The sequence below is a fragment of the Ischnura elegans genome, chromosome 1 (genome assembly GCF_921293095.1).
Source record: "Ischnura elegans chromosome 1, ioIscEleg1.1, whole genome shotgun sequence".
NCBI lineage: Eukaryota > Metazoa > Arthropoda > Insecta > Odonata > Coenagrionidae > Ischnura > Ischnura elegans.
The window spans coordinates 150,893,855-150,965,943 of NC_060246.1; positions in this window are offsets into that span (position 1 = coordinate 150,893,855).

Below are 72,089 nucleotides of genomic sequence, written 5' to 3' on the forward strand. Positions count from 1 at the left end.
TCATTATTGAATGCCCAAATCGAGACACCCATCGATGAATTCAAGGAAAAGGCTTTGTGAGAAAATTACCCCTGGAAGAAAGAGTGAGCTCCAATATGCCGATGAAATAGCATTCAAAGCCAAGAAAGAGAGGGATTTGAAGGAGAATGATAAATAAAAGAAAAGGACCGTTGTCAAGGGTCAAAATTGACATGGTGATACCGCAAAATAGTAAGTGGCTTTGCTCGGATGGCAGAGATATTTTGAGATACCAATACAAACCTAAGGCTATTAATATCTCCAACCTTTTCCACTTCGAGTGTTATTTCCTAGGAATGGCTAAATCCACATTGAGCTGATGTGATGTGACATTTGACCGAGGTCCCAACGGAAAAGTTTTATATTTTCTAAAACAAACACGATATGTTTCTTCCAGAAAACCTTCAATATTTTAGAAACTTTGAGATTACAAGCTATTGAAAACAATATATTATTCTGCTCGCCAGCTACTCATACTCAAACACCCAACTACTTTTGAGCCCACATGTGACAAAATGACTTCGTTTTCTTCCACGGATTTATATTCCTGGACGTACTACATGTTTCAACCTCAAGAGGTCATTTTCAAGTACAAGTAAGTTTCGTATTTGAAAAGCTTAATTAAAACACTACATTTTCGGTGTAAAAATAAAAGATTTCTTTTCATAAATATTTGAAAGTATAAATACTATAATTACAGCTTTTAAAATAATCTTAAATAGGCGCATAAAATATTCCTTGCAATAAAATATCCCTTGAATCCCATAAAATATTCCTTGCAATATTTTATGCGCCCATATTTTGTATCTTTTGATATTAGAAAAAGTCTGGGTGACAAGAAACGAATGAAAATAGCAATATTTTGTTGTCAACTTCACTCTCAAAAGAATCCACGCATAATCAGTATGTAAAAATCTAAGTAATTTATCTCTCTCTAAACTTCAAGCCTTATTATTTTATCTTGAAATAAAAAAGACGAGCGCCACCACGAGCTACCAGTATCCCTGCCATGAAATTGCCTGGGTGACAAGATACAAATGAAAATAGTAATACTTTGATATCAACTCCACTGTCTCTTACATCTGTGAGCCTTATCATTCTTTCTTATTATTAAAAGAGAGGAGCAGCGCCACGAGCTATTCCTGCCATGATCCTAGAATTAATACCTGCTTTATAAATAAAATATTAATCCATTACCATAAATTCCCTGGTTACAATTACGTAATTTCACAACGCAAGCATAAAAATAATAACCATAAAATCATATTCCGGGATCAGGCCTTCCGAGAAGTGCACCAGAGAGAGAGAGAGAGAGAGAGAGAGAAATTCAGCTAAATATGATATTGCCAAGGGAACTGAACTGTCAATTCCATCGCTGGGATTAAACAAGGGCCTAGGATAACTCTTCACATTTGCAAGCAGAAGGAAAACTGTGGCATAGCCTTTTCACAATCCTAACGCAAAATATTTGATGCATGAAATGGAGCCTATACATATCCCGGAAAATTCAAAATTCGGATTATGGGAGGTACGAGCATTCTAGGAAAATCAGAGAACGTCATAAAGAGAAGGTAACACAGGTCCACCGTTGTCAAGGCTATGCAAAAGATATATAGAATTGAGGGGGTGAGACGCAAAAGGATACCAGTGATTTTTTTCTCGACAGAGTTGGGTAAAGTTAATTGTTAGAAGAAATACACAAAAACTTGGTTGCCAAGGGATACGAGTCTCTGTTCTGTGCTGACATTGAGTAGAAAATTAAATGCACACCTAAGTATCTAATACACCTAGTTTGTTTTCTATAGCTAATTTCTGTACCTAACTCTGTATAAAAAAGAACTTGTACCCCTTGGCCTCTCACCCACTCAATTATCATTGCTCATACGTGGAATATGTATTATATAAAATATATATTTACTGGAGAAACAGTAATTGATCATCAACCACATATTACATAATGAAAATTCAACTTTACTTCACCGTAATTTTTGTGACTGAGAACTGTATAAGGAGCAAGAATCGTATTCGGAGTTCCAGGCTAATGAATACGATACCACATGCTACGCGGACTAATTCTTCAGCTCTAAGATGGTCCTATTGGAAAATTCTCCTCGTGTTAAGAGCAAATCCTGCACTTATTTGATAGTAAGATAATAACTTTGCTAGGAAAAGTTGGAAACAAACTATCGATGAAAGCCTAAAAAAGCGCGTGATCTTTAAACACCGGCCAGCCTTGATGGCGGCGGAAAAAAGTCCTCGCCTGCCAAGCCGAAGGTCGCGGGTTGCAGTCCCGCTTGAGCAGACTGGCCAGGGATGTCGAGTATCGAGAATTCAGAAAAGAAATACGCTAACTATCGGCCGAATTCGGAAGTAGAGCTCCGAGGATGCCAAGAATTTACCAAAGGAATTCATGTTGACAAATCATTGGGACTTTTGGGTGTTTTCTGATTTTTATGAATTTAATTTTGGTAATAAGCTATATCAAAACGTTACAATTAATATATTTTATGCATTCATATTTACATACAATGCCGTTTAGTTGCTATTCATTGCAACAATGCATCATTTACTGTTACGGTGGCTTGTTGGTTTAAGACGTGTAATGTAACCAACGTATTCCAGTTTTCTTTTCCACCCTGCTAAAAATATTGAGTACTCGCTGTAAGCTATTAGATGATATTCCAGCTGTAATTTATTAATGTTTACTGCTATTTGTCGTTGCCTCTAGGTATCGAAATACATTCTCAAAGCCAAGAAAAATCTACCTTGATATTTTCTACTTTAGTTTTCGCAGTGGCTCAACGAATCATCCCATTACGACTATGTTATCAATTCTTGGAGTGTAGGTCATATATAATGCAAAAAAAGTTGTTAGCCAACGTTACAGTTTATTTAAAAACTTCATCAGGGCTACGAATGAAAACATGAGAACACAATAAAATACAATGGTATACAATAGTGTTACATAAATAAAGGTTACAGAAGAGTTTTTTTACAATAATAGAATAAAAAAATAAGAAGAGAATGCACAAAAGTTATGACATGCCTTAGTTTAGCACATATTTGTATATTGATAGTAGGTAACTAAGTTATTACCAAACCTAGTTACCATTAATTTCGATTAATTAAATAAAAATAAATTGAGCCACCACACAAAAATCATGCCATGTGCTTTAACTGACGATTACGGCCACTGTAAATGACATATTGTGCGCGAAATTTTGCTCAGATCGTCGCCAAACCTATGTAGTTGGATCCTGCAAGTTTCTTGACATTTAGTCAATTTCAAGGACCAGAAATTTTGCCATCTAATGGAAGAACTCGCAAGTTAAAATTTTGATATTCGTACAAAATGCGATTTTGGACGATCACGGTGTGAAATCGAGGAGAGTCGATAACTTTGTTTTGAGTGGCATTTCAAAACTTGTGACTCATTTCATTTCCCACTCATAAACTCAATCACTATAATTGGACTTATTATTTCCCATTAATTTGTAATCCGTACATATTTATGTAACTGTACTGAATAGTATTTCACTGAATTGTCTTCCGCCTTTGACACCAAGGGAATTTCTACTCGTGGTGGTGCTATTTTCCTAAATGCAAGTATTCATGCTAATAACGCAGACTGGAACCATTGTCTTTGTCACTACTTTCAGATGCAAAATTGATTACTTGTTGCCATTTGAAAGAAATCGAGCTCTAACCCTTAAGTACCGATATTTTTCGGCAGCATAATTTCTGAAAGAGAGTCTTTGATAATAGACGGATTCTTCTCAAATATTTATGTCGTTGAAATCGTATTGGCCAGTCTTTTGTGGCAGATGAAATATTGTTTTTTGGTAAAAATACACTTGTCACCCACCAGTGCATTTCGAAGGATGACAATAGAAAACAATTCTCCATTTCAGTTGAGTACAATAAATTACAAACAATATTGATAAGAAGCAATGTTGTCTACCTCTAAACATGTGTATAAAGCAAAACTGTAGTTGGTTGCATAAGTATAAATTAAATTTCACCAAAATAAGAAAAACGGAAACATATAAGGTAATATTTTATGAATTGTAAGTAAAATGCTTAAAAATTTCCATAAATAATACAAATTCCCATTCATAAAAAGGCTGACCTCCGTGGCGGTGGGGTAAAGTCCTCGCCAAGGGTACCGAATGTCGCGGATTCGAGTCCAACCTGAGTTGGTTGCTCCTATTCCAGGCATGGATGTTCGTGTACGTGTAACTGATAGTTTCATACAAAACTTCGACGTAAAGGCCAATAAAATGGTATTTTCGTTTGCATGGAAATAAGGAAATAAAATTCCTCCTAAAGATGATAGGAAAGAAGACACTTAAAAACTAAATTAATATTTTAAAAATGGCTGGGTGGAAAAAACTGTTTGAAACAAATAGGATTTTTGACCTCATTTTTAAAGGATAGATAAAAATAAGTCCACTCACGAAAACAGAATATTTTCTCCTTCAAAACGATCGCAATAGTACCCATGTAAACACGCCGATGTCTCACGAAGAATGAACGATTCAAGGCATCGCATCTTTTGAAAACTCAGGATCTGAAGAACTGGGTGAATAGGAAAACATATAAGGCCGAACCACTGCTTTCTTGACGTCACACTTTTCACCATTATCATCTCCTCCCAATAGGGAGGTGATACGCCATGACAACTCCTTCCGGAAGTGTCCCCTCTACCAAGTTTGTGACGTCATTCATTGCTGGCACTATTCTATTTTACGTCCTCGGGAGAGCCCCAGCTATTTTTATCCTTTGCTCTCCTGTCTGTCTTTCTGCCTCACTTTTTCTTTCCAGCAACAGCGTCCATACGTCATTCTTCACCCACACTCTTCTTCGAGGAAACATCGAATCATTCCGTAAATAAATGCGACTGAAATAGAAGGGCTTCGCGCCCACAGCCAGAGAAAAGATCGCGGGTCCCATCCATACATACTGCATATTTTCTTATTCCGACTCTGTAGGTGTGATTTCCGGGGAAACCGCAAGTCACCACAAAGGTGACATTTAGACCTTTAAGGACTAGAGGGTTATCGCGAATGACCACGCAGTCAAAACCAGGAACTTCCTAGAATAAATTTCCCTAATGTCCACCATTAGTTTCCTTCCACGAAATACGAGAAAATATTTAAAATGATGCGTAGGTGGTCACTGCTTAGAATCTTGAATATCTTAAATTTAGCGACCTGAATATAAAAACACAGAAAATGAAACAAATTTTCTCTTGGTCCTCACTTAATTCACTCTATATATTTATCGTGAGTTTTTTTATAGTCACATAAATGCATGTTGACCCATCAGGAACAGAGTAGGTTCCGGAATATCTGCTTTCATAAATAAGAAATATATCTCGAGCTATATTCAACAATAAGGAAGAGAATTTAAATCTCTTAATAAAGGGTATAAAATTCGTAATAATACCAGAGAGTTGCTCAAGAGAACAAATTTTCGATAAGCACGCGAGTATTTTCATCGGACTTGGTGAATAGCATGAAACTGAGGCGCATCATTGCCATTTAACAACTGAAAAGAGTAAAACAATACTTAACCACTACTAAAACTGAACTACCTAGATAACTGAAATACCTAGATATTCATTATATATCATAAATTTGAATAGTATCCTTTTAAATTTTCATAATTTTGATTTCAAGATAGTACCATTTTCGAGCATGAAAAAATTCAAGGCAACAACCATGAAACCATCACGTGCCATCAATCAACTTATTTTACATCAATCACTGTCATCCTCATGGAAAGTATGAGTAAAACAAGAATGCAGTCAACTAAATTACAAAGCAAATCTGAATTTCTGCTACCATGAACGTCTAAGATCTATCATTAGTTACCTATACTAATGATGATAGGGCCAAATATTGGATAGAATAGGTGGATAAAACGTCATTCGCAACTTTCAATTTACTTAAAGAAACCTTTTTTTTGAGTGACGTCATGGCAGTATTAGTAGTGCCGGAACGCCGTTTCTTAACTCTTTACGAATGGTTTTGGTCACGAATGTATAGGTATATATTGGAAATTTTGAGGCAACAATATTGATAAAAGTGTTATTTGACTACAATGTCTTTTGTTAAGCAGTACCGGAACGACCTTCCGGCGCATACCGGCACCATGAAATCGCTGTTTTTTAATCGAATTTTTGTCTCTAAAACCACATGAAAATTTCAATGTCGCAATGTTATCTTAAGATTGGCTCTACACCTTCGGTATAATTTGCTTGGTTGAATTCACATTTCACGAATACTACGTGGTAGTAGGCTGTAGTGGTAGTCCTCAGCACGTAGATCAGAACTGTATACAAGTATGTCTGACTTAAAAATTACCATTTTGGCATTCTTTTCCTCCTTAGTTTCCTTTGATTTCTCCTCCCCCGATACCGATTCCACCATAAGCCATCTTCTAGCTTTCATCCCTTCGTGTTTCCCTCGCTAAATCACCCACTCGTACACATCCCTTTCATCGTAAATACCAAAGGACTGCCCACAAATGCGATATTTCCTCCTTCCAGTTCACTGGCTCCCTCTATTTTATAGTGGCCCCTCCCTCTTTGACGCACCAATGCCAAATCTCTCTCCCAACCATGCATTCCTTTCGCGCGCAACCCCGAACTGAGTAGTCTGATCACTTTGAGGTTACAAGTGACTAATCATCGAAAGCTTCAAAACATCGAGGTTCATAGTAAGACCGCGCATGAAAATGTGCCGCTACATGCGAGAGTGCTGGCGAAAAAAAAATGCTTGGCGCCAAAGGATGGGTGCTTTGAGGTCGCTGAAAAATCCATGGCGCGGACCTTCCATTGGCGGGCCACCAACGGCAAAGCCACCTCAATTTTTTCCTTATCCCACCTCGTTTCTTTATCCCTAACTTCAGATTCTCCCTTCCACGTTAAGGTCATCAAAGGGTTTTCCTCGATTTTTTTTTGTTTTTGCCCCAAGAGATATTTTTTCCAAGTCCCGCTTCCACTGACTCGTGATTCATGAGATAGCGACGATCCAACTCTGCTGTTTTTCCCTCCGAATTTCGGACGCCGTATAAATAGCTTCGTCGTTGACCAACTAACTTTAAGATGAATGTTTTAGGATGTGACGAGGAGTCGAAAGTAACTCGTATGAAATATTCACTAGCTCCGCAAATAGTATTAAAAAGTATCCTCTAATGAGGCGCAAAAGAAGCCATACTTTCCAACAGTGATGGGTCTTTCAGTTTGGCCACTCTCTCTTTCATCTCTCAAATGTTATAATCCGCAAAAATTGTTCAACCAAATTATTCAGTGACATAATTCAATTACCAAAAGCTAAAGCATATTTAGCTTCTGATGAATATGAATATTCTGATGACAAAGAAACATTCATGAAATTAACGTAAGCCAATCATGACATCGACAAGTTAATTAAAAATTAAAAATTTAGATATTAAATATAAATGAGATGGGTGAATTAAAATCAGAAACATATGGTACGAAAATAATGTGTTTTTTTCATCGAAGCCGATGCAAATCCGTATTTTGACTTTAAAAGTTCAAAACGAGAGAATATATTCCGAAATTGTACTTTGAATGAAAAGACAGAGACAGTGATGAGCATCCAAATTTTCACCCTAGCCAAGAAATATGTCAATGCGTACATCTCGAGTGCGAGATCAAACGTGGCCCGTTACCAGCAACTATTGTCCCCTAAATTTCGCTGGGAGTAGTGTCACACAGCTTCCACTCAATTTATCTGTATGCAATCGAACCTTGTCCTCTCTCAGCTAATATTTTTCTTTTTAATTTCACACTCCACAACGGAAAATAAATAAATGTGGAAGTTAGAGATTTGGTAATGAGATAATAACAGCTGTCGTAATTTTATTCACAATTTTATTCACTCGACCGTTTACAACAATTACACGTCATTATCAAGAGCCGTCTACATCTGCTTGTATCTTATTACGATGAATTTCCACAAAGTGAACTCGTCAAAATCGATCTGATTAGAGATCTGGTAAAATCTTTTCACCGTGAACAATCAATAAACCAGGTGGAGAGGGATCTGTTCAACCAGAGCTCTTAAAAAAAAACTCCCGCAGAATGCGTAGTAATGATACACAGTGCTGAGGTGCCTTTGCCGAGACGACTTGCTTCCTCTCGTTTTTCACGCCACAACCCAACCCGTGTCCCATCGTTCCACTCCGAAAATCCCTTCCTTTAACAGAGTCCTTCCTTCCCCGGAACAGAGTCATCTATATCACGTCTCCTTTTCTACATCCTCCTTCCCACCCACTGCCTCACTCCTTTTCTCTCTCCGCCTCGCTAACCCAGCCCCTACATATAGATTCGGAGAACTAACCAATCCCGTGACATTGAGGAAATGTTTCTATCTTTTTTTCAGGTTCCGGGAATGTGTCGCATCGGTGCAAAGCTAGCACCACTTAGGAGAGCATTTCCAGACGCACTGACGTAGATTATCCACCAAAATCCTCATGGCTTGCTAGTGTCCCAATATTACTTCATATCACATGAAGATGATGTCCGAACATATACACGTGAGGTCACGGGTTCAAGTCCCGTCTGGGTAGGTTGCCCCTATCAAGGGTGTTGTGTTCGTGTACATTTGATGGTTACGTTTAAGAGAAAAAGATTTAAAAGGTCATAAGTGTTGTTTTCGTGAGTACTGGAATAAATAAAAATATATTTCCGTAACCAATGACCCATGGCCGCCCATACCTAGACCTTAAGGCTCTCTTAAGCAGTGCTCAAAGTCCCTCTCTTCATTCCATTTGTCCCAATACAAGTTTACAAGGAGGAAGAAATTCCCAGATACCTCAAATATCACTTTGACCTGATCCACTAGCTTCCCGCTCAAAGCCATTTCCAAATTGAATTTCCCTCTTCTTCGCCGCTTCGCTGAAGTTCTCCGTTCGCATTTCTCCACTGCCTCCTCAAAAGGAGACTAAACCACCAATCTCCTTTCCCTTGACCCAAGTTTTTCTCTTGCTCTCCGACCTCTTTTCGGCCCCGTTACCAATTTCTTACCACCTTCCGAAGATTCCTTTGATAACGCCACGCAGGAGAATTCGAGAGCATCATTTGCTGCGCGCTTGACCTCATCCAACACAGTGGCTGTCGCCCATTATCTCAAAAGGACAGAATAAGAGAGATAGGAAATTTAAAAAGGTCTGGATTACAAAAAAGATGTGGGGAAGGATGACCTGAGAAACTTCAAGGGCTCCAACAGACATCACTATGTAATGACGAAGTCAGTACTTTAATAATATCATGCGAAAAAAGAAACTTCATGAATGAGAATTCACTTACCGTTTGATATTGATTTGAATGCATATGCACCACGGTCAAGTTTAAATAAAATTTCTGTAGAACGAGTAAACTTTATTCTCTTTTCATCTCCTCACATTTGCGTTCACTACCATACCAGCTGACTGTCAACGTCATGTGGCGTAAACCTACTGCGTAAGAGGATTTTTGAGGTGGAGCACATTTCTCTCAAGAACTTTCCAATTTCCCTCATTTTCCAGCGGTGTAATTAATTCCCGGTCACATTTTGCTATGGAGACGTCATTTTCTGCGTCACAAGCGGCTTTTACGGTAAGCTAGGCTTGTAGCCCACATCTGAAGTTTATTTATACATTCATGTCATTTTAAGGGTTATTTAAAAAGGCTAACACAGCGAATTTTCGGCGGACTTAAAAAAATGGAAGAAGATGTTTCGACTTATAAAGGGCTTGAAGAGGGTTTACCATTACAAGGATGGCCCAGTATTTTTTCTTTTGAAAACCAGCAGTGCGGATGATTTTTTGTGTAGTTTCATCAATAAACATACCACAGAAAAAGTTAACCTGGCCGCAAAATATTTATTTGACTCTAACGAATCTCGTTTGAAAATATAACACTCATTTAACGAACATTGCCTACTCTAAAGGGACACATGTTAGTATTTTGGGATTTTACAGCAGACATTACGCTTATCAGAAAAATAAGTTTTGTGGTAAAACTCAAGGTTTCGTTGATTGATTTGATGAGCCCAACCCTCTACCACATAACAAAAGAAGAAAGGACGCAAATAAATCCAAGTGTTACAAAGCGTGAGAAATAAAGACAGGTATATCACTCATTTCGACACGTATCCAAGTACCTTACCCACTTAAGTTCCCCACGGTACAATTTCGTTTGATTTCGTCTTTACGCGTCACAGGGAGAAATTAGTGTAACAACAGTTAAATTACTTTCTCTCTCAGCCTTATGGGTTCTGCTTATTTAATTAATTTCACAACGCTTTTGTTAACTTACTTTGTTGTTTGTTTGTAGTCATGTCCGGACCAAATCTTGCAACTACAATTTATCTTACTCTCCGATTAGCCTTCAAGCTGAAATTTTCAGGATAACTTAGAACCAGATTAAAGTGCAATATTCTAACTCTTAAATTTTTATTGGAAATGTATCTCGATTAATATTCAGAATTGAAATTTAAATATGGTGATACGTCAAACAATTGCCACCGAATTCCAATGGCAGCGCTGCGGTCATCAAAAGGAAAGAGTCCATTTGTCGCATTGAAATTTATGCCTTATTTATCAAAAGACTGAAGATCATTGCATTAAAAATAGTGATTCTGTATAAAAGGAACTTATCGATTAAATACTTTTATCTAAATCCATAAAGAAGAATAATGATACTATATAAAATATTTTTTATTAAAATAATACGAAAAGCGTTAGGCGCATGTTCCTCCTTAACACAATTTACATTTCACATCAATTAAAACATAATTATAGAAGTAAATATGCCCAAAGTTTATCGTTGCATATGAATGTAGAGAAATTGTCAGGCTAAATGAAAATATATTATTTTCTTTTATGTTTGCGAGAAAAACGCTTTTTTGTAAAAATTTATTTTTATATTGCAATATTATTTTGGAGTTTTGCCCTCAAAGCATGTTTTCCAATTACAAATTGCAATCGTAAAAATGAAAAAACGGGCTCGTATAAATCTATTCTTAAGTGAATAAAAACAATAACAATACTGAATCAAATAGTGACGGATAACGTAGAGGATAAAGTGGATATTTCATGTGGCGTTCCAAAGAACGCAGAACCGTGCCGCAGAAAAATGACAGATGAAGATTTCGATAACAATAAACCTGTTCATTTTATACCGAGTTTTTTTTATCCAAAGCTATGAGCAAAATAATATCTACTTCATGGAATGATATTAAACATATTAAATGAAGCGTGAAAGGATATTATTCACAGTTAGGCGTTAATTGTAATTTTTTTCTCTAGAAAATGCATTCCAGAAGAGAGAGAACATTGAGGTGGCGTGAGGGTAGTGAATCAACTACTGTAGAGGTGCCATTTCTTACAAAACACTAATCACGCACGCCGGAAATCGCTGCCGACACATGGCATTCGCGTTTATGGAACTGGTGGCCTTCAAATTTACCACCTGCGCTGTCAGCGCACATTCACAAGAAAAGCATTACGAGATGCGATGACCATAAGGTAAGGATCCGTTCGCTAAAAAAAATTCTAAGGAACCAGTGTCAGCTGGCCTTGGGTGTATGCCTGCTATGAGTTTGAGCATCGTACCCTTTCCAGCTTCGCATTTCTAAAAAAGCAATAACGTATCTCAACCCCTACGTTCCCTCATATGACTTCCAATGACTATGCGCATGCATAGAGTACACGATAGTAAAGGTTTATGTTTTTTAACCAGAAATGCATAATACACAATACATTAATACCTAAAATATGGATTTGTTTTGTCAAGGGCATTATCTCCTGTTATTATCGTTCCATATAACCGCATTGATTTATTCAAGCCATTTATTGTACAGTATTCCCGGAAAATCACAATGGTTATCAGTTTAAAGCAATTGTAAGAGCCATTGACATATGTAGAAAGTGACATGATTCTCCTATTGGTAATATTTCACTTACCCTTTTATTTCCAAAATATTATATATAATACCGTGTGTAATTATGAATGAAGGCCTAACTCATTCTACTCCTCCCGATAATTTCATATTACATATTGCAAATTTTTGTTTGCAACATAATCCAACGCAAATACCTGGGGACGAGTGGGGAAAGAGAAACCGATCATCATCGCTAATATCACGCCGGATGAATTAACATATGCAGAGAAGAATTCAAGAATTATAGGCGCAATAAAGATAAAAATTGTCACCAAAACGTAGCCAAAATTTATACAAGCTAACACGATATTGTTTCGCCGTCTTCCATTCACACAATATTACTCTTTTCTGCCTAGAATTACATGGTATGGCGTAATTATTATTATTAGAGTATTCTACCGAATAAGGTTGGTTTCCATAGAGTACTTAAGAAGCATTTTGGGAGTCTCCCCTCACTTCAAGCAATTCCATCTTCAATTCACTGTAAGGCCTACTCCCTCTCATTCTATCTAAAAATTCCTATTCTCTTCTTTCCTCTCCCCATTGAAAATATCTGCAGAAAAGAAAGAATAAGGATTCTTTAACTGTTCTGACTTACACAGCCGAGGAAAATACTGACAGACAATGCACAATGACTCTTAGTTTACGAAACTGCCGGCCTCGGTGGCGGTGGGGTAAAGACTTCGCTTGCCAAACCGAATGACGCGGGTCCCGCTTGGGTAGGTTGCCCCTATCCAGGGCATCCTAGCAAATGTCCTACGTTGTTAATTGTTGTAAAATTTCCCTGTTGTAAAGGCCTGTGTGGTGTTTACAGGGCGATGAAAATAAAGAAATAAATATATGTACGCAACTGCATAGTGCTAGAGCAGAAAAATGGGTATAAGGCCCATCTCAGTGATTTCGCAAGGATCTCGGATGCATGGGATGAAGTGAATCCCACGTACTCTCCGGCGTACCAATTTAAGGTGAAAGGTAGGTACATGCGGAATTCGCGGGATATATTTTACGTGGCTGGTAGTCTAACATGTTTTTTTTCACATTTTGTCAGGATCTCATTCCAACGAGTTCATTTCGATCCGCTCCCAGGAACCAGAAAGAGCAGGGGAGGAGGCACAAAACACCGATTTTCAGAGAGATTTTGGAGCGCATTGATAAGGGCTATACTATCGAGTTCTTAAGGGAGTTCTTACCGCTGATATACCTTCATGTAAGAGATAAAATTCACCCTCAATATTTATTTATAGTGTTGGCACCTATTCATGTATCAAGGCGAATTTCGAAAGAAAACATCTAACCCGTCCCATAAACCATAGTGGTCGCTTTCATTATTTACGGTTTAGATATTCATCGCTAAAAATGAAAAAAATAACGGCATCGTTTTTAATAGAATATGAGAAAGAACATCTGTTTTAATTTCATGAGTAAAACTGGAAATAATAAAATCAAAACCCCACGATCGAACACGCGAAAATGATTGGCAGAAATGGAAATAGCGTTGACTGCAAACAAAGTATCAATCACTAACAGTCTTGTTGACGTCAACAGGGAGGGAAGTGAATTTACTTTTAGGATGATGTGGAGGAGAGGAAAAAAAACAGGTTTTATTTTCATTCCCATCGGGGGATAGCGACAGGGAATACGCATCAATCAGCTCCGGCAGGGCAGATACGCGGACTAGGTTAACCGTCAATATTGGTTTCCGCGTACGGATAATCATAACTGCCTCTTTAAATTAGTCTCCAATGATATCAATAAGATTTATTTGTCCCTTTACCATGAAATTGAGGTCTCAAATGATCTACCCAGAGAGATATTATACTTTCAGTTGGAGTACTTTGCCCAAAAAGAACACTCGTTAAAGCTGGAACCAGAGCGTGCATCAAAGCTATGACTGATCCCCCCAGGAAGGAATTTTCCCAGAGCTAAAAAAAATCGCAAAACTCTGCTAAGGATAAAGGTGAGATAGTTTCTATGGATAGTTATAAAATGAAGCTAATAAAGTCAGCTTCTTCACCGTGGTATATCAGAACTAAGTAAACATCTAGAGCTTACTTTTCCTTTTGTTGACGAATATGTATTTCTAAGGATTAATCTTATTCACAACTTAACGCCATTTTTTATACATTTTATTAGCTCATTCCGCAGTATTACAGCAGTGTGCGGAGAAGGCTATCATTATTTGAATACTTAAGCTACGTCTTTACTTTTAAGTTCTATGATAGATTAATTACAGCATTACAAGCCCAAAATACCACTGCCGTCTTCTCCTCGCCCTGACTCACGCCTCTTCTTTAGTTTTCTTGTGTCCTTCTTACACTTCATAAGTCAATAAAATAAATTTTGGTTAAATGTTAATCGAATACCGTCAAAGATGCTTGAAATTCTCTATAATTTTTCCCAAAAGAAGTCGAGTGATATTTGCTCTTAGAAACTTATCTCTTTGATTCGCAGAAAAATAGGCATTTATAATCATGGCGATGACATTTCAAGAAATCAATCAATGTGACTCGGAATCGCGAGAGTTTAAAAAATATACAAATGATGACGATACCACCAAGATGAGCGCCTACTATCGCATAATCAAACTTCTAGGAATGTATAAAAAAAGTCGTTTCGACACATTATTATGATTAAAAACCTAGGGGGCGATGAATATCAACGGGCTCCCGAAGTTCCCGCGTGACGAGTGGAAAGACCAAACCAACGAACCCAACGGCTCCAAATTGAAACTTTCCATTCTCGTGAAAACGACAAAAACGACGATTCTGGGAAAATAACGCTGAATTGTGCGCCTGGCACGCTAGATAAGGAGATAAAAAAAATTCCGAAGTAATTTATAGTTTTCAGTTCTCCTACCATCGCAAGAAGCGAAGAAAGGAATCCATCCCAATCACTTCTTTTGGACAAAAGCAGCAAAACCTCATTCAACCACCAATTCTGGAGACTGATTTGGACGGAAATCTTCGAAAATGGGGTTATTAACTGCAACCTCAACGGAATCTTCCGTAACGGACAAAATAGCAATTACAACCTGTTTTATAAACATGCGCCCAAATGCGTACCCACTTTTACAAGATGGTGCTTGAGAGTACATTGAAATCAATTTTAAATTGAGAAAAAATAGTTCAAAGAAGCGTAAACGCTTACAAAGTAAAAAAAACAGCTCATATTTAGGATTAAATAGATATCGATAAAATAAAGACCCACGTTAGAATTAAGTGAATTCTCACTACAAAAATGGTACTCGAATTCCTCGAGTACTTGGTTCACCTAAACACTCATAACAAATATAAACTAGCAGATAAAAGCTGGTTCTCTTCGTTGACATATATCTTATAGTCGTTGTTTTTACCCTTGTAATTAAGAAAGGTTAAATCAGATAGGGCCAATTCACTTGAGCGCAGTTCGGATCTATGATCGCGTTAAGAAAGCGTGATACAAATTACAAATCCAGCTCCTTTCTAGTCTTCCATAAAGTGAATATTTTGCCCACAGCTTCATTTTATTTATGAAAAATAAACTTTGGTTTGGAAGTTACGTGAATCTTTTCCTTGAATTTTCAGCCTAGATATTTCATAGTATTTTTCCCATTTGCTATGTTGACAGCTTGCACCGTGCTATGCAGCTGTTAATTTCATCGGGCCATTAGCAGAGTTCCATATTTAAGTTCATTACCTATAAACCAATAGGATACAAGATAATAAACCGCATAAATCTAAGTTGCGGTTGATATGCAACCTGACAGGCCACGCCATTCGCGGAGAGATTCGTTGAGATCACGTGACATGATTTATCATCAGGTGCTTGACCAACGCGCTAAGTTTTCTCTCTCATCGCTGAAGAATCAACCTGTCATCATTTTCAATACTAGTGGAAAATATAGTATGACCTGAGCGTGAAGGATCGGCATTTATTCCTGCGTTCCTGAAGCTATTTTTGGGGGAAGAAAATCACATGGAAAATGCCGCAGATAAAAAAACTGTAAGTACATGCATTTATGTATGTATATGGGCGCCTATTCCACGTAAGAACAGTAAAAACGCTCCTCACCATACTTTCTCGGAAGTGTAAGAAGGAAGCCGTTCGTTCGTATTCCATTCTTCTTTTTCCCGTTCGCTCCGAAAGACCGCCCCTCACCTTTTGTCAACAGCCACTTTTTCTCCCACCGCATTAAGAATGGCGTTTAGTAACGCCGCCGCCTGTGAAATTACTCGGAGTGACTCGCGAAAACCCTTTCGGGTGACCTACAATGCGGATCGGACGACGAGGCCCTCGAGGAGGAAGGCGCTCATTTCGCGCCAACTCCCACTGCCTCCTTCCGCGAACTGCCCACCCAGCATCGGCACAGCCTTTGCTCTGCATCTCTCCGATCAGACAAGTAGCGTTGATTGACTACGGGGCCACAAAAGCTTTACGGTTCCGGGGAACCGGCAAAGGAAATCAGGACGCAGAAAACTCAATCGACAAAATCAGATATACGTAAAGGAAACGAAAATATTAAAGGAATATTTTACATGATCATTTTTCGAGGAATTGTATTTTGATGGAGTTAAAACCAATATTTTTTTTCAATTTTTCAGGAAAAACGATGCTGACGATTGAGCGTAGAGGCAGGAGATCCAAAAATGAATTTGACATTTCCGTACGATTGTATTTATTTTATTCCGCTCTTTATATCATACCTACCTACTATCTATATATTTTCTTCCCAGATTTTCAAATTATCTCCCAAACTCTCCTCTCCTACTTCATGCCGTCGCAAAGTAACTACTGAACTTCTCCTCAATTTCAAAGGAAGCTCCACTGAGAAACGAAGGATATATTTCCATTATAATTCCCAAAGATGCTCTCGTATGTCTACTTCATCGACTAAGGATAAAAAATGGGCTTTCTATACTATAATTTCCGGAAATTGCATTAAAAAATAATAATTTTCGCGTAGGCTGCCATGGTGACGATGGTCTAAACAGTGCCTGAGAGCTCACTTAATGATCAACACTTTCGCTGAAAATAGGAGTGGTGCTTCGTGGAAGAAAAGAAAATATTGAAGAAATATTGAAAATGAAAATATAATTTATCAATGAAATGTAATGAGACGGAGTTTGTTTGGTGTCCAAACAAATTGGACATCAAATCAATAAACTAATCCCGGGTGAGGCTTTCGCAAACAGCCAAGCAAATATCCTCGAAGTGCGATTTGTTCCAAGATAAGGAAGTAGTCCCTATGCCTTGAATATGCAAATTTCACAAGACTATGGCTAAGCCTGGAGTGCCATAGGTATGTATCATCGTAGGCATCTAAAAAAACTCAATTCCTATAATGCTGTACATATTACGTTATGTATTTACACCAAAATATTTACCTCCCAGCCCCTCAATTTATCATCTTCACTCCCCCTATCACTTCCTTCAACATCCAAACTGCTGTGAAATATTAAAATGATTCCAACCGTCTTCTCGAAATCCTGCCTCATGAATTCTTTATAAACTGTACCCCGCCCAAACCTTACTTCAAAGTAAGATAGGTAGCTCCTATTCACGTAGATTTGGAATGGGCGGAGTAGACCAACTGAGCAGTACCTAAAAACCTCCCTTAACACTGGGCTTCGTGTCTAATAAGGTCCCTTTGAAATATCAACAGTTTATTGTTGTAAGCATAGAAATAAGAGAGTAAATTCGCAATAGATTTTCGAGAATGAAAGCAGAGAATGTATAAATTATGCTGAAAACATAATGGTAAGTTTTACAGAAATTGTTTTAAATAAATTATAATCCATTAAACTCTTACCAACTAAAATTAAGTACATTCAGAATAAAACTCATATTTCCTCTTTAACAAGAAAGCCATTGATGATGAAAATTTCCAAACTCGGTAAGATTCGGATGGAAGCCAAAAATATCACCCAATGCATAACTCAATGCTCGCTAAGGCGAATCATAACCCAACCTTTTTATGCAGCATGATTTGGGAAGACATGGGAAACATTCTTTTTCAGTGTATTGTCATTCAATTTTCACCTATTCAAAAGTGCGCACCAAATCTAGGCAACATGTTTCCGGCAAGTATCAAACTTTCGTTTCTGTGATTTAATGGCAACCAACACTGCCAATGTACTACCTTCATGCTGTGCGTCCACCTATCAAAGCCCTAGCTGTGCTATGGCCTTGATAGGTGTGTAAAACTAATTCTGTAAAAAAGCTATGATCACATTTTTTTCTTTTCTCCACCAAACTAAAACTTCTTGTACACGATGTCAGATTATTGAAATTAAACACGAATAGCTATAATTAAATGCAATTTTTCATTTATTGTTAGCTACCACCTGCAATTCCGGATATCAGTCCCAACTATTTCAAATAAAAGTTTGTGCGTGCCTAAACTATCTTCGCGCTTTCTCTAATACGCGCCGTGCACTCCGATATGCGGTAAATCGGAGGCTCCTGCCACGAGTCAGCCTTGCAGAGGTTTTACGACTTTCAGAGATCTTGTTTGTTCAGCTAAAATGCTAAAAAATCGCATAAAACACGGCCATAAGAAAAAGATCGTGCGAAATGTCACCTAAAACTGCCACCTGATGTAACTTTACGACGGCTCTTTATGTCACACAAGGTCTTCGAGGACTACCTCTTTCATTGAGCACCGCTAAATATCGCACCTCCCGCCCAAATCGCACCCTCTACACACATTAAACCCAAGGAAAATGTGTGAAATTGGAGCATTTATTTTCGGATTCCACCAGAATAAAAATAAGAAAAAAATCTTGTGATTTCTAACTTTATGGCTAATTAACATATTTTGCTGATTGTTTTTTATTTAAATAAACATGCAACAAATGTACGCACCACGTACATAGCAAAAAAAACTAAGAATAAGAAAATTTCATCACTAAAATTTACTCTGCGGAATCGTTACGGAAATTACCGGCATTTTCTATTTCCAGGTGTTTGAGAATTTTCAAAAATCGAAGGGATAAAATGACTACAGTAATAATTTTCATTGAATCTGAAGAAATTATATTGTTTTCATTCCGGTTCTCTCGGGTTTGCGTTGATTCATGATTTATGATGCAAATTTAATTCAACGTGCGGAGCGCGGATTTGAATTCTCTCGCTGGGCTCTTGAACATTAACACAACATCGGGTTTAACTAAACAATAAGTCTAAATTAATTTTCATACAATTGCTCAATATAATTTAGGATTTGTTTAAACAGAATAATCATACAAATAGTACGGTGTTTTAGCTCGATAAGTTCCATAACATCTACATCTATATAATACCCCGCAAGCCGCCTAAAAGGCGTGTGGCAGGGGGTGTTAAGACACCAGCCGTTTACAGCTAAAAAAAAAGAAAATTAAGTACTCTAACGAGGTTGGTACTAGCGTTTATTTAAGTCCTTTACGGTTCAGGGGAAAAACGAATTCCCATATCTATCCGTTCAGCAAAACATCTCTCTTAATTTATCGCTTCTATCGGACCTGGAAATATATTGTGGCTCTAATATTATGTTCTCTGTGTCGCTCTTAAAGATATCCATTCTCAATTGTTCAAACAATCTAAGCCTAGCGCGCAGCCTCCGAGTCTCCAATGGCTCCCAGACTAATTCGCGTAACATCTGGGTAACGCTGTCTGTACGCCCGTAGCAGCTTTTGACGTAACGCGCAGCCTTCCTTTGTATTTTATTCAGCTCGCGGATTAAGTCTTTCTGCACGGGATCCCATACGCTCGCTGCATATTCAAGGTGCGGTCGGACGAGAGCGAAATAGCACCTTTCTTTCACTTTCTCATCCGAAAATCTTCCCACAATACGCTTAATTTCTTCAGGGCTATGCCGCAAATATTCTTTATATGTGTTCGCCACGTGAGATTCGAGGTTATCGTAACTCCCAGGTATTTCACTTCGTCTGTTGCCTTTATGTTAATACCATCCACTGCATAAACATGGTTTGAGTTGGACGAATTCCGCAAGAAATGTACTGCCATGCATTTGCTCAGATTAAGTTCGAGTCCCCACTCTTGGCTACACAAATGAACGTTGTTTAGGTCAGATGATAGAATTTCATAGTCAGAGTGATCACTAATTTCGCGATAGATGACAGCGTCGTCAGCAAATAAACGCATCTTACTGCTAATGCGGGAGCAGAGATCGTTAATGTATATAATGAACAACAGGGGGCCGGTTACGCTTCCTTGTGGAACACCTGATGTAACCTTTACAACATCAGAGCAAATTCCGTCAAGAACTACTTTTTGTTTACGATCTCTGAGAAAGTCGCGTATCCAGTTTACAACTGTCTCTAACATGTATTATACATCCGTGCGCGTACCTAAATAAAGTTATTAAAATATTTATAATTATTGAAAAACAATTCGAAAATGTTACCATTGTGAATTCATCATATATTTTCGTAATATCGTATTCGTAAGTAGAATGAACATATTTCAACTAATAGTTTGCATCATATTTAACTTATAAATTATAGGTGTACTTTATTTTGCCAAAACACGGTAATCGTAGCCCTTTTTTTACCTAGTGCCAAATCAGAAACAAACTGCATCTCCCTCATGTAATGGGGGATCTTCTCAAAGAAATACGAAATGATACTTGCAGTTCTCACCCTCAAACTCCTCCCTAACGCATTATAAAAGACGAACAAACACACTTACCTACTAAGTAGGCAGCCAAATTTTGAAACACGGTAAAACCAGGCGACACTGGGATCTGCAAACTCTACTATGACGTTATATTATCTCTTTTTGAAGGCTAATACTTTCCTCTACCACGCTTAAGAAAAGGAAGATGGGAGAGTGGGAAGGGATTGGGAGGAAGAGGAGCGCCAAGGGATAATTTGGAGAGAAAATAATTGAAAATGGAAAAGGGCAAAGGTTAAAGTGGAAAGTAGAGAATGAAGGAGGAACGCCATTGATTCCTATCCTTATGAAAAAGAGGGAAAAGGCGTGAGAGAAAGAGACAGAGGGCGGTGGAAGAAGGAAGAGATGCCCCCGAGGGCCCCGAGAGAAAATTGAAAGCACATTAGACCGAGAGATGGAGGTTTTTTCCCCAAGAAGGGTGTGGGTGAGTAGGGAAGAAGACGATAAGGCAGTAAACCTTACGACGGTTGGAGCGAGATGGAGGAGGAAAATGGGGTGAAAGGAGGTAGAGGGTACATCTACATAATATCCTGCGAGAGACCTCTTGGGTGTTTGGCAGAGGGTGATCAATCACCGACATGGAAGAGGACAGCCAAATGCACACAATGAAATTATACGCATAGTAACAAAAATACGTGGACAATCATGAAAAGACAAAAATTGCCAACGGTTAGTGATTCCACCAGTAAATCCATGTAAGATTACGACGATGGAAAAAATAAAACATACAATGAGTCGACCTAGCGTGTGACGCCATTAATTATATTAATAGGGACACCGTTGCTATCCTTAATAGTACAAGGGAAGAATGGCATTTTATATTTATCTGTTTTACAATCTATTTTCTATATTTTCTCTTATTGATCATGTCTACCATTGTGCGGCGGTAAACGAAGGATATGTTTCACTACGCCTGAGAAAAAAATCTTCTCCAAGTCCTTCATCCTTACTCACCCAACATATTGGAAACGCTACCCTTTTTGCCATAACAACTCACGATGGATATAGGTAATGGAGGGATAGGGTGAGAAACGAAACGAAGAATAAGTGAAGAAATGAAACTGTGAAGCACAATACGGGAGAGAAGAACCCAGTGGATGGGCTTTTCCGTATCATAAAACAATTGGATCATTCACTGAGATCCCAAATCGAATTTCATTTCAAGAATTCGGTGGGTGGAGGGGAAAGTGAAATAGATGAGTCCAATAAGCAAAGACTCAGAAAAATTAAGGCAGCCTACTGTTCGGGTTTCGTCTCGGCAACCATTCTCATGGCTAATCAAGAGCAAAACGCTCCATCACACGTTCAAGAGTAGCCTTAAGAATGGTTGACAAGACGGAACGCGAAACGTCCGCTGCCTTAATTTCTCTGACCGTGCGCAAAGCCCGAGGGCTTTGCGCACGGGTCGTTGCATTCAACGGGAAAGTATTAAAATCATGCAAAATTTCTCCTCGTGCAGTCATTTTCTCGCGAGTTAAGAATATTAAAAAGCGCAAAAGTTTGCACTCACTCTTCAAGGGTTGAGACCGTCGATTTTTCACCAGGAATTGCTCGAGAAGCAGAAAAATATATTATTATCTTTTTCTTCCAAACTCTGTCGCAGTCGACAGGAAAAAAGGTGAATGAGCTCACTGAGGCAAATGAGGTAAAGGTTCTGATAATGGACGGATAGAGTGAGAAACGGGGAAGCTTCACGAAAACGGGAGAACAAGGGATCTGCAAAGCACCTTATCACAGAGAAGAGCCCAGCCAATAGGCCATACCTTAAGACAGAAATTGCGAAAGGATTATAGTGGTGGGGATGATTGAAGTGAAGACCCCTGAGGAAGGTTAGATGTAGATACTTGAGGCAGATAAAGAGGGACACAAGGATGAGGAACATCAGGGAGGTGAAGTAACTAGCTTGGTGAAAGGGATAAATGAATAGTTGAATTATGTACCACCTAATGGATCGGAATATATTGGTTGAATAAGGCAAAGGGAAAAAATGGGGCAATGAAGGAAATCACGCCCTTCGGGGAAGCGATGTCCATTAAGGTGCCAATAAGGAAGGCAATAGAACGCCATTTCATTTCGCTAACTTCATGATGAAAGGGAAGAGGGTGCTCTTTTTCCTCCTGGATGTTTACTTAAGGGGCGTAAGGATAAGAGTTTCTTTCGGAAACATGAAGTTAGAAACGGTGGCAGTTAGGTTTTCACAATAACTTCCAACCAAAGTTGATTCCAAAATTATCAGAAGAGTATCTTGCAAATTAACATCCAATACCCTATACCGTATACAGATGGATCCTAAAGGAATTTCCGGGGCAATATCACTCTAATTTCATGACAAAAAAAAACACTTATTTAACGAAAAATCCAAAAGAGGTTGAATAAGACACCGAGTTATTTTAGAAATTAGTTTTCTTAAATGGGAAGGCTCATAGAAGAAGATGGAAAGGTGAGTGATAACTTTTTCGCAACATATTTAGCTTTAAAAAGAGTTTTCGAATCATGATTACAGCACATCAAAAGGATATAATATGAAATAATAAATAAAACAAACTACATTATAAAATAAAGTCTGCTGGATAAGTATAATTTTTCATCAATAATTCATAATTAAACCCGAGAAACTTAAATTCATCTTGGCTCTGAAAACATAAGACTAAAAGCATGTGGCATCAGATCCAGTTGGGTTTAATTTGACCCCCATATCTTTCATAATTACGCTTTTAAATCAATATTTAATGCATATTTAAATTTGGATCACAGGAAAATAGAATACTGAAAACGCATTAATAGGGAAAAACACTGGTATCAAAAGGATGCTAGGGAAGCAGAGGGCGTGAAGTTGGAAGGGAGGTTTCAAGACGGTGGTATAGGGATGGAGGATTTTTCGTAATACATGTAGCCTTAAACAGAGTTTCCGAATGATAATCACAGCACGTCAAAAAGAAATAATACATGTAATCAAATAAACCGTATAATAAAATACATTGAAATCGATACATGAAATGCTTTCATCTATAATTTATAATAACAACGGGACACACTTAAATTTCATCTTTGCTCTAAGTACATTATAAGACTGCGAGTATGTTATCAGAGCCAGTTGGGTTAAATTTGACTCCTATATTATTCTGAACTACGTCTGAGAATACTGAAAATACATCATTAAATTTGGATCGCAGGAAAACAGAATATTGATATCCCATTAAAAAGGAAAAAACAGGCAGAATCTATTTCAAATACAAAATCAAATTTGGATAATAGAAATACCTAATATCGCATGGGCATCGCATTAAAAGGAAAAAAAAACCGGCAGAATCTATTTCAAATACGAAATCAAATTTGGAAAATAGGAAAATAGAATACTGACATCGCATTAAACAGGCATGAAAAGGTTGCCAGAACAGAAGAGGGCGTGGAACTATGAAGGGAAGTTTAAAAACCGGATGGTCTACGGGGATGGAGGGAGAGTATTAGGATAGGGAAAGGAGTTTGCGTGTTCGGATGACTCGGGGGCGCTATTTCGGTGACCACACCCCCATCCCCCGCCCATCCCCCACTTGGCTATCCGCTCCTTCCGTCGTCGACGAAAGCGCTCCTTCGGGCGTTTCCTTATTGCGGCCGTGACTCAAAAGGTGGCGGCGCTAGGAGGGAGGGAGGATGGGCGTGGTGCTATTTGCGTAACCCCACGGCCAGGGGCCAAAGATAAAGGGAAGCGTCTGGTCGCGGGGGCGGAAAAAGGGTTGGGTGCCTCCTTTGAGAGAGCGCTCTGCTGCTGCGAGACCGTCGTCGTCTTCTTGCCGATGGCCCGGATAATGATGCTCCGCCCGCGAGGCGGAAATTTATTCGGTGGCAAGTGAAAGATTTCGACACTTTCAGAAAGGAGGTGACACGGTTTGAAAAAGGATAAGAAATAAATTACGTCTCGAATCCCAGGATCAGAACCAAAATTTAAAAAGCAGTCAAACCCCTGACTAAAGGATAGTAAAGGTCCACGGAAGTGTGAAAAGAAGCTTAATAGTGTGTCCTTTTCCGTTAGTAGCAATGTCCGCACACAAGAGATTTGGTTCTTACACAAAGGGCAATCCTTTCGGTTGGGGAATTCAAAATTGTCCATAAAAGAGGTGCTCGTAAGTGAGAGGTGCCGGGATGCAAAGTTTTTTTTTATCTATAGCATTCTATGAAAATTTATTCTCTCTTGGATCAAGTCACGTGAAGAAAGCTGAAATGAAATAAATTGTGATTTTTATTTCTTAACTATTATAAAGGCTTAATTGCTTAAGCCTTTATAATAGTTAGAGAGGCTAAATTAGACAAGTTGAGGTTAACACATTTGGAATAAATCTGGCAAGTAATAAAAAAATTAGGATTCTTACACAGGCCAAAATCGAAAAAGGGAATATTAAAATAGAAAAAAAAATATTTTTCCTATATTAGAAAACATTTGCCTTAACCCAAAGATATTTGGAAACTTTATGTGATAATTCACCGAGGTCTACATCTACATACTACCCCGCAAGCCGACTAAAAGGCGTGTGACAGGGGGTGTTAGGACACCAGCCATTTGCACATAAAAAGGGAATGACGTAAGGTGGACGTCGTTTAACAACAAGAGTAGGATACTTTATTTGAACTACTAGGCATTGAAACAACTAGTGGGGATTACTTCTATAATTGCGTTTAGATTTACAAATCTGTATTTTAAATTAGGATCCTTGGTAGTATATTTCTCAGGTCTGGAAGCAATGCCATGCACAATTACAATTCCATACGGGCATTAAAGTATGAGACCTACTGATTTGTAATTATTAAGAATGCGTAAGGAAGAATAATTTTTGAGAAATACAAGTAACGAAGAGATCATTAGCTCACTAAGATAAAGAAATATTATTAATGGACTTATAATGAATGCGGTCTTTCACTCTAACATGATAACACTGTACACTTCATGAATTCGATACCTGAATAGGAAAGCATTTTGAAACTTATCAATTCACTATCACCACGTAAAACAATCGAAAATAAAAAACAAAATATGTATTGCGAAAGATGACACCCTAACAAAAAAGTGTCTGGCATCAAAAGATATTATATGAAAATCCAAAAGAAGTAGGACAGGCAAAGCCAGCCAGCATGGCACACTCTCTTGAACGGACGGGAGTAGCGAGACGCGGAAATAACTTGCCCGACCGCTTCGGACGCAACTCGAGAAGTAGGCAGCATGTATGATCTTAGGTTTTCCCGGCGTATCAGTTGCAGAAAAGTTTCTCGGGTTTTCCACCGCTTGATGTCGTCCATGTCTCCCGACGTTTCGATTCGCGACCTCCCGCCATTTTTGTTGTATATAATGGACTTCATTATTGGTCTCCAAGCATTGCTGATTTGGAAGCCAGTGTCCCTGTTGAAGTTGTTGAAAGGCAGCATGCTTTGGAAAAATAAATAGATTTGATATCACCAAAATAATTTGGATCTTTGAGTGGAGCATGATAAACAGGTTCTGTGTACGCATACTCAAATTGCAGATACCAGCCGTGCCGTTTGAATTAATGTTTCTCTGATCTTCTCCCAGGTGGCTCAATCTATCCTAACCGATATTTTGGCTATGAAGACAGCAGCCTAATACGACTCATTAACAACACGAAGGATGATTTTAAAAACTTAAGGTGAGTCCTCTTATAATCCTTCTCCTCGTAGTTCTCGTAGACGTCCCTTGCTTGTGACATTACTGGAAGAGATGCACGAAACAAAATTGTGGATCAATAAAAAAATAAATCTGAAAAACAGCGTAAGCTTAATCTTTTCCATATCAAACCTTAATTCTTAGTATTTCATGACAACTACGCGAAGAAAGGATGGTTGAAATAAGATAAATGCTTCGTAATGGAGGGAGGATGGAAAAAAAAATTGCCGACAAAAAAGAAACGGATGGGAAGAAAACAGATGGTGAGCCGTCTTCAAAATTAAAAGTCATGCAATATAATAATAGCCATTTGCCATTCGTAGAATCACTTTCAACTTCAGTTTATTCAAACACTACTCGTGAGTATGCGCGTGGCTGCCTCCATGTCAGGAGGGAGACTGATTACCAGGATTGTTTGAGGCTGCACGTCATAAAACTGAGCAAAATTCCTTGAACGGAAGGTTTCTAGGGTGTTATATAAATCCATTTAACCAACATCTATAATCAAGGCATATTTTTCGACGGATAAAAAGTAAAGTGTTGTTGTATGTCACCATTAGTAGTCTAAAAGGAGGTAAAAATCAGCATATATTCCCATCAACGCACACGATGTGACTTTTATCCGCCAAAATGTTCATTGTAACAGCAATTCCATACGCTGAATGAAAAAATACGTAAATTAAAATTATGATGAATGATGTCAATTTCGGACAGAGGTATTTCTTTACGTGTTACTTTCCCTATGGGAGGAGAATATGATAATATGATAAAGTAATTGTTTCAGTACTAATAATTATCATTCACATACATTTAGATTGCAACTAACAGAATTTCATCGCAATCTAATGTTGCAAATTAAAAGCACATTCAGATATCCCAAAGATACTTATTTTATATTTTGCAGGGATGAAAAACATCATCGACCAATTAATTTCCTATTATAAGCTAATACCAGCGTTACACTAGACTGGCATCATTACCCAGGCCAGAAAATCAGATTAGCGAGGTTGTTTCAGGGCATTGTCAAATAAAGATGCATGTATAGTCTAACTAGAGTATTTAGCTGAGTTAATCTTCCGGCCGAGTCAATCCACAAATGAAATATTATCCCCTTGAGGAGCGACACTTTACCTACAACTTCCCCATCTCTAAAGTCAATGCATTTCAAGGCGTCAGTGACTTGAAATGAAAGGTAGCTGCAAATTTCCGCAGAGCTCACAGAACCATACGCGTAGTATGCATTAAAATTACTGTGGAAAACTCCATCTCATTACAATACGTCGAACTTCCACTATATCACGCACAAATATTACAAAAAAGGATCCTCAAGTTGGCCTGAAAATGCGTTGCCAATAAAGGCGCATCAAATGGTTTTACAAAAGTCGCCACTCGCGTCGCTGATGGACAAAGTGATCCGAGTTTCACGAGGAAATATGGTATAATTAGCGCTTTTAAACGAAACTTACGTACATGCTGATGTGATCTATCAAATTCATAAAAGCTCAACGCTATTCTTCGCAATCACGAGAATTGTACTTCAAAATATTGGAAAAAAGTTGATCGGATCGCATTCGTCACCTTGCCGCGCACATTTTTGATAACCGATTAAAATGCGACAGAAGCGGCAACAGAAATCAGCCTTTGATAGGATGCAATTGGGCCTCCTCTATGCAGCCTCCTTGATAACATGCCTGATTCGGTCGAATTTATTTCGGTTCAGTCAGTCTAAACCCATTATAACCCAATGTTGCTTCAAAGCAACATCAAAAATGTATACATTTTCAGCTCTATTTTGGAAATATCTAAACTGAGCATTATTTTGTGGTGTACATTTTCATGAAAAAATATTTATCTGCCACGATAATTATGATTGAGTGCAAAATTTTCATCTTTTCAGAATGAAAAATCTTGAAATTTGATTTCTGGCTTAAGCAGCTCTGGGTTATAAAGGGTTAAAGCCGTTCCTCCATACTCTCGAACTGTAGGTACAGCGGACGCACGGCTGGGCAAGGAGAGAGAATATTTGCGACGCATCCTTAACCAGAAATACACCCAGGTATAAAATAGCAGCGACCTTGTGGACGTTAAGTTATTTCGGTCGGAGCGTTAAAGTTTCCTCGGAAGATTCCGTGGGCTCTGGGATTAATAAAAGCCCGCGGAGATACAGCCCTCCCACGGATATTTGCCGGAAAAAAGAAGACGGGGAGGAACCACCCATTGCATCGTCCCAAGGCTTCGTTTCTTGGAATCCACCGGTGACGGCTCTCAAACCGCGTAAAATATTCAACGGTGGCGAATGAGAAAGGGAGATGGTGGGAGGAGGGTGCTTTCGCGTAATTTCCTGTTGTTTCCACCACTATCACCTACGTCTACATACCACCCCACAAGCAGCCTGAAGGTGCTCGGCGGTGGGTGTTAGAGCACCAGCCGATAGTGAAAAATGGAAAGAAAGTAAATAAAATTTAAAATATTAAAAGGGCGAGAAGGAGATATTTGACTTCAGAGCCTCGTCTAGAATTTATCTAAGTCCTTTATTGATTGGAGGAAAATTAATTTCTGTATCAAAATATCTCTCTTATTCTACCGTTTATGTACCCCTGTCAAACACCTCTGCAGGCGACTTGCAGGGTAATATGTAGATGCAGATGCATTGTGGGATTCGCTCAAATAGGCAACCTGCGTTCCAACTAGATTTCTCAAAAAATTGAACTTTTAATGGTATAGTAGTAGAACTAAGTGGCTTCCACAATGTCCAATGCACACTTTTTATTTTACAAAGGTTCGTTTTCGGCTCATATGCCACCCCTGAACACGGATCTTTCGCTTTCCCAGACAGTGCACAGACCATTACGCTATAAGGGTGTTTATCAATTCTCATTGAAATTTTCGCGAGTTTCATGGTGATAGGGGTTGTTCCCTTACGCCAATTACTATGAAGGATATTACAGCCAACTGATTTGAATATTGAAGCCAATTACTCTGGATTATCAGGATATCGCCGGAGAGCCGACGTGGTTTGTGAAATCAAATCTTTGGAAGTCATTAAGTTTCATTTATCATCAATATGGAACAATTGCACCACGTCAAAGCGTCCAGTTCTGATTAAATTGTCTCTTGCTAGTTTATAGATGGAGATGCTATCAACATATCCATGAATTCCTGTGAAACTTGGCCGGTGAAAATAAAAAGGTAACGTTTTTCACACATGCGAGTTATCTGCCAATGCAAACACATGCTTAAATTAATGCAATTCCGGTAAAAAATGACATAAAAAATTAAAGGAAAATAACGATATGTGATGCAGTTGGAAAAAGCAGAAGCTGTTGATAGTGACACAAGTCCCGGAATGTTAGCCTACTTTGTTTCTGGAATTGAATAAAACAAAAAATTCATATTTCCTCGCTTTTTTTTAAGCTCATACAGTTTCAAGAATCATATAATACACATAGATATTGGTAACAACATTCTTTGGCAATACTTTCGTTCGCGCTTTTAACATTATGATGCAGCGACGGTTACTACCGCAAGGAAGTTGGTAATAACAAGAAGTCATGAGTCCGCGTAGGGATTACCGACAGCGGCCGCGCGAATACATCCGAGGCGCGAAAGCGGTCGTAAAACGAAGAAGACAAAGGAATCCTCCTCGGTGGTCTCCCGCCATTTCGCGCGCCGCACCGGCGTTAAGGAATTCATAAGATTGAGGAGAACGCACACGCGAAATGAGTGCACGAAATCCTTGGAGAGCTTTGCACTCAAGACACTCTCCCAGCCATAAATGGGACAGAGAAGGCCTCTTGCTTTTTCATTCCGTTCCGGTTTCTTCGTTCCTTCAACCGAGAGGTGCAATTTTTAACTATTTTTCTCCTTACGCGCCACCAAGCACCGTTCTGAATGACCACCTACGCGGTAAGAGCACCTTTTGTCTCAGTTGAGAGCGCATCGAAGGACGTAGTGATGGGCAATGAAGTATATCCAATAATATCTGTCGTAATACTTTCATCAAAGAATCCCTTCCCTGAGAGTAATAGCGAGCGAAGGACATTCGATGCATTGCTCTGCCGGTAGCGTGGGAAAAGTGGTTGGCTTTTATGCTAGGTAAGACCTGATCTGGAATTCCAAAACATTTATGCTAATTTGCGATGGTTTGGCCCTGGTTTGTGCCATTCGTTGTTGAGCTTTCTGGGAATATATTTCTTATTTGATTTTTCTATTTGTTTTTGTTTTTTGTGGAGTTTCCTTCAGTCGTGCCACTGAAGTGTGGAAAGAGTTCTGATCTCGACAGGGGGTACGTTAGCAACCTCCAGTTCGAAAACGTTACGTCACACATATAACTTTGAATAAACTCGATTGTTTCTGGCTTTACTTTGTGATAATCCATTCTGAAAAATAAAAAGTTATGGTACCTTTTCACACGATTTATTCAATGCGACCGGTTTCGTCGCAGAGGCGACATCATCAGGTACAAAATAAACAACAACAAAATAGCTGTTATTATAACGATTTCTGTACCTGATGATGTCGCCTCTGCGACGAAACCGGTCGTATTGAATAAATCGTGTGAAAAAGTACCATAACCTTTTATTGTTCGTATAACTTTGAGATTATGATTACTTCTGCCTATAAGAATAGGTATCACGAATTTTTAAAATAACGGTTTATATTTTTTAAATATTGAGCTTGTCTATGAATAACCCTGTGATAACAGTGAATTGTTTGAATTGAGAAATCGAACATTTTCCTGAGGCTTGAGTCAGCTAGAATTCTATTTAAACGATTTTTTTACTACTCAAGTAATACACGAAGAAAAAAAATTCTCTGCTTGAATGACTGAAAGCGACGATAAAAATATGATCGGCTGGTTAAGTCATGCTGCACCTCTGAATGTCTATTAGTAACTTTATTTAGCGATTTCCGCGTGTTTTCAATTTCAGACGCTGATCTTCTCCCACGATGGAGATTTCTTCAGCGTCTATAATTGTTTGTTCTAGTTGGAGGGAGTCTCTGTCATGGGAGACACATCAGTAGTTAAACTAAAAGGCAGGAACGTACCTACCCAAAAACGCAAAAATAATAAAAAACTACCATGAGTCCCAAACATACCTATTTTCAATTTATTTCGTCCCTTTGCTATAATTACCCTTAAATTCATCAAAAACTAAAGAATGGACAATATTTAAGACAGTTGACTAACGTAAATTTTTCCAGGATATGGATCGGAGATCATTTTAATTAAATATATATAATTAATTTAAATTTATTAAATAATATAAATAACATAAATTAAATAAAAAGAAAATAAATAAAAATTAAATATAATTCAGGTATAAGGCTTTCATAGCCTTGATATTTTGCTCCCACTAAAAGGCAAAAAGCTATTATTTGCATTACCATTTCAAAATTCAAGATAAAATCTTATTTAACTGCCAGACGGCAGAAACGTTACTAAAATACGGTGTAAGTTTTTACCGGCGAATCATCAAAAAGCTTTACTGTCTACATTTACAGCTGAACGGATTTTTATAGACTTATATATTCACTCTGATGACGATGGACGAGTCTTCCAATGAAACCTTGGTGATATACAACGATTTGAACTGGTGGAAATCCCAAGAGAACTTCACGCAGATTAATAACAGATATTCAGACAACCTGTGGTAAATTATGTAACGGGGCCAGCTGGCGCCTTATGGCGAAAGGTTATCCCACTGGGAAAAACGAATGATGTTGGCAGAGAAGATAAGAAATATATTGACTCAATAGGGAAAATGTCATGGGCTGCAAAAATAAAATAAATTGCGTTGTCATTATGACTGTAATTACTCATCAATTGATGGTCACATGAGATAAGAAGTCTGAGCTGAAATAAAAACTTGAAAGTGGCCATGTGATAAAGTCACACCATAATGTGCGTTCATGACGAAAATTTCAATAAAAGATATACCATCCGCATGATCCAGGCGTATTTTCTGTTGAATTTTCCTGATTCCATTCAGAATAGTTGAAGTTTTATTCCTCCGAGTCCACCCAATTCACTCACCCTGAATATTATTTCCTCATGGTAAATTATATAAACAATAAAATGTTGCTATTAGACATTTTTTGGACAGTGAGCAAAGTTAAGTACAGTACCAACATTTTTTTTTATTACTTGCTACAATACGCTGTTCCACGTGCCATTGCCCAATGTAAAGGCCTTAGTGCTGTTTTTGGTGTGACATAAATAAATAAATAAATAAATTACCAGGTCCAAGTGAATCTATTACCTCGTGTTCCTACCAAACACAAAATTTCTAGAATTAATCAATCACCTTTTTTTCTCCAACACGCTGCTCGTCAGACATTCATTTCCACAACACTATCAAAATTCTGACAAAAGCTGTCAATCACATTTGCATTACTCATAGCAATAATACTCTACTTCATGAAAGAAAAACCAGGAGGAAACATTTTGACCAATTTCATAGGAAAATCCGGGCTGCCGACATGCGGTTTGAGCAAATTTGACTATGTTTTTTGAGAAGCATGACTTCTGAAAACTTGGTGCTTATTTGTTTAGGACGATGAAAGACAGACATGTCCCGATTCAAAAATATCTCAGAATTTTCTACCAGCAGATGCAAGTTTTCCTTTCTTATTATTGCGCCACTGTAAATTGGCAATAATTGCTGTATGTGGGCTTTTGAAATAAATAAATAAATAAAATAACTTTTCGAGACATCTTTGCTTCAGAAAAAATAAACAGTTTGAGGTAAGAAATCCATGATTTTTGACGGTATAGTAGGCATCAAAATAATCATGCAAGTAAAAACTTCAGATGATTCATTGTTTAGCGTCAAATTGAAGGAATAATCACTTTGTCTGCATCAATTATTTCCAACAGAGTGCTCACCAGTAAAACGCTGTGACTGAAGCCGAAAATTACACAGTAAACCTAAAAAAAACACCGGGGAAATAAACGCACCTTAGACGGATCGAACCCGTAGAGGGTGAACAGAGGGATAACGAACAGCAAAACATCTAGATAGCATTATGATTATGTAAGTAATTACATTAGAACTTTGGTAAAGAGTGCTGTTACCCAGAAGTGATTTCCCTTTAATGTGAAAGAATGACCGAGCAAAAATTATCATTCATATCCAAGAACTCAAGGCTCATAACCAACTTCTCAAGTATCTCTCATTCTTGAGAAATATACACATTTATTTGGTCACCTTCGTAGCAATAATCACTTCATGATATTTCAACTGAAAATTGGAAAAAAACCACAAAAGCAGAGATAAATGGCAATAAAGGTGGATGCGATGAAAATAATAACTTTTTGGCTTTTCTCATTTTTACTACGGACTCCGGTTTAAACTGCTTTGCGTCCATAATCTAATTATTATAATAATATTCTTATGATGACGGTAAAGCGGTCAAATAAAAATATCTAAATCGCGTCAAAGTTTTTATCTTCATTTCATATTACGCGTCAAAAGTGACGCATTCCACCATTGAGCCTATTAAAGAAATGTATTATGATTTATTTAACCTATGCACAGAATATGCTGGTTCATTAATAGGACTCCTACGAACGGAGTAATACCATAATATGCTGATCCATCAGTAACCCACTTCCACCCACCGTTGCCACATGGCTACATCCTACCATTCCGAGATTCTTCGACTTTTGAAGAAAAGCCGCCCTTCTTTCTTCTCTCAAATAGTCACAAATAATTTTTAAAGCCTGCAATAATTATTCTACTTATTATGTTATGTTTGAAACCGCCACTTATAAATATGCCTACTGACGGAAAGAGACGGATACGAAAAGAAAAATTTATTATGTACGCCTATTACATGTAAATTAAATTCAAGTATCATAAACGTAAACAGGAAATAGCATTGTATGTATTATTTTACCTATCCTTCACCTAAAAATATGCTTGCCCTGACGATTCATCCTTTCTATTAAGATCACTCGTAGAAATTGATCAATATTAGATTCTGCCCTCTTTGCCACCCAGTTTAGCTATATGACGTCAGGTCATTCTGAAGAATAAAGTTGATTTATCAGCATAGTATTTCACAGGGTTACTAAGAACAACCATAGGAAGAACGTACCTCATTATCTCCACAATCGCAAGTTTAAAGTTTTCAGGACAAACGGGTTAACGGGTATTTCAGGATTAAAGCGCGAAAATTCCATTGAGGAATAATCATCCCGGCCAAGGCAAGTGATTATTTCTCTGTGGAATTTTCGTACTTCAAGTTGGACTTTTTTCCAACACTGCAAATCGCAAGCCGGAAGAGGAGTCGCGTTCGACGTGCAGCCGCCTAGCCGCCGAAATATGTTTATATTTCGCGCCACGAGGCGTCGCTCGCTCGGGTGGGCGTGGACCCACGCACGCGCAACCCCCTTCGCACCTCGCTACCAAGATCCTCCTCAAGAAGAGACACTCTTGTCTTGGCCCACTTCCGACGCCACAAAGACGACACCCACGCACACTCCCACGCGGAGGAAATACACCCGAGTACACCCTTCCGCCCAGCCACCCACGGTGCCCAACCACGCAAATAATATTTTATAAAATAACGTGAAACAAATGGGCAAATGAACACGCTCGTTCAATACCAAACGAGATATCTATTATGGAAGAACAAATAACGAAATGAAATGAAACCAAAAAACAAAACCAGGACAGAACAAACGAAAAACCAAAACTTAGCCTTGCATGATGAAATGAGGACCAAGTGAAAAGAGGCGTAGTCGGCAAATTCTGTGCAAAGAGCCTCTGAAAATAATCTGGACAGAGGGGAACATTGTTAAGAATATGAGGCAGAAATTTGCTCTCTTAAATGAATTAATGAATTGTTTCTTAAAATAAATCAGAATAGAGCTATGCTCAGACAAAACAAGATTGATTACCTGCTAATACGAAGGTGGTAATATAGAGTGTATCTCCGCAAAATGTGAGGGTTCGTCCGTCGGTAACTCAGTAATAACCGCAAGATGTGTTTATATAGAAAAACACTACTCCCATTAATAAGTATGGTATGGAATAGAGTCTTCCAAACAAGCTTAATATACAATATTGCAAAAATATACTTTTCCTAATTCAAAAATGCAATGATCAATGATCAGGCGAATGTGATGATTTTAAATATGTATTTTATAATCTTTTGACACGAATAATACGTTCTAAAAATTTGCAAGGATTGATAATATAAAAATTACGTCTCATTATTTTTTCAGACGTAAACTTTTTACATGCTCGACACAAGAAAATATTACAAAAAGTCTATTCCACAGTATGCACTTAAACATTTCATGACGATAGCGCACGGCTAACACTCGTAATTTGTCGCGAAAAAAGAGACAAAATACCGCGGATCATGAGGAAATAATCTTAAATTATTCGGGCGTCCTCTTCAATACGTTATCGCAACACTTATATCATATTAACTTCATACATATTCCTAATACTTGAATCCGTATATTGGAGTATTTCTCAATTCACATTTTTTAATCGTTGATCATTAATAACACATCTGTAATATTTTGATTAATTATTCTAAATTCATCCATTTGTTAGTGTCCTCTGGGACAGTTTGGCTCATGAAACCCTTCTTAAGTATCCACAAAAATCCCATTCAAAATCCCTCGGGTCCTACACACTTCCCCTCTCCCCCCTCCACTTCCTTCAGCGGCCTGCAAACATACCCCACCCCTACCAGAGCCACCCACTCACATCCCAATGACTTCCTCCAATCCGAAAAGAGCAGACCTTGTATAAACACTCAGGAAAAAAATAAATGACTCCACTCGAGTTCATTCCATTTTTAGAGGCGACTCAAAAACTCGCCCGAGACGATGCTATCGCGGATTCTGCCGTCTGCTCCGCACGCCACCCTCCACTCCCCGCCACCCTTCCGGCTCCAACCACACCAGCCCTCCTTCCATCGTCGCTCACCCCAACATCCTCAACATGCATTCCCCGTGCGACCACGGGCAGAGAATTACTGCAGTACATACCTTTTTTTTAGCTATAATTTCTCGTCCCTGAGGTTTTAGTTAAAATCTTGCCTTTCTGTTCTTGCGAAACGATTTTTAACCAATGTATTTTATAATGCAAGTAGTGCAAGCGTGTATATATATGTGAATTATATAAGTCCAAGGAAGTATCACTGGTGATTTCAAGTTGCAGTTCCCTGCTTGAAAGCTGTACCCTGGTTTTTTTTTTTCGGGGAAAAATCATTTCAGGAACATCAGTTGATCACTTTAAAATATGCACGAGTATTCAGCTTATTAAAACAACTTATCTGTTTCCACACTATTTTATTTTTACCGACCATGGTTTCGGCAGCTTGTGCCATTGTCAAGGTGCCGAAAGGTGGCACAAGCTGCCGAAACCATGGTCGGTAAAAATAAAATAGTGTGGAAACAGACAAGTTGTTTTAATAATCTGAATATCAAAGATTTCCACCGCATCACGCCGGACACTGTATCTTTTATGCACGAGTAATTGCATTGTGAATTTGGTGAACAGGGTTAAGGGATAGGGATAGGTTTGGAGCACATTTCAGTAGGCGGAGCTTGGGCTTATAAGGAGGTTAATAGTCCCAGAGGTTAAGCAGAAGATCATTATTCTTATTGTATAGGAATAATGGATAAAATCAACAACATTAAGAAGTGACTTTCAAATAGACCCACGAGTTGCAACCCATGTATTCTCCTCTGCTCGTTATTTTGGCTGCTGTTCACTCATATATATAATGCTGCATTTACAAATCAGGTTATGTGCTGTTACGCGGTAAGTCGTCTTTTATTGCAAAATCATTGTTTATAAGATCACGATAACGAGATTTTGTTAAAAAAAATGCAAAGCTCGGAACCCTACCTAGGTGGGAATTACGACGTCCAGGACATGAATGTGACATTATATCTTTAGTACAATTGGAGCAGCGTGTCTTGCTTGAAAATATGATACGAGCGTGTATCAGACTTTGATACACCTGTGTATCAGGCTTTGATACACCTGTGTATCATATTTTAAGACAATATAAAAAGCGGATGTTATGTTAAGCGGATATGGGACCAAATAAAAAGAACTTTTTCCCATTACGTACAGTTCCTCAGAAAATATTACCCAAGCAAAAATGCAAATCAGTTTCCTCTTCAAAGCTCTGAAAATTTCCTCTTCAATCAAAAGGCCCAAGTAACTTAGACACAATGCCACGATAATAATGGAATAAAACAAAATCAGCTATCCCTTGGAGTCAATGGTCAATAACATATTCCACTTCTATCAGCGAGTGATGTTTTTGCTCCTTCATCGCCGGATGAGGATCGCTTTCAAATTGCGAAATTTCCACAACAACGAATTCCCAGTGGCTCATGAAGGGATCAAGCACCAATCGGAAAAACTTCGCCAGCGACTAATCTCGGTCTCGATTCTTTTCATGAAAGTGAGCGATGAACTTATCTGCGTTGACCTGCTTCCTGGAATAATGCGTAAGTCAATCAATAAACAGGTTCCATTATATATTTACTAGAATGGGAGGAAATGCGACCTCACAGGAAAATACACGGGTCATTGACTCAGCCCACTCACTGATATTTGACTTGAAGAGGAAGCCCAGGAAAAATGTGGACAAGGTAGGAGGATGAAAAGTAATTTTTCCTGAGCCTTTAGCGTCCTTCCCAAAAATTAAAATCTGGTAACTTTTTTCACGACAGGTACAGGAATCTGCCCAGAGGAACATTTCTTTTCAGCGGCTACCTCTTAAAACGGCCAGCGGCAATCATTTTTTACGGCCTCAGAGAAATCCTTATGCGACGAGCACTCCTTCCCTACAATATAAATAGTTCGGGCAGAAAAGCTACCAGTGTTATGCATTGAGGCAAGGATATAACGAATTTCTAGCCATTTCTGCCAGTAACCTTTATAACCTTCGCATTCGTGACCCATATATGTTCTAGGATAGAGTAAGCAGAGAGTGAGTATATATACTTACTCTATGGTTCTAGTTAAGTTTTTAAATGAAACTCAGCAAATTTGTTTAGGTATCTGAGTATGTTAATGTTAAGTTTCCAATTTTCTGGAAAAGAATACGATAAACGTTCCTGAAGGTAGGAAAAGAGGTAAAGGGGTGTGGTGGACAATAATCGAAATTATTCCGATCATTTTTACTACATGCATTTGATTATAAGAGGCTGTTAACGCGATCGGATTATTTTGGTTTCAAGGTTTTCATTCTGACGAATCACTACCAGGGCACATACTGTCGTCCCGAGGAAAATTTTCAAACGAAAATATTAAAAACTCGTGTTGACAATCACTTGTAATGAAACGATTCATCCCGATCAGTGTCCAGCGAACCTCCATCTCCCAAGCACGTGAACACAAAAGAAATATCTAAGGGAGGATAGCACGGAGACCATGATTCGTTTTGAAGCAATGGGTCAATACATTTATGTTATTTTCGGGTTTCTCGTGTCCAAAAGCCTAAGAATTGACATCTTGGTCAATGAAATTCAGACAATTTTCTATTTCGATTTTTTTAAACATTGAAACCCCATAAGGCAAATTCAAATTTTAGGTTTGGACCCACATTGTGAGGTCAAGAGGTCAAAATTGTAAAATTTTGCTTACACCCAACAAAACTTAGGACCTTTCCCCATAAGTGTGCCAATTTTCATGAACATTGCTCGATGCAAAGTTACTAAAATTACAGGTCAAAAATGACACACGACCCTTGGGACTGGTGCAACCAAATCGTCACTTGCATTTAGAATTAAATCTACCTCGAATGAATTATATTGCTGCGACCATAAGAAATAAGACTAAATTTGTGACAATCATCGCAAGATTTCCCGTTAGCAAAAGCCCCATCTTAAGTAGGAAGCATCATAGTAGGCGGATTTTTCCATGAAAAAAAGTAAGAAAGGGTGGCCTCAGAAAAGGTAGAATAATATTAAAACGGAAAGCAAAAAACCTTTTCCATTCTTGGGAACGAAAAATTTATGCTACGCGCCTCTTTGGTTCCGGCAGTTTTCCGAGAATATTTTTACAAAACCGCTCGCTCGTTTTTAGGGGACCGTAGTTCCCTTCATTTGATTTCGCGCGCATATGAGCTAATAGTTATTTTTGTGCTTGACAACTAAGGATGATTATAAGAAATGCTATAATGGGATTCTAAGAAATCTCGTTCTTTGCCCGACTAATGGTTATCAACACCTTTTTGCTCCATCTCTGTTTTTTATCCCTTAAAAAAATCTTTCCTTTCCGATGACCTCTTCGTCATCTTCTTGTCACTTCCCTTGCTCTTATAATTTTTCCCTTACAATCGATGATAAAAAAGCGCTCTGTTCTCCCCGTAAACTGCGGCCTTCCCTTTAAATGCCTGTGTCTCTTTTTTGTCATTTTCCATGAATCCCCGCGCTTGGTTTTACATCAATAAACTTGCAGATCATTACAGGATCATTCAACCTGGTAAATAATAAGCCTTCGTGGAAATTTGGCATCAACTACATATTTATAAACTTAAAGGGAATACAAGAACCAATCCATTGATAATTGCATTTTTTATAACTGAAAATACAGTAGTTTTAAAATAGAAATGAAGGTAAAAAAAATTGCATGCTTAGTTTCATACCCCATTCTCTGAATGGTGCCAGTTTTAAGATTATTAAGATTTTCTATTGAATAATGAGTTATGGTTTGCATTTCCTCTAATTAGTTCTCGTTATAAATTAATAATTGGTTATAAGGATAGAAAAATGAGAACCGAATAAAGCCATCATAAAGTGTGCTACTACGTGGGAAGAGATTAACGCGCTGATCCCAGGAGAACTTGGCAGTTATTAAATTTGAATGGTAGAGGATCTTAGTCCAATAGAGGATCTTCAGTCTTGTTATCAGCACTGATTTCCAATTTTTACCTTGAAAGCCAGCCGTTTTTAATGTGAAACTACCAAGGTTGAAGTTAAATGCATACTACACCACCAAAAATACAGTAAATGACGCAGTACATAGGGAAAAATGATTGGGAAAATTAGCAAAGCATAATCTGTGAAGATATCCAAATTGTGTTAGGGCAGTGCGGTTAATTATCAAGACCAAAGTTGTAAACCAAGGAGGTATTCTGAAATATTTCAATAACAACTAACAATTCTAGCTTCCACGTACAGGAATAGAGGGTTCATAAAAAAAACTAGGAAATATACTCAAAAGTAACATAATATTGAAAATATGAGGCTTCAGTGAATTTTATCTTAAGTTTCTTTTGAAAAAGCGTCTTTCCATCCATAAAACTAGAAAAAAGCTTGTGAGAGTCAATAAAGGCCGAGTAATGAGTGAAAAAATCAACTCTTGAGGATCTAAATTCCGCATATAAAAACCGTTACATAAGATCTTCATATTCTTTTTGCTCCGTTAACAACATGATATTTTATAAAGTGGGATCTAGCTTAAAAGACACTGGAAATTGATGAATAATTTATCATTTTGGGAAAAATTAACTGTCAAGACAACACCGGAGGGATGAGGGAGACTTCGGCGTCTAGGATTGAATTTCCATGATGATGCTAAATTATGAAAGTTTTAAAAATAAATGCTGCATTCACCAAAGGGTTAACGAAGAGGATATAAGATTTAAGTCCAAAAACAGAGGGTAAAAGCTGAGGTTACTATATGTCCATATTTACCTTGATAGCCCATCACTACTGAAAATGATGAATTTTTCACAGTTTCAATTACTTAAAATACCATTCTTTCCCCGCATAATTTGTTGAACATAAAACGGAAAGGGTCTTCGACGCTTATCTAATTAAATTTCAAATAGTACAAAGTAATGCATGATAATCTAAAGTTTGCACTCCAGGAAACTGTTCTGTTAAAGTCAACGCCGGTTTTCTTATCTTCCATTTACCGTCGGGTTACCATGTTTTTCAAATCCCTAACCTTTAAAATGTAGCCGTTCATAAAAAGGATAAGTCAATTCTTGCCCAACACCTTAATTTTACATGACCATTTACCATTGATAAAATAAATAAAAAAGTTGCAGCGAATTGACGATGATTATAATCCTGTAAATAAATACACAACAAGCGAACGAGCTGAAAAAATGAACTAAAATCTTCGCGACGGGGACCCAATCCCTCTGTTTTCATAATCACAGCAGCACACATGGTCCACTAGGCCACCGCAGCTCCTTGTACAGTAAGGCTTATAGTACACAAGATAAAAACCTAAAGTGAAAACCAAGGGAAGTAAGTAGTTAATGAACACAAAATAATAATTATAAAATCCAAATTAAATAGAATCAGTGATAAAATTTCAATAATAAAGTAACTAGGCGCATATATTTTCACGCACATACGAAAAAATTGCGTTTTCTTCGAGAAGCAAAAGTGGCGACACAATATTTGTCCTAAAACTTTTGAAAGTGTCAGTACTTTAAACGGAATAATACTTTAATGATAATAATAATAATATATTAATAATAATTTACTACGTTTTGCCAAACAGATAGAACTGTTGTAAATAATAAGCCAAAAATAATGTTGATAAACAAGAAATATAGAGCTTGTTAGATAGCTGATATTGCTGTACCACTCTCGCATGACATCAAAAAGGCAATAGCCGGAAAAGTAAATAAGTACCAATAATTGGCTATATAAATAAAAAGAATATGGAAAATGGAACAGGTTTCTATAGCTCCAAATTTCATTTCTGCTAACGGTATCATCCCAAAAACAAATACAAAATATTTTTAAAATACTCAACCTTCATCCAAATAAATTCATTAAACTGCAAAAGGACGTAATAATTTCAAGTTGCCATATCAGGAGAAAATTTCTCAACGCCATCGAACAGTACAGAATAACCTTGGTGAGAATCCGTTCTCTTAATTATTAAAAAATACTCAGTGAAACTGAAAAAATTTAATGAAAAAGACGATAATAAGCAATAATATTACTATTCAAACCCCAGTCTCAAAAAAGCAATCGTTTCCATAGATATCTTTTCCCCTTTACCCTCGTCCGTGAACCGCATGAGGTCCGGGGTTCACACCATTCGAGCAGCAAGGAATGAATGGACCGTGTTATTCTGGCAATACCATATCCGAGAGACACGAGGGCGCTCTGAAGGCGACATGGAGCGTGCATAATGCGCATTCATAGTTCCCTTCCCCTCCAAAAGAGGCAGAGCGATTGGACGCTGTCTGTCCATCAAGTCGGAACGGAGCGCGCCTCGGCGTCTCCTTCGCGCAGCAGGGCGCCTCATCCAACCCCTCGATCTGTCTCCCTACTGCTGCGAAAGGCTTGACGTAGTACTTCCCTCATCTGCCTCCGCTCATCTTTATCTCCCGAGCGATCGAGACTTGGTCCTTCTCGTAGGACAGACAAAAAACTAGATGGGAACAGTAACCTCAGATTCGCTAGATTGGGCCTAACCATGACCCCGTGCTGGTTTCTTCCCATCTTAACTTCCTCTCTCATTTACGGGAATCCACGTGAGCTACCTCTAGGGTGTAAGCCGGGGATGTTTATTTTTCCTTGCATACGATATGCTATAAGGAGGTACTACTCCAGTGAAAAGATCACATACGTGGCAGGGGTTAGCTTTTACTAGCCATTCATTCCACTGAGACATAAATTAGGTACAGATCTTATGAATCCCATCAGATAATGTAAAATATATTATAATCTTCAACCATCGTACAACGATCACGAAGTTATCACGAAAGGAATATAAAAAATTAACTGCGAAACAGAAAGAGAATTACGATTTCGGTCGTTAATCAGGATATCTTAGATAGCAATTGTTACTCAATTCATTAAAATAGAGCGACACGCTCTAGGACGAAGAATTATTTCCTTTTTATATTGTTTGTATTGTTTGTCATTTTTTTCTTCGCGGTAATCCTTTAGATTGGCATTCTATCAGCTTCTCTCATTATGTGAAGCATGCTTAGTGAGAGCTAATACCGCTTGCTTACGTGAACATGGAACTTAAGAACTTCGTTAACCATTGAGCGTATTATATTATATAGCATCTCTGCATACCATTGAAATTCATCCCCCACCCAAATACCCCCGCATGGAAATATGCTAATGCAGGTTCTTTTGTTTCCTTTCTACCAAAATACAAATCCGTTATTAGGATATCTAATCATATTCGCAAGGAGAAGATAAGCAATCTGTGAGAAAAATAATAGCTGAAAGACTTCCAAAGCAAATATATTACAAGTCAATCGATACATGACTCCTCTTAAAGAAAATTTTCCCACAAGAAGAAACTCAGAAAATGGTCACCATGTAACCTCCTCCCGATTTCGACACTGGTCACGTGACCACCGAAAATCTTGAGTTGGATTCACAGCTCGGCGTGGCGTGGCGTTGACGCCGCGGCTCGCGAGCCAGTTAGATACCGACTTCGAGAATTGATGACGTCAGGTTGCCAACTCGAGGCATCGTCGAAGAAAAATCCGCTCGTGTTGGATTTTCTCTGCGTGGAGGCGGCATTCCACCGGGGATTTCGAGTTGGTGTTTGTATATTGCTGATTGTATATTCGTTAATATTATTTGAAATTTGTAAGCATCAATATTTTTCCTAAAAAAGACAAATAATAGCTCTTTACTAGATTAAAATCACGACCATTTACGTAAAAGATGTCCTTCATAGATATCACAAGCTAAAAATAAAATCAGAGCACTTTTCTGATGACCATGGTCCATAAAAACCAATGAATATAATATGATTTTGCCCTTATAATCTGATTCTTTGAAGCAATTCAAATAGCATGCATAGGCCAAGCTGTTGGATCATTGGTGATAGTAATAACTGTTCCTGATAATTTTTCATGTTACTCATGCTCGCTGAGTATATGCAATGCACTATTTTTCGTTTAAGAGGTTTAATGTCCATAATGATGAATAGGCAAGTTGTATCACTAAGTAACATGATTTACGAATATATCGTCGCTATTTTTAATTTAAATGCAATACACAGATACTGAGGATATTTTAATAAATAAAATCTGCGCAAAAGTGCTCAAAACAATACGCGTATTGTGCAATTGACTTAAAATCATAAGATGGCATGCTCCCGGCTGATTTTAAGGAAACGATGCTTCTAGCTTTTCATTTGTTTTCCTAACGTAAGCTTTTTTTTCGCAGCTGTGAAAAGTAACATTTTCCGATCGAGAGTCTCTTTTCCCGTCGACGCAATTCCGAGCTATGAAGCCACCCTAAGATTGACCGCGCCATGATGACGTCACGGGGCGTCTTAACTTATTCAAGGCCAATGATCCCACCCTTTCCTGGCGCATTCCGGCAAATAAACCAGTGGAGACAGATCTGCGTGTTATATACCTATTACATAAACCTATTTTCCCCTAAGGCATCATTTTTTATTATCTAAAACGCGGAAACTTTAGCTCAGTATTTTTTGGGCGCAAAAATATCACATTTGAAAGAAAGGAAAATCTTGGAGAGGAACCATATTTTACAGAAAATTTTCAAGATACAAGCATTAATTTGAACGAATAATGTTGCGTGATAAAAAAAGATCAATGGAAAAAATACCTTATATATGCTATGATTGTAACGTAGAATTTTGAATATTTCCGTCAATGATCTAGTATCCCTAAAGGCACCTTGAAAGGATTCTACCAGTGCCTGGCTAATCGTCAGTGAGGCTGTATTATAATTATTTGGAAGCTTGATTAAATATGAAAGGTGGAAATATCCAATGAAACATGCAAACTTCCTAATACTTAAAGGGAGCAAACGTTGATTTAAAAACAATTAGTTCACAGGAATTTTACCTTTTTTACTCATTCTCACTCATAAAATTTCGATCCTCGTAGCTGGATTTGATGTAATTATAGCGCAGATTTTTCTCGACGATTTTAATATTTTTTTCATGCTGCACACAAGTTTTCCGGGACGCCATTCAAAGGTTTCAATTTTCATTATGGTTGGGGGCCCCTTGTTGTTTTTTTAATGTAGCTTAAATTGAAAATCGCCACCAGCTAGCAATCAAAATGAAAACGGAACAAAAAATAGCAGAGACATCAATTTTAATACAGGATAAAGTATATTATCCGCATATTTAGTTGAAAATAAAATGGGGATTAGATTTTAAAAAAGGTTAGTATTTCCCGACGTGAATCAAAAACAAAAACTTTCAGGGCATCAACAGAGTTTCGACTCAGCAAAAATCCATCGAGGGCTTCATCATCTTCTTCCTATCTTTGCCGAGATAATAATATCTATAAAGAGAAGAAATATTTCCCTTAGTAATAAAGTAAATTCAACTCCAAATCAAACACCCAATTCAAATCCTCAAGAGTGTTTCCTCTAATGCGCACAGGCTAAAATGTAATAGTCAATTTACGATTTTAATTGTAAGTCCAGCATATAGATTTTATGAATGACATCACATCTCTAAATTAACTGTATCGCAATCGAAAGAGTAGTCCTAAATTCGTTAAAAATATTCCGCGCAATTAAACTGTTGCGTAAACCCGGACGACCCGAAATAATGTATGAGCCATCAACATATAAATCTCGGATCCAGCAATCAGAGAGACCTTATTCACGTCGTCAATTCTGGATTTCCACCACAGAGAGGCCGTCGGGGAAGGCCACAATCGAATCATAATAAAACACACTCTTCGACATTAAAATACCATATCATATATCTCCTCCGTCTCTCGTTCCAAAAATAAAAAAGTAATGGGTCAACAGTTGGCAACGCCGGCGACAGCCCACCCGCACTCTCAAACATTCCCACTACGTAAATAAAAAGAACCGAAAAACGAAAAAGAAAGGAATGTGAATAAATAAAAAAACACAAAAGTCGGGATTATTCTTTTTTTTTCTCATGTCTCCAACCTTCTCTCTCTCTCGGACCTCACCGATTCCCGTATCCCTCGGCACTTATGCGTCTGTGAGCATCAGCTGCTCACCCGCCGCCGCCGACAACACCATCTCGCCCAGAGGGAATTCTCGGAAGGGACGCTCGACAGCGACGACCGGCGCGGCGGGCCCTGGCTCACCCACCCCTGGCCTACCCTCCCCCGGTATGCTGTCACGGAGTGCACAAGGAGAGATGTAGAAAGAGAGAGAAAACTAAAAGGAAGGGGCATGGCGAGAACGGACAGACACGACGAAAGAGGAACACGAGAAAGAAAGGAAAAGACTAGAAAATGTGTGTAGGTGACCTCTTCCTTTTGAAATCAATGGTTTGCGAGTTCATTTCGTGGAACGAAGACGTGATAGATTAAAAAGTAAACTTTCTTGCATTCCACGTAGAATTAACTTTTCCTCTTATTCAGACCATTATGAAGAGGTGATTTTAAAAAATCGTGAATAATTGAATCTGTTTCTCGAATTTTCTCGATATGCTATTTGTACATATCATGACTTTCCTTCAGTCATCATTGACAACGTAGCTATGAAAGTACCTCAACTATTTTCTTGCTAGTATTCTAAGTTGTTTGCTGTAGCATGATTCCTTTTCAGCGTTTTATTTTTTTATATTTAGTCCCCCATTTAGGAATGAAATGGCTCAATAAGAGGTGGCGGTGAACCAAAAGAAGTGAGATTTTTACAGCGTATTTATTTATTTTTTAAAACTCAACCGGTTTCGACCTTTTTAGTTCATTATCAAGAGGTGAACTCACCTTTGGTTCACCTCTTGATAATGACCGGAGAGGATCGAAACCGGTTAATTTAAAAAAATAAATTCTGTATGAAATGCAACAAAGTTAACATTTTAATGCAACCTGTTCGTTCATTTAACCTTTAAAAATCACCACATAAACGTTATTTCTAACCATTACTAAAGATTTTCTACCCATTAAGGTTGGTTACATGAAGCATATTTGGGATTTTCCCGGGTGAGCAACATTGAATCCCTCCAAATCACCAATCCTGAGCCAATAAATTGTATTCCTTTCCGCTCCTTTCCCTGTTCGCCAATAATATTTTCCTCAAGCACAATTATTAGCATTCCGTCCACCGAGCGGCCCGCGAGCAAGACTCGTAGCATTCATTTTAGTTTTTCCCGCACTGTATTCTTGATGAAATACTATTTAACCTAGTTTCATTCAAAGCATAAGTTCCATCAGAGACATTACCCCTGGAGGTCTCCCAATTGTATTGTGAATTAATTTCTCAGTCGGCAAATAACGCATGGTTTTCATAACCGTATTTTAGTCTCAATGAGAACAACAAGAATTACTTTTGCCTCAAAAGACTAAACATACGCAAACGGATCTCCCTGCTCCGGGATTCAAAAATTTAATTAATACCCTTTGAGGCAAAACTTCTCGTCCATTTTTCGGCTATGGTATCTAAATTGTTTGACTCACTCAGTGAAAATTCCGAGGATCGTTAATTGAAAACCAGTTAGATTAACTTCCAGGCAGGTGTTTGATCAATTTCTCCGGTTGCACCAAACAGGGATAAACAAAATACAACCAGATCCACATTCCCGAAAAAAAATCCGTTTTACTTCGAACAGCTTTACAGTTGTTGTCAATACATTAATGAATGTTTTGACCCAAACAGTTTTTCATAGGTTTCTTTTTTAAACAAATTTCTTTGCCTCAATTTTGAACAAATTTCGCAAACATTGCCCGCATTGAATTTTTTTTCGAAATTCAGCATGTTAAAACTAATTCCACACGTTCTGTAGAAAGTCAACAGAAAAAAAAATTACAATATTATTATGCGGTATTATTGTCAATTCTTGACACCTTTCACGACGTTCGCCTGATATGGAACCAGAGTAGATTTGAAAATGAAACGAAAGTGTTTAGGGAAGGCATTAAAATGCCTGGTCTCGAGGTAACCCTTCCAATGCTTTATGAAAATTGTTGAACCCGGAATTCAATCGATTGTCATTGGATGCGATTATTTTGATGCGATTGATATTATGCGAATTATGTGACGGAAAAATTCACTCACAGAGACACATTTAAGATACCAAGGGTCACAGTTATATTCGGAAGCGATATTTTCTTATTCGATTGGAAATTAAATGGGAAGCGTCATCAGAAAGCACCCGAGAACATAAACCAATGAAGACCTATTTCGTCAGCTCCTTCTAACTTCGATTCCAATAATATCGAACACCACACAAGCTATCATCCTATTTAGTGCTAATCCTTTATGGAGAGAGGGATAAAAAGGCTAAAATATGTGTATCCTTTACTAACGATATACGCAACAAATTCCTGTATGACTTTACATAGCAAATTGTAATGTACACCGCGTCACGGCATTCCCTACCATGCAAGGGCTGCCGCGGACTGCGCGCGCGCCAAATACATCGATTTTATTTTGCATGATGCAAACGGTCGTAGTTGATTTCTTTGAATGGACACTATAAAACTGTTGATGTAATTTTAACGTAAATATCTCGAGGTAACTCGGTGATCCTTTTTTTTATAATCCCAAATGAACTCAAAATATCGACAAAAACAGAGTCCTCCAATTTGTATCGCATCGACGATAAATATCGCAAGACAGCGAAGAAATTAGGTTATATGAAATGTAAAATGAATGTGGCACTAAATACATTGATCTTATATACAATTCACTAGCTAAAAGATTCACTTTCCAACGATCGTCGAGCACGGATTCCCAGTGGCCAGTAGCTAGCTCCGAATTGTACCGCACGTTCGAAAAATCGCTCTTATTTTCGGCGTCGCAGGTGGTCGCCATTCTCCTTTTGGTATCATACTCTATAGGTTTTGCTGTATATGTTATGTAAATACCTCGAGGTAACTCATTGATCCTTTTTTTTATGATCCCATATGAACTCAAAATATCGACGAAAAACGGGGTCCGCCATTTTGTATCGTATCGGCCACAAATAATGCAACTGAGTCGTGAAAGTTGTCAAGAACTAACAATAATAGTCCGCATAATAATATTGTAAATTTTTGTTTCTGTTGACTCGCTACAGAGCGTGTGGCATTAGTTTTAACAAGCTGAATTTCGAAAAAAAAAATTCAATGCGAGCAATTTTTGCGAAATTTGTTCAAAATTGAGGCAAAGTAGTTTGTTTAAAAAAGAAACCTATGAAAAACTGTTTGGGTCAAAAAATTAATTAATTTGTTGACAACAATTGTGCACAGTTTCATATTCCGCACTCAAAAAAATAGTTTTTGAGGTTTTGGCCAGCTTTTTTCGATTTCAGCTTACTGTGGGTCGGTACGAATTCACTTCTCTTTTACGACATACTTCTTCTTCTAAGTAATCAACCCTTGGGTTGGTTTGCAGCAGTCTCTCCATCTCTGTCCGTCCTCCACCAGCCTCTTCAGCTCTAGGTAGCTGTTGCAGCCCATGTCCTTCATTACTTGGGTGATATAGCTCAACCTCGGCCTTCCTCTGCCGCTCTTCCCCTCCACAGTGCCCTCTAAAACTGTTTTTACCAATCCAGTATTTTGTCTCAGTAAATGTCCAACCCATTTACTTCTCCTTGCAGTTAGAATACTCCACAGGTCTGCTTTCACTCCCAGTCTTTCCAGTATCTCCTCATTCGTTACCCGGTCTACCCATGAAACTTTTAACATTCTACGGTAGCACCATAGGTCAAAAGCATCAATTATTTTTTTCTCTGCTGCTCCTATCGTCCAAGTTTCACTACCATAAAGCATTATGCTCCATACAAACGTTTTGAGTAGATTCATCCTAATCTTGATACTCATGTTTTTTGAAACGTATATCTTTCTCTTCTTGTTGAAAGCTATTTTTGCCTGTTGTATTCTACTGCTTATTTCCCTTTTGCTTCTGGCATCCGTGGTGATCTTGCTTCCTAAATACGTGAATTCTTCTACATTGTTCAGCTGTGTATTACCCAAAGTTATATGTGCTGGTATTCCTGTTTTGCTTACAACGAGTGTCTTGGTTTTGGTCCTGCTTAACTTTAGATTGTATCTAGCCAGCGTGACTTCCATCTCCCTAAGCACTTCTTGTAGTTGGTCTTCACTTTCTGCCAAGACTGCTAAGTCGTCCGCAAAACATAGCTTATATATCCTCTGCCCATGGACCTTAATTCCTGCTTCCGGTAAGTTGCTCTCTGCCTCGTCCAGTGCTCTTTGTAGGTATAAGTTAAATAGCGCAGGTGACAATGAACATCCCTGTCTCACTCCTTTTCTAATTTTGGCCTGCTGTTCATATTGTCCAAATCTCAGCACTGCAATTTCTTCTCTATAGAGACCCCAGATAATTCTTCTATCTTTGTAATTTATCTTTGCTTCTTTCATTATCGTAAAGAGCTGCTTCCAATCAACACTATCAAAAGCTTTTTCAAGATCAACAAAAGCTATGTAGGTGTTCTTTTCTTTACTCAATCTTTTTTCTAGTATGATTCTAATGGCAAGTACTGCATCTCTGGTTCCTCGTCCTTTTCTAAATCCAAATTGGTCTTCGCTGAGGAGAGTTTCAACCTTATCTTCAATCCGGCTTAGTACAATGATAGACAGTATTTTAGAGGCATGTGTGACAAGGCTCAATGTGCGGTATTGTTCACATCTGTTGGCTGATGTTTTCTTTGGGATTGGTATCATTATACACTTTTGGTAGTCTGAGGGAATGTCACCTGTTTCGTAAATCTCACACACTAGTTGATATAGTGCATTATTGTTTCTTCTCCAGTCATCTTCAATAATTCTGCTGGTATGTCATCTATGCCAGGTGCTTTATTATTCTTGAGTTTTGATAGTGCTTTGTCAAATTCTCCCCTCAGTATGCTGTCTCCTTCTTCTTCTTGATTGATTTCACCTTCGTTCTCAATCACTGTGCTTGTACTAATTGTCATATATCCATCATATAACTCCTCAATGTATTGTTTCCACATTTTTCCCAATTCATCTTGTTCATAAATTATTTTGCCATTTTCGTTCCGTAGTCCATTGCTACTAGTTTTATGATTTCCAAAGAATTTCTTCACTATTCCATAAGCCGAATCCATTTCATTACGTTTCATATGTTCTTCGACTTCATGGCATTTTCCTTCCCAGAAGGCCTCTTTTGCTTTTATGGTTTCTCTGTTTATTTCGTTTCTGAGAGCCCTGTACTGTATTTGTGCTTCGACTGTATTATTATTTTTTAATTTTCTTCTTTCTTCAATTTTTTGTACAAGGTCAGCAGTTATCCATTGTTTCCTGTTAATCTGCCTCCGCTTGCCTAGTACTGCTCCTGCAGTTGTTAGCACTCTGTTTTTTATCATTTCCCATTTTTCGTTAATAGTCTTTGGCTTCTCAGTTCTTTGTTTATTTGTTTGTTCTTTGAATAAGGAGAGCACTCCTTTTTCTTTTAACTTTCCTACATCCCATTTAACTGCATACTTTGTTTGAAGCTTTTTAAACTTTAAATTGCACTCTGATAAGACTAAATTGTGGTCGCTGTCAATATCTGGTCCGGCATAACTTCTGCTGTCTTTAATTTGGTTTCTAAATCTCTGCTTCACCAGTATATAATCAATCTGGTGTCTTCGTTGTCCATCTGGTGCTTTCCACGTGTATCTTCTGCGTGGGTGATGTTGATACCATGTGTTTGTTATTATTAAATGATATCGGGAGCAGAACTCTACCAGTTGGTCGCCTCTCTCATTTCTTTTGCCCAAACCAAAAGGTCCAACAATCATCCCTTCTCTTCCTTCTCCAACCGTGGCATTCCAGTCGCCCATGATTATAACATTTTCCTCCCCTTTTATTCCTTCTATCAGCTCAATCAGCATATCATAGACTTTCTCCACTTCTTCATCTCTTTCATTAGTGGTTGGCATATACACTTGACTGACGATAGTATCTTTTGGTTTTGTGTTTAGTTTAACAAGGATTATCCTCCCGTCACACTGTAGGTATCCTTTAACTTTCTTTCCAGCTTCTTTGTTCATCACTATTGCAACTCCTCCTACTCCAGGTCTACCTTCAATTGTTCCTGTGTGTATTACTTTGTAATCTCCGCTCCAGAACTCACCACAATCTGGCCATCATGTCTCTGCAACGCCAATGATATCTATTTTCATTCTATCCATTTCCATCTTTAGATTCTCTAGTTTTCCTGCCTTAAGGAGAGTTCTCACATTCCAGGTACCAACTCGCATATTCCTATTCTTTTTATTATTTGAAACGAAAGCTTGAGCAGTCCCCTCCCGGAGATCCGAATGGGGGACTAATCCGGAATATTTTACTAAAGCTTGTTCCATCATGACTACTGATACTTGAGACATCCAAGGATCTTTAATGCAGTAGTGTCTCAGTTCCTTTCTGCATCCTATGCCGTTGACCAATGTTAGGTTCTTCCGCCTTTAGGGGTAATTTCTTACCCCAAGGGCAAGAGGGTGCCCTAACTCCACGCACTGTGGAGGATGGTGCTTATCCCGGCATCCACTCGGTCCCCTGCCACTTAGCCCATTATTGAATGGTTGCCCGCTCTCCACCACTTGGAGGTGTGGCTCGGGGTTTCTCTGTCATTGGGCACTGTGACCTAGAGGCATTTCTCAGGCCCTCAAGATCTTGGAGAACTTACGACATACAAGTGCAACAATATTGAATATTTTCCTCGTAAGGACGATTTTTGACGCAAATACGTATAATTCCCAGAGTTGTAGCAGATAATTTGAAAATTGCAACAGCTGTGAAGAGTATTAATTCGCAGGAATTTCTCTGGATCGTACTCCACGCGAATGATGCGCATCAACGCTAATTTATAATGCTGAATTATATAACCTCGAACGGTGACGCAGCTAAATTTGAACCGCCTCCGGTTCGTTTCGGAACGAGGAATGGAAAAGAAAGAGAGGAGGGATGCGGAGGCGCGGTAGAGGGTGGAAAACGCAAAGAGGATGGAGGCAAAAGAGGAGGAAGGGAGGAGGCGGTTGAACGAGCACACAAGCGGCAACAAGCGACTTTATTGGGACCGAAATAAATCCATGGCGACGGTCGCCATGGATTCGGGATGATATGGGTGTGGAAGGAATCGGGGTGCGGCCAAGTGATCGTGGGTCCAAACGTCGAGGATGTGGGATCAAGGGCGGATGGACCACGAATAGGCCCGGCATAAAATCACGCTACATTAAATTTAACGCCAAACCTTCCTACGCTCGATCAAACACAAAAAGAGATATCTGAGTAAACGCGGTATCTCAGTAACTCAGAGCTGCTTCCAGGAGAAATTAAATTTTCAAGCCTTCTCATTAAAAAAAGTTAATATTTTCTCCTCAATCATAATTTTTGTAGCAGCTACATATTTCACCATTCATTTTACAGAACAAAATAACGAGTAGTTTAAATATTTCCTGAATACAGCGTAAAGTGTATAAATTTTTATGTAGCTTAGAAGCAACACTGGGTTATAATTAATGGGTTAAGGCCGTTTCACAAGGGACATGCCATTGTGAAGGTTAGCGCTAAAAACATTTCTGAAATGCGAGAAAGCGACCTCGGAAGCAGCGAGTACGGACTATTTTGCCATCTCGCATCCATGCATTCTCTCGTGCGTTCTGGCAATTCACCGCTTTACGCGACGCAATTTTGACTACGCCTTCGTACAAACGTCAGATTGCGCAATGACGTGCCCCGTGTAAATCGGCCTTTACGGAATGTAAACGAGGCGAAGCGACAGATAATGATGCTTTAATAAAAGGATTGAAAGCAATGCATAAAGAAAATATAAAAACAGCTTTGTACTCAGTCACGCGCACTAGATTCTACCCTCCAACACCGTTTTCAACATCCCTACCCTGCTAAGTATCCGTACTTTCTGTCTCCACCATATCTCGCCTCTCCTCACCCATCATGTCCGGGACTTCGTAGGTCATACCAACAAGAATGAACATCGTTATGAAAAAATCATTTGACCTAGCCAAAATTTGAAACTGGATCTCCCTATTACCGTTTCGATATGCTTCCCGTTAAACCACCGAGCCATTTTCTTTCAAGGCGAATCTCAGAAAGAGTTAACCGAACAAGGTGTTGATGTCCCAAGTCCTCATTGCGGCACGGGAGACAGACAAGGTTTCTTGCAGTGCATTCTAAAACGTTCGTGGCGAGATAGGGACTTTACTTTGTTCTACGATCCTGTTAAGATTCCCATCCTAACTCGCCTAACATATTAGAAAATCTGCACATTTTATCGAAAAAAACTCATCACGAATCTAGCGCCCTTCGCTGTACTCTACTGATGTCTGCTATCAGTCCTACTTCATAAGGGTACCGCACGCTAGCAGTATATTCCAAGAAGACAGACAGCCAGCGTCTGATAGCATATCTCTATCGCCTTTCTGTAGCATTTACCAAGAATTCTCTTTATAAATCTCAGTTTACCGTCACCTTTCCCGCATACTTTGCGTATTATGTGTTTACTCCTCGAAAGATCCCGAGTAATTGTGGCCCCCGAGTATTTTTCCAACTCGGCATTCGATAGTTAAAATCTGTTAGTGGTGTACCTCCTTCTTCGGAGTATATGGGTCCGAATGTCGGCTAATCAATATGATTTTTTCATCGCTAGTTCCATCCTGTGTGAAATGAATGACAATAAAATCGGCGATAAGAGTCTCAAATATTTAATCGTATTCTTAAACTTGACTGACACATTTTTCATTCAAAAGTGAATGAGGCAGATTAATTTGATAAATTCTGACGCAGACCAACTGAGAAAGAAAGAGAAGTAATTTTGGGAAGATTCTGCGTCTTCAAATTGATTTTACCAGGTAAAAGGGATTTACATAGTCAATTGGCATAGTTTAGTAACAAAGAAGTGGCATCCGAAATTGATATTTAACCCCAACCTACTTTTTTAAACCAATTTAGACTATGCACTTTCATAGAATATTAAAAGGCAACAATTAGGCAAAATAGTATATTTCGATCAAACATCAATTCAATTTTTCAAGAAAACAGTTTTCGTGCGCAAAAAATTATTACGAAACATGTAAATGTTACGAATAAATTAGTTTAGTTATACCCAACATACAATTATGAATTTTATAAGGATGCATAATACAATGTAAAATGTAGTGAAGCTTTACAGAATGGATAAGGCTACCATCATATATTTATAAAAATCATTTACTGGTCCTGAACATTTATTTGAATTGGTATTTTTTCATAAAATATGTAGGAACAATGAATATGAGAGAAAAAAACTACAAAATATTTTACTTTCATTAGTAGTACGTAGTATGCAAGATATACATACCGATTTCAATCATTTTTTGACATTTAATGAAGAAATTATGAAACCCATTCCAGTATTAATAAAAATACATTAATTCAACGCATTAAAAAGTTAATTTATGACTTTTAAGAATTAATTAAAATTTAATGTGATTAATAAAAATTATATAATCGACAAAATTAAATAATAGTAAAATTGGGACTTTCATACCACATTTGAACATCAAAACAGGCAATATTAAAGATTAGAAAATATTTCAAATACTTTGATGAAAAAATTGTAATTTCACAATTTTTCCTAACAAAATATTAAATGCAAAAATCCATGATTAAAAAAAGTCTTCATAAATATCTAAATAATATTTAATGCATTTATTCGAAGCAGCTAAGCTACACCGATGAATGCTTAATAAGTAAAATAACAATAAAGTCTTCTTCATTTAATAACTAGATTTTGGACTATAAAGTCCTATCCTCCATACATCCATGCGCTGGTTGGGAGATCCTCCCAGGTGGGTTTCGAGCTCGCGACCCCTGGGCCTGGATTAACAGGTGAGGACACCGATGCATGCAAAAAAATGTTCAACACGCTGATGGCAAAAAAAGTCAGTAGCAAATAACCATATCCCTACGAAGTAAAAATGTTAGCACGAAGTAAAACAATTAAGTTTACGCTACATAATTTCAGAGGATTTAATGTAGCTCCCGTGCTACTTCCGGGAACGCTTTAATTCCTAAATATCAAAATATTTTAGCGGAAGTGACTCAGCAAAAGCATGCGAAATATTAACATCCCAATATAAACATTTAGGGAATAAAGTTTCGCAAATTTACCCAAAATTGCTTCTTCGGAGCGTAAACGCCATTAAAAAATCGAAAATATCTATTTTAGACTTACCTAACCTCCTTAATAGAGGTTATGACATAAAACACTTTTTCGCGACTCGGTAAGATCTAAAAATGCCATTTTTTTAAAGCTTCATATCCTTCAAATGCAATACTTTAAAAATCGACCAAAACCACAAGCAGTTCAGGAGTCCTATCCAGTAACTACGTCTTCTCGTTTTTGGGATTTCGAAATCGAAATTCTCGTTTCCGTCTCAGAGCATTTCGATTCCGTTTCCGTTACTAGGAAGCTCTTTGACGCTATCCACTATGCTTATCGGGATATATTCCGTGCCCTCCCCTCGTCATCAGAAGGAATGGCGGAGATTGCCGAAGTTATTACAGGCTACGTCACGGTATGCATGACGAATCTTCACGCAGCCACTGAATGTATTTCATCTAGCAATTGTAAATCATGCCATTGAATATGGAGGGCGGAGGAGGTGTGTGAAAAATGTGTATTTTAATGAATATTGTTGTTTTAGGTCGAAAGCAACTATATTGACCAACTCTCCCAACATTGCGTATCCCACTCAAGGCGAACGAGTTTTTCTCTGTAAAAAGAATGTGCTCAGCAGTCCAAACCATCTTTTTATGTATATTCCACAAATTTCTGGTGAAGGTTATGAAGTCGCGGTAGCTCAAGCGGCGTAAGCATCAACTCGGAGATCGGGGGATCAGGGTTGAACTCCCAGTCATAGCGGATGGGTTTTTTTTTCGGAGGAATTTCCATACAAGTGTTCTGCTTGGTATTATTATTTATATCCTTGATATTGCTTTTTAAAGTTTGATGGATTTTTACTGGTGACCTAAGTTGATTTTCATATTGAATCTTTGTAATGACATAATTTGCTCAATAACAGAATTTTATCAAATTCACCACGGATACTGACCAAAGTGGTTCTCTAATTCATGTGACGCCCAGGGTGTCATACAAGCAGAAGGTAGAGCTCCATAATTTCATAGTGGAAAGTCTGGGTTTGACCACCAGCGAAATTGTTGTATTTCAAATTTAAAAAAAATTGTCGAACTAGCCCATTGCGGCTAGTCCTCTTCACTACTTGTATTCATAATTTGTAACAACCGGTTTTCCCTCACCACCTCGCCAGCACGTAGCCAGGAAGAGGAATGGGGGGCTTCAGCCCTCCCTCGACACCTTTAAACTATATTCCCTTGTGGCAACTAACCGCGATGCATATGCTAAGGAGGCCACTATCCCAGGGTAATATATCCTCTGGCACTCCATTTTTCGATATAGTTACATTCCGTCATGTCTGCCATACAGTTACAGTCGGGTGTTCTAATACGGGTCACGCCTTAGGTTTTTGGGTTGAAATTTGAAAAGCGCTGATGACTTGTTTTATCAATTTGCTTTGAATTTTGACAGTACATTTGGATTTCGATCTTCTTACTTCCTCAACGTACTCATTTTCGGAATCGGTACTTAGTGACGTTTTTAGGCGAGAACTACATAATGCTTTGACTTCGCACCGTATAGATCTTGATTTTCGTTTAAGATGTAAGTACATCGTACTCGAAACATCTTGCGATGTGAATTCAATCTTTGATGGGTCATCATTGATTTTTCGAGAAAGTTCGTTCGCTGCAGGAATTCGTGGCGTACATCTCTTACTGTTTTTCACATTTGGCTACTGTATTCCTTGGTCATCTGATATTTCATTGGCGTTGACAGCATTTGAAACGTGGGATTTCGTGCTTTCCCGGCGAATGGACTTAGTGAAGAGTTCTCGGGTTCGCCACAGGGTCAGGAACTCCATAGCTGCCGACGTTTCCTGTAAGAAGCATCAGTGGCGCAATTGCTTAAGCACCCGACAGGTTACGGGAACTTAGGGTTACGTGTTCGAATCCCGAATAAGGCAATTGTTTTCTTTTTCCTTGTTGAATTTTCGCACAACAAAATATAATTTAGAATGTATAATAAAAGGTGCCACAATAGTAACTGTTTGTCATTTTCGTACCAAATAAAATGGTGTTATAAGAATAACTGAGTACGTGCAAAACATAACAATCTAACCACATTATTTTTCGTTATTTTAGCCTACATAAATCGAGCCATTGATAATAATGGACAACATTTAACCTAATTTAATCATTGTATTTCCTTTCAGAGTACCTCCACTTTCACGGAAAATTTGTAGGATGTTTACGGCATATCATGAAGGCCATAGCATTATTGAAGAGGGTCAATATTCATATTGAAATGAGGTACACTTAATGAAAATATGACAATTTGGTTAAACCATTGAGTAACTAAACCATATGCTGTTGGAAAAAAGGAAGGATTTCGCGACTACCTGTTTTTCGATGATCTCTTATGATACATGGCGTTAACAATCAACCGTGCTCCTAAGAGAATGAAAGAACAAACTCGTTTAAAATTTACCTTCATTCCTATAATTTGCACAAAACGACAGGGGATTACAATGACAAAACTACAAACTGACAATTCTAAAATAATTTTATCCGGCAAAAACGTCAATTATATGACAATCTATCAATTAGCACTTATATGTGCCCGCATATACCTCTCGCCTCCATTGTGAACATCTACATCTACATAATACCCTGCGAGCCACATCTAGGGTGTTTGGCAGGGGGTGATTAATCACCAGCATGCAGCATGCAATTGGACTCCCACGTGCACACCACACGGTCCAAAAAACGTCACGATTACTAATAAATTGTAGTGCTTTTAGAAATAATAACAAAATTAAGAAACATGCATTAAGTTTTACATCGGTTAGTAGGCTACACTACAAGTCATGCAATCTATTTATGAGTTCTATCGCTGCCGATATAATCTCTTATTGATCGTGGAAAAAAAGACATTCTGAATCTGTCTGTTCTACAGTCTATCACTCTTATTTTATTTACATGCTGTGATCTTCCGTAGTATGTTGGCGTCCGTAAGATATGGTTTACTTCGTTAGAAAAGACACTGCTCTTGAATTTATCTAAAAGGTTTAGTCCACTTTTCAATCTACGTTCTGACAGAGATTCCCATCCGAGTTTATCTAAGAGGTTACTTATACTAACAAGGCTCTCGTAACGATTTTTCTCCTACCAGGCAGCTCTTCTTTGCACGCGTTCTAACTCTGTTATTATGACTTTTTCATGCGGGTCACAAACACTGGCAGCGTATTTTAAATGTGGTCTAACAAGGGAAAAGTAGCTAATTTCTCTCACTTTGTCGTCGCACTTTCCTAATATTCTTTTAACAAAACCCATTTTACGTTTAGCTTGATCGGTTATTTTTCGAATATGTTTATTCCACGATAGATCATTATTGAGTCTAACTCCTAGATATTTCACGGATTCAACAGTCTAATTGGATACCCCGAATGATATAGCTACGCTGTAGGGAGTTATTCTTCTTCCAGAAATTCATTACGACGCATTTTTTCGAAGTTTGGCACGTGAAGTGCCAAACCTGGTGGGAGGTGATTTACGTTGCTAACTTGTCTCTTGAAAATTGTGACGTTTTCTCGTTTCCCGTTTACGATGACTGTCGACGTCATACCAAAAGCGGAACGCTTTCCGATAGTATGTGTGAAACGCACGGAAGACGAGCGTAGGATAGGTTCCCGATCGACTCGGATTGAATCCGTTTCCAATGCCACCAATCCTATGAGACTCTGAAAGACCCTCCAGAATACTCGTTACGAATGGGGAGAATGAAATTTTCTTCTATAAATCAGAAATGAATAGTAACAATTAGACATTATTATTGCTTTTCACGAGTGATAACGTCATTACACAAGCATATTTATCGTCAAGTTTGCGAAGTAATTTTTTCTTTCACATTTTACCAGGACAAATGTTATCAATAATTCACACGTCTCAATAATTTTATCCGAACCCAACGTCCACGTTTATTGCCTAAAAAAAGAGTAACTGCAATGTTGTTCCAACACATTTAGCCGAGAGGTGGTGTTCGCACAAAACATTAGAAAGTTCCGAGAACCACTGCCAGAGGAAAAGATTTCGAAGCAACTGATTTTAATTGCTGCAAAGAATTGAATTATAGATGGAAACGGGGCTAAGTGCGTTCAATTTGAATCACAATACTTTTTTTTTTTAATCCGGTAAAACACATTTTTGTTCCAAAAAATGAGAATGACAGTGAGAATGCACTGCCAGTGCAATGAGAAGTTTAGCGATTTTCACCCCAGCTGAAATTGCTCCGCATGTTTGAGTGCATCATACAGTAGCGGATACAGAAAAAAACTCAAGGGGGGCGCGAAAGATATTTTGAGTGACCTATACCTACACATATCAATTGTGGTTCTGCAATGTTCGTCAATGCGGGCAGCGGCGCGTGGGGGTGGGGGCGCGCCCTTCCCCTGCCTCCCCCCATGCATGTACCCGCTACTGGCATCATTGTACCTACACATATATTAGGGGCATACCCTCTTCATTAGAGGCACGTCAACACGATTTTTATGCACACAAGGCTATTAAAATGCAGCAATTAATTCTGATAATCATTCCCAACAGGCGGAAGTAAATTTTTGCCCCCGCCTAGTCACATTTGAGTCAGTGCGATCATTTCCTCGCCTGGAAATGCTGAGATGAATATTTGAGCCTTTTTTATAATAAATTAAAATTTGCAAACACGAAAATAATATTTCAACTCAAATAAAACCTGAGCAGGTAAAATAGGAAAAATTTAAATGGAAATTTAAAAGGAAATAAATGGAAAAGCTTTTCGAAATTTGGTAGCGAGCAAATTTACCTCGTGAAATGCACACATGGTGAAAGAATTACTTTTAAGTTGGTCTGATGATGATGATAATGCTGGCATAAAACCGGTCAGGGTTAAGTAAAATGTGTGGAAAACCGCAAAGCTATTCTTTCATCAACGAACATATTAACTGAATAGGTATGAAAGCGTGAATCTGTGGGAAAATATCCAGTCCCAGACATTGTCCCATCCCTCTTCGGAATGAAAATAATCTCTTGAATGCCTTAAGAGGACGTGGGAAAGCCATTATTATATGAGTACTCAGAATTTCATTTTTACGAAGCTTTAAAAGCAAGCTCGTTTTTAGCCTTTAGAGGCTTTTCGTCTGAGGAGCACAACAATAGTGCGAGGAGAGGAATTTGGAATAGTCCCCCAACATTTGTATAGGAAGAGTGGCTAGGGTACGGCTAATTTCTTATTCTAGGATTCTTGATTTCAACCTAGTAAAATATGGAATGGGGTTTCAGTCATCATGGTCAAAGAATCGGCTCGATTGTTTAACATTTTCGGGTCTCACAAGAGCACTAAAAAAGTAAAAACTTTAAAAAATAATAATGATAATGATAATTAGATTTTCTTTTTCTCTTGCCTTGACCTCTTTTGATTAATGATCAAAAATTCCTGGAGTATAGGTCATATAATGCAAAAAGTGTTTTGCCAACGTGTCGGTTTATTTGAAAACCTTCCTCAGGACTATTAATGAAAAAATGAGAGTACAGTAATATGCCATTTTGATACATAAATAAAGGTTACAAAACAGTTTTTTTTACAATAATGTAATTAAAAAATGAGGAGGGAATACACAAGAATTTTGACATACCTTAGTTTTGCACATTTTTCTTTATTAATAGTGGGTAACTAAGATATTACATAACTTAGTTTCCATTAATTTCGATTAATTGAATAAAAATAGATTTTTCTAAGGTTTTCAATTCCTGTTTTTTAATAAAAAAAACTTTTTGTGACCTTTATTTATGTATCAATATAGTATATTGTTATACTCTCATTTTTTCATTAATAGCCCTGAGGAAGGTTTTAAAATAAAACGAAACGTTGGCAAAAAACTTTTTGCAATATATGAACTATACTCCTGGAATTTTTTAACATTAATGATATTGATAATAATAATTGTTATGATTATTATTAAAATCATATTTAATGTATTTTCATAAACCCTAGGCCCATGAAAATTGATGAATTGGCTTAATTATTATGGCTAACACGAAGAGTTACTAAACTAAGGACCGAAATTCACTCTGTTTTTGCGTCCGCGGGCCAATGTAGAAAAATTTTAAAACTTTAATATGGGTAAGTGCAAATTGGAGCCGTTGGGGTATCCATTATTTTACGGCTAAATAACATTATGCATTTTAATCCGTTTAATTCAACCATTTTAAATATTGAATAAAATATTTTAATACCCATTATGGTCCCGCTTTCCCCCTTAAAAGCTGCCAACCGTCAGCTGATTGGTCCTCCGCCCCTCATTGCCACACATTCTCCTCACGACCTTCCTGGAAAATACATCTACATCGACATAATACCCTAGGAGCCGCCTCTAGGGTGTTTGGCAGGGGAGTTCTACCTACCAAATTTCTCGTCGGCTACAATGGCAGAATATGTATTATTATTTACAAAACAATGGATATCCCAAAGCCTCTAATTTACTCAGGACCATATTAAAGTAGCTTACTTTTACATATTTTCCATCAAAACATATGCTTAAAATTACATAAATTTGAGTAGGAATTTACAAAGAGACATGGCTTACTCATTGGAAAACGTTCTTTGTTTCATTTAGTCATTACGGACGCTAGTTGCCGCGAAGAATGCAGTGGCTGTGCTAACAGAATAATAGAAAGAAGTAGTCGGAAAGGGAAAAAATGTCACGGAAAAAGTGGAGAAGAAACCCTTAATCAAGTTTACCGATAGGTAGACAGCAAAAAAATTAAATTATGGACGGCAACAACATTTCAGGTGTTTAACTCTCAAAAAGTCCACGAAAACCTAAAGTAGTCTCATACTACCACCCCAATGATCAGTAATAGTTACTTACCAACAGCCAGGTCTTCCTTCTCCTATTTGTGACTTTCTAATAAAAAATATCCAGTCCCTCGAATTCAGCCCTCCAATCTTACTTCTATTAAATGGACTTAGCATGTAGAAGTCCAATTGCATGCTGCATGCTGGTGATTGATCACCCCCTGCCAAACACCCTATAGGTGGCTCGCAGGGTAATATGTAGATGTAGATGTAGACTTAGGTCCAACTGGCTTTGATCACCTTGAAAAAGACGTTCAAGAAAGGATAAATTCTTTGTAATCCGAGTGTGATCGCTTGGACTTCTACATGATATCCTAGGAGTTGCCTCTAGGGTGCTCAGCAGGGGTGCGTATTTCTTCCTTACATTCTTCCACACATAGGTGCTAAGCATGAACCACATGATACTTGCACATTTGTGGTAGGACAATAGAAAGAAATAACCTATAGAAGTACAAAGAAAGTTTTTCAATGAGTAAATCATGCCTCTATGCTAGTTTCCTACTCAAATGTATATAATTTTGGGCATTTATAATTAGATGGCAAATTTATGAAGGCACAATGCTTTAATAAAGACATGAGTAAATTTGAAGCATTTAGGTATCCAATGTTGTGAAACAGAATAAATGGTTATTTTTCCAAGAAAGCACCATTCAGCTACGGCATTCTTTGACCCAGATCAACCTGCATCGTGAACTAAGGGCATGAAGTAACGCCACTTGTATATTCACCACATTATCATATTTGAGCATTCTTTTACCTACAATTATTTGCGGAAAACCATTTATATGATGGTAACCTTGCCTAGATGAACTTACTTTAATGACTTACTTACCGAAAACAAATCATTTATTTCATTGCCTTTCGTGTATTTTCACTATATTCTTGAGTAACACGGAGCGATGCATTTTTGATAAGAGCTCACACTGTATGCACAAATGCACACATGTTATTTTATTTTTATCGACATGAATGAAGTCTGTTTCGGCATGTTTATCACTCCCTGAAAAAACCCATGGGGTAGCCATCATACTAATAAAGTTTTTAGTTTTTAGCCATCATACTAACATATTAGAGTTCAAATGGACAATTAAAGTATTTCAATGAGTAAACAATGCCTCTTTACAATTCCCTATTGTGAATGAGTATAATTTTTAGCATATATTTAGATGAAAAATGTATAAAAGGGCATTACATTTAATAAGGACGTAAGTAAATTAGATGCGTTGGAGTACCCAATTATTGTATTGTAATAAATGGAGTTGGTTTGGATTAACGCATGTGGAATAAATAGAGTAGGAACCTGTTATTACAACTGTGCTTAATACTGTGCTACTGTCTACATATGTACTATACTCTGCGATAATTTGAATAACAATTCAGTAACTATATAGCCGAACGAAAGACGATGCTTTAATATTGGTAGCGAATCATTTCTACATCTATATCTACATAATACCCTGCGAGCCACCTCTAGGGTGTTTGGGAGGGGGTGACAAATCACCAACATGCACCATGCAAGAGGACCGCCACATGCACACCGCACGGTCATAGAAATATTACGCACTCTAGCAAAATATACATGCTTATTCATTAAAAAAATTACTAATGGTTAGTAATTCCTAGAGCAAATACATGCAAGGTCCGAACTATGAAAAAACATGCAATGAGTGATCCTAGCGAGCGACGCCATTAATCCTATCAATTGAGACAACGTTGCTATCCTTAATAGAACGAGGGAAGAATGACATTTTAAATCTCTTTGTTTTGCAGTCTATTTCTTTTATTTTATTCTCATAATCACGTCTACTATAGTACGATGGTAAACGAAGGATATGATTCACGTCGTCTGAGAAATTATCTTCTTCGAATTACCTAAGTAAGTTTAGCCTATACTTCGATCTACGCTCCTGTAAAGATTCCCATCCTAACTCGTGTAACATACTGGAAACGCTTCACTTTTTGTCGTAACAACTCATCACAAATCTGGCCGCCCTGCGCTGTACTCGATTGATTTCAGCTATTAGTCCTACCTCGTAAGGGTTCCACACGCTAGCAGCATATTCCAAGTGAGGCCTCACTAGAGTCAGGTAGCTTATTTCTTTCACTTTTTTTGGGCATTTACCGAGAGTTCTTTTTACAAATCCAAGTTTACGGTTAGCCTTCCCGCATACTTCCTGTTTGAGTTTACCCCACGAAAGATCCCGGGTAATGGTGACCCCAAGTATTTAACGAATTCGGCATTTCGAGGCCTCTATCTCATGCGATTATTGGAGGGCGGATTTCTCTACCCAATTCCTTTTTCGTGCGCATGGCGATCCGTTCCCAGTGCTTCGGTTATAGGGCGACGCGAGGAGGATAGGAGGGGAGTGAAGGCAGGCCACGGACCCGAGGATTACCTCACCATTTCGGCATCCGCAGCCGTAGGAAGAAGCGATGAAGCCAACGGTGGACGTGGGAGGGACCTTCGCCGCGGTGGCTGACGGGAAGGTGGGCTCGCTACGTTAAGGTTGGAGGTGGAGTTACCGTTGGATTAAACCGAGGATTCTTCCTCCCACAACGCATGATCCCCCCGTGAATCTCACGAAAGCAGCGGAAAGAAAATGGTCTCTCTCTCCACATAGCTATTCTTTCACCTCTTGTTGACATTCTCAGAAATAAATTCCACGCCTTCCACATTTGGTGGAGGGCATATCACAGGAAAAACTGCGGAGCAATAAATTTATGGAAAAATAATAACACCCCACGACATAACTGTATTTAAAGACAATAGAATCCGTGAAATATCTAGGGGTTAGATTCAATAATGATCTACAGTGGAATAAACATATTCGCGAAATAACAGGTCAAACCAATCGTAAATTGGGTTTTCTTAAAAGAATACTTGAAAAGTGCGCCGGAAAAGTGGAAGAAATTGACTTCTTCTTCCTCGTTAGACCACATTTAAATTACGCTGCCAGTGTTTGCGAACCTCACGAAAAAGGCTTAATAAAAGAGCTTAAAACGCGTGCAGAGAAGAGCTGCCAGGTACCTGCAAAGTCGTTACGACAGTCTTGTTAGTGTTACTGACCTGTTAGATAAACTCGGATGGGAATCTCTCTCAGACCGTAGACTGAGAAAATAGACTAAACCTATTAGATAAATTCAAGAGCGGAGTATTTTCTGACGAAGCTGGTCATATCTTACGAACGCCAACATTCTTCGGTAGATCAGATCATATAAATAAAATAAGAGAGATAGACTGTAGAACAGAAAATTTCCGATTGTCTTTTTTCCAAGATCAATAAAAGACTACAATGGGAGTTTTAGAACTCACAAATAGATTTGATAACTCGTATTGTAGACTACTAACTTATTTATTCCCTAATGCATGTTTCTGAATTTTATTAGTATTTCTAACAGCATGTCTTGTGCTTTCTAGCATCATCGGCAGATTGCCTTCATGAATAGTTGTAAATTTTTGCCTTTTTATGAATTTGGAAGTATAATTTGTTTGTATGCGTAACATTTTTATGACTGTGTGGTGTACATGTGGGAATCCTCTTGCATACCGCATGCTGGTGATTTATCACCCCCTGCCAAACACCGTAGAGATGGCTTGCAGGGTATAATTTCGATGTAGACTAAGTGGATGAAGCTCACGAATGCAGCGGGAAGAAAACGGCCTCTCTGTATACAAAGCCATTCTTTCGCCTATTGCAGAAGTTCTCGGAAATAAATTCCACGGCTTCTATATCTGTTGGGGAACCCATCGCAGGGAAACGGGGTGTGTGAAAGTGCGAGGCGTGGCGAAATGCGGGGGTCGGGTTGGGCGCACGGAACCGGTTTCCTATCCTGAAGGTCCGGGTGCGAATCTCGGAATCGTGGCGGAGGTTTTTTTTTTTTAGAGGCATGCGGATCCCGATGTGGGCTGAGGAACGGATGGGATGTTCTTCGCATAAAATCAGGGTGAAACATTTGGATAAGTTAACTAAAGTGATCCTTTTTGCTTGGCTCTTAAGGCTAGCCGATATCGAATCTCCTTTTTTTTATAAAATCAGCATGATGTTATCAAATACGCTGCCGCTACCCTGCACGCTCCCTCCAAGTTTTTTGGCAGCGTGTGATCATTTCTACCAGTTTGCACTATGCGCAACGTAGGGACTACCACACTGTGATGTGCACAACGCAAATATTTGGCAAGCTCTCACCAAGAACGGATCTGTTATTACGCTACAACATTATTTTGACCCAGAGCTAATTATATCAAAAATAAAGTACGCTCATCCACATCTTCATATTACCATGCATCCCACCAACGGAGGTGTTTGGCAGGGGATGAACTATCACAAATATGCCCCAGAAGATTAAAATTTACGGGCATGCACTGCGCGACATGTACACAACATATGACACGCAAGCTATGGGATTAATCCATAACCTACTTATGAAGGCAATCCGCCTCTGAAATTAGAGTATGCTATTGGAAATGATAGGAATATTCAGAAACATTCATTTAAGAATATATTTAGCAAGAAACACTACCAGTTTACTAACCTATTTCTAATTCCCAACGCTGCCGTTATAGCCTCTTATCGATCGCGAAAAATGCATATTCTAAATCTATCTGTTCCACACTCTATCTCTCTTACTCTAATTTGGTATTCTGATCTACCGCAGTATTTCGGCGTTCGACCGAAGACATGGCTAACTTCGTTGAACAACAAATTTACCTTGAATTTATATTATAGGTTTAGTCTCGTTTTCAACCTACGGTCTGACTGTGATTCCCGTCCAAGCTGACCTAAGAGGTCAGTGACACTGGTAACACTATAGTACTTTTCGAAAACGGCTTTTCAGGTACCTGACTACTCTTCTTTGTCCATAAATAAACTCCGTCCTTCTCTACCGGAATCCATAAGCACAAAAACGCAGTTTACAAGCATTATTTTCGTTATGGGATCACGCAGTGTATTGGTACCAATCATCCCGTAAATCAAAGCGAGATAGAATGTGTTTCGATTTTTTCTTTCCAGAAGTTGGTCGTAAATTACAGGGGACACAAAGAAGAGTCTGAACACTTTTACTCTAAATGCATGGAATTCATGTAATCATGTACAAGTCCTGAGCGAGAGATATATCCTAGCCAATTAAAAAAAATCTACTTAAACAGCTGAGTGAATGACTGACTTGGCCAACAAGAGGTGAGCAAAAGCGGCACGGCACCGTTGGGTATGGATGGTAAAGTTGCACCTTCTTTGGCCACGCGAAGATAATTATCGAGACATGAGACTGATATCTTTCGTATAAAGAGATTCTTCGAATTTTCTAATTTAAACAAATTCTTTTCTCCTCACTATTCCGCTAATATAGAACATCGCTTCACTCACTAATAGTCTCTACGAATTACACAGCACTCATAATTTTTCCCGAGTATTTCAATGTAAATTTTCGCCATATTTCCGTCGCAAATGGTAATAAATTGAATGGCTTGATCATCCTTGAGGCACCGAATTTTTTTTTCAACGGGTTTTTTTCTTTCACGATTTATTTTATCGTAAGCATCTCCTCTGAAAACCGTTTTTGGAGAATTTTATCCCCCTATCGCATCAATGAAAACTAGCATTTAATATCAGGTAAAAGATGAAGATGATCGGTGACATAGCGATTCAAGATTGCCGACGTCATTCAAGCTCCGACGTCACTCTAGAAGGCCAACGTCACCGTCAGTTTACGACTATGACATCGTCCTTCAAAAACCTTGATCCGTTGCTCGATCATGTGAGCGCATGGTATGATTGCACCATTTCCAGGAGATAATAACATCCTCGGCGAATGAATACGCCAAGGTTACCTCGCACAACACTAAGTTTAAACTTGCTAATGACTCGGAAATAAGTTTAGACAAAAGTTATGAACGTATACAGCTGCCTCTTCAATAGATTGGGGATGGTGGTGAATAATAACCTTTCTCAAAAATTTCCCACCTCTCAGCCAATACAAGGTCGCTATCGTCGCTCGAATGACGTAGTCGATTGAATCACGGTGACGAAGCGACGTCGAGGTTTCCCCGTAAATGAAGTGGGATTTGCTCTTCTTCGAAAGGTGATTATATGTATCGAGCGTCAACGCTCTCCTTTTAACAAATTAATCCTCTACCAGGAAAGCGATGATTCCATTAAAATATTGAGGATAAATAATGTGGACGCACCAGAAAAACTCCAAAGATGGGAACAGAAAATTGACAATGATGGGGCGTAAAAATCGAAGTATAGCAAATGTAGCCATTCATGGATAATCAGAGAAATTTGACTCCATTAATGCATGCAATGAAACAATATTTATCTGCTTAAGACTCCACAATCAACGACCCACCAACCCATTTAATCTGTTCTCAACATTCTATTCCCCAAATACTAGGTAATAAATTTCAGTACGTCATCAACTGGTATACGAGGAGGCTTACGGGGTAGTATGTAAATGTACACCAGAAGGTATGGACCTACCATGTTTTTCTCTCTACCACATTTTTCTCGTATCTCTTTCTGTTGCTAAAACAGGTTTTTGAGCTTTGCACTTTATCAAACGGATAATATGCCTCATCAATAGACCGATGTATCTAATTAATTCGTTTAAAATTTGCAATTCTTAGCCTACCCCATATTTTACCTAGGAATTTCGCTATTTTGGGAACATCAAGTTTAGGAAGAGAATTAGACCCATGTATGCTCCACGAGAATACGCAAAATTTACGCCAATGTATGATAATGAATGAAAAGTACCCACTGACAGATAAAAACGAACAGTAATTTTTAAAGAATAGATATCGTATTCCGTATAGGTACCTTGCATGAGATCAGGTTATACTCCGCTCCACAACATTGATCGTTATTTGTATGTGCGTGCGTAGACCAAAAATGTCATGTGATCGCATACTCCAGTAAAAATGTTTGCATCAAGAGGATTTATAGTAGTGTATCCTTCGAGGTTTTTCCTCAGTGAGAGTGTAAAGATGCGTGCCTACCCGGCAGGATGTCCAACCACAGAAGTTGTATGACGTGACGTAACAAACGGTAATGAGAAAAAGACGCAAAGGACGCATCGGACGCAACCGAAAGTAGAATTACGGGGTTCTTGAGCATGAGATCCACCTATACACTAACTTTGATCGCAATCCAAACGGAATCGCATGGATTGCTTTTTCGCACCACCCCAATGTAGTACCTATACATGTAAGCTCAGGTCTTCAGATAATAACTACAGGGGGTAAATTTGGAGGAAGGGTAGCGGGAGAAGGGTGAGGAATAAAGGAATAAAAGAAGTGAAAAGGGATGTTCAATCTTCAGGAAAAATTGGCGTAAAAGAAAGGTGGGATGGAGGAAACTGAATTCAGAAAAAAATAACTGACTAAGACGCGGAAGTGAATTTCAAGGCACCCATTGAGGGAAAAAACGAGCAGAGACTTATATTCTCTCAAAGGCAGAGTATAAGAACGCTGCGGAGGGGTGAAATATAATATTACCCCCTAAGCCCGGACTTTCCTACTTGTTGGTAATGAAGAAAAGAGGAATACCATTCAGAGAGGTGGATGGAGTTAGGTATCTATACAAACCCACAAAATAAAAAGAAAAGTGATCGTTGAAGGGGATTTGGGGAAATGAAAAGGCTAACAAGATAATTATGCGATGTGACAGAGAATGATGAATGGACCAGTCACTGGGGACTTCAGAAACCTCGAGTTCGTTTCTCACAGCTAAGCTACTAAAAGTGGAATACGGAATTCTATTAGAAGACACGCAGTCAAAAAAAAATACTTTTAGAGTTTCGCTTTTTATAAGTATTATGTTTATTTTATTCCGGACCATCCTCAGAGGCTATAGACACTTTTTCACTTCATCCTGTTAAAAATTCCATAGAAGACAGGCATGCTTATGCCAGGATTTTTAATATGGGTCGCTTTTCAAACAGACGGGCTGATAAAAAAAATTTATACGACTATAACTTCTAAAATTTATCTTATTTATTATGGAAGTAGCGCAGGAATCAAAATATATTTAATTGTGAATTTTCTCGCCACGAAACAAAAAACCTCAATTATAAAGTACTTACGGCTAGAGACAGCGAAAAATTCTGGCAAGTATCATCACTTTAAATATTGAAAGATTTTAAATTATCCTTACTTCGGGAAATATTTAGGACCAGATACATCTACAAAGCCAAAAGAATTAAATTATAACTGGAATTCGATCTTCTCAACATTACTAAGTAATATGATTGCGACTCAAAAAATAAGTTCCCCTGATCTAAAGGAATCATATTACTTAGTAATGTAATCTGATGATCTAAAGATTGAAAGACTCCTACAGAGGGGAAGAAACAAATTCTTAGAAAAGATAATAATAGCTTTATTAATAATAAAAGCTTTTCATGTGTTCGATTTTTCAACCGTAAAACTTCGAGGAGAATTCTTTTAAGGAAGTCGTTAGTGGTGCACGATTAAATGCAACTGAAAAGGTGAGTTTAATCTACCAAAATTAACCGATTAGATTTCCTGAGAAAAGCAATCCATCTGGCAAAATTATTAAATAAAAAATAGCCATAAAAAATAGAACCAGGAAAATGACCTCCCACTCGTCAATTAAAATACTGTTCACTGGGATGTGAAATATAAGGCTAGTTTGCAAAAATAACCGAGTAAATAAAGCTCATAACTATCGATGCCTAGATTTATTACATTTTTCAGGCGTGACTGCTTGGGATTTACAAATTATTATGAAATCATTGGAAAAAAATATATTGCAATAATTTCACAACATCTACCGACTCAAATATGATAATTATATCCATGAATTGAAAACATAAATCATAGAACATTTATTCAATACTTCGTGAAATTCAAACCATGATTACCGATAGAGCACAATAAAATTTT